This window comes from Vipera ursinii (genome assembly GCF_947247035.1).
Source record: "Vipera ursinii genome assembly, chromosome: 17".
In the NCBI taxonomy this organism is placed as follows: domain Eukaryota; kingdom Metazoa; phylum Chordata; class Lepidosauria; order Squamata; family Viperidae; genus Vipera; species Vipera ursinii.
The window spans coordinates 3,906,473-3,976,409 of record NC_139530.1 but is presented as its reverse complement, the minus strand read 5'-3'; the positions used below and the strand labels follow the sequence as shown (position 1 = coordinate 3,976,409).

Below are 69,937 nucleotides of genomic sequence, written 5' to 3'. Positions count from 1 at the left end.
ACCCTGGAGGTCTTCTAGTCCAACCCCCCTGCTCAGGCAGGAAGCCCTAGACCAGAGGTAGGCAACCTCGGCTCTTTTATGACTCATGGACTTCAACTCCCAGAATTCCTGAGTCAGTTGACTCAGGAATTCTGGGAGTTGGAAGTCCATGAGTCATAAAAGAGCCGAGTTTGCCTACCCCTGCCCTAGACCATTTCAAACAAACGGTTGCCCAATCCCTTCTTAAAGACTTCCAGTGTTGGAGCATTACGCTAAATCTTCTCTATTCCGTCATAAAAGCATTAACTCCGCTACTTATTTTTTAGAAGAATCCTTTTGTATTTCTGTCGGTTTGGATACTTTGAATAGCGCCTCATTTCTTCCTTACCTCCTTCTTGTACCCCCGAAGAATAAAGAGATTCCCTGTATGCAAAGCTTTCAAAGCCCAGATCCCGGAATCCTAATTTTATATTCAAAATAAAATGCAAGAAACGGCTTGGCAAATCTTTGCCAGGGCTTCTTTTCTCCCAAATGCAACACAGCAGAAACTCGAGTGAGCAAAAGTTCAAGGAAGATATATTTCAATCAAGGAGACCCCCAGTCTACGGCTTCTAATAAAGCTAAGATAGTTGTATCGATGTAGCCGGAGCGGGCCGTTTCCATTTGTGACAAGTTCTTATCCGGCACTCCCCCAAAGCAAAACGCAAGCTTGTTCGGTTTTCAAGTGAAATCATGGACGTTAAGAGCGCTAATTATTGTGTCACGAAGTGTAGAAAAATCAGATTTTCTAACTGTACGTTTTGGGGCACAATAATGGCCCGTTTCACGCAAAAATTGCTGGTGAATCAGCAAGTTGCAAGTTGCTATGTTTAATTTCTGATTCTCTGATCTTTCTTCTCCGAGAGAACCTCAGCTCGAACACTTGCCTAACATTTCATTTAATCAATACGCTTGAACCAAGAAGCCCTGTTTCTCCTCCGCAGGTTTGATCAGATGGCTGGCATGCTTTCAGACACAATGATTTTTGCTCCTGGTCCCAGAGCAGAAAGATTTTTCGGATCAACTATTCACAAAAAAACCACTTATACGAGCTTAGCCTTTGCTCTTCCCACCTCCCTTTAATGGTTTCTTTCAACTAACTCAGCATTGCAGACTGGAAAATGCTGTCTCTCGGTGCCAAAACGCCATTGTCTTTTAAAATTATTTGAAGAAGACAGATGGACAAAAGGCAAAAAAAGCATCTGGAGAAGTCTGTCAATGTTTCAATGTTTCCTTCGATATGCACACAGTGTATCCCAACTTCCTTAAGAAGAGCAAAGTCATAAACAAATAGAACAGAGAAACAGTTAACAAAAATAGATGGAAACGAAATCCAGAGTCGGTTGGATCCCACTTTTCTGACCTAAGCCATTGTTCAGAGGCCACATTTTAAGCAGGAAAAGGCATTCCACACCCACAACCGACCACAAATTGTGGCGAACGCACAATCTGGAAGGAGACGGAAAGTAGCGGAGGCATTTTTAATCTATTTATTAAATATAGATGGTGCCTTGTCTCACCACGCAGAGGCATCATTTTGTTTGCAGGAGGGAAAAGCTGGGATATCCTTGTGAAAGGCTGAGGCAAAAGAAGAAAAGAAAAGAAAAGAAAAGAAAGAAAAGAAAAGAAAAGTAAAGAGAAGAAAGAAGGAAGGAAGGAAGGAAGGAAGGAAGGAAGGAAGGAAGGAAGGAAGGAAGGAATTTAATTTAATTTAATTTTTTAATTTTTAATTTTAATTCCATTTATATCCCGCCCTTCTCCGAAGACTCAGGGCGGCTTACAAGCTTAGCAGAAGGAAGGAAGGAAGGAAGGAAGGAAGGAAGGAAGGAAGGAAGGAAGGAAGGAAGGAAGGAAAGAAGGAAGGAAGGAAGGAAGGAAGGAAGGAAAAAAGAAGGAAGGAAGGAAGGAAGGAAGGAAGGAAGGAAGGAAGAAAAAGAAAGAAAGAAAGAAAGAAAGAAAGAGAAGAAAGAAAGAAAGAAAGAAAGAAAGAAAGAAAGAAAGAAAGAAAGAAAGAAAGAAAGAAAGAAAGAAAGAAAGATTGATTTGGGGCCTGCAAAATAAGCAAAGATCCCGTTTACCTGTGGGATGATCCCTGCCTGGTTCTCCTCCTGCTTCCCCATCATGGTGTAAGATTTTCCCGCTCCGGTTTGGCCATATGCAAAGATGCAGACGTTGTAGCCTTCAAAGGCGTGGAGCAGCATCTCTTTCCCAATGTCATTGTAGACACGGTTTTGAGAGGCGAAGCAAGGATCCTCAGACTGTGGGGATTGAAGATAAGATAGAATAACCTTTATTGACTTTTTTTCCCCCTATGAACACACTGGCAAACCTTAAGAAATGAAATTCTAATACCCGCTCTCAAAAGAAATTAGATAGATAGTTGATAGATAGATAGATAGATAGATAGATAGATAGATAGATAGATAGATAGATAGATGATAGATAGATAGATAGATAGATAGATAGATAGATAGATAGATAGATAGATAGATAGATAGAATACAGAGCAGGGAGACTAAATCCAAGAACAGCTGAAATATTTGATGAAGGCATCCTTGGACACACTTGTACCCCCTATGAAATTTAATATTTGTGATCGCAGACTGGAAAATGCATTTAGATCAAGAGGAACCTTGGCTCTTAAAAACAGCTAAAATCGCAATACAATCAGAGCGGGGGAAACAGCTGTTGTTGGCTGGAGGACTCAAAGGGGGAAATATCCACCCATCAGCTCCACGGCTTGGATCGCGCTTTCGGAAGGAATCTGGGTTCAAGACAAACTAGGGTCCTTACCGAGGTATGGGACCAGTACGAATAGTCAAAGCTGAAGGATTTGGGTGCTTCTTTCGGATTCTTTGGATTCAGGATACCTGAAAGGAAAAAAAAAACCCGTAAGACATTTACTATCTAAGAACTCTTGAGGAACAATCGGGGCGGAGAATGTGCCATTCCTATCTTCTGCCAGATGTCAAAGCGAAAACATCCGAGGTTAGCAGCGTCGACATCTGTCGGAACCATGACACTAGCTACTTTACTAAGCTTGCCTCCCAAAATGGGACTCATGAAAAATTATAGTTTCTATTAGAAAAGTGAGGTGCAAATGTATTGTGCACTGAAGATGTTACCCTAGGTCAGGGGTCGGCAACCTCGGCTCTTTTATGACTCGTGGACTTCAACTCCCAGAATTCCTGAGCCAGCCAGAGCCGAGGTTGCCTACCCCTGCCCCAGGTGGATAATGGAAAGTCTGCAAGAAGACAACCAAGTTCAGAGAGGGCTAAGAACTATCATAAACAAGAGTAATACTGTCCTCAGGAGAGCCACATTTGTTTGAGTTGGGGGGGGGCGCTACATGAATAAATCGTTCAAATAAATAGGACCAGCATTGCGCCGTAGACTTCTCAATTGCTAAATAATCCGGTATGAATCCTGTGGGTTTGTTTCATTTTATTATTTATTAGAGCCATCCAAAGTTCTCACCAGATTCTGGTTTTGAAATGCTGGGTGAGCTATTCAGTGACTGAATTCATGGATCTTTATTTATAAGACTTACACGGCCACCGGGGGGGGGGTTGGGGTTGAGGACCCCTGTTTTAAGCCATGGTTGTGTTTTTACCACGGTTCACTGAATCAGCGGTCGGGTTCGTGTGGCTTGTTTGAAGAAGAAATCAGATTAAAGGATAAAAATGGATCAGTGTCATCAGAAGAGTTCAGGAAGTCATTTGGGAATTTTGGCCAACTTTCCACAGGATGTAAATGAGAGAAATTAGTAATGTGAATTCCATAGACTTTTGCTAACCCCTTTTTCCGCTTCCGTTTCCTCTTTCATAGTTGGACAGTGGGCTTACACACACACACACACACACACACACACACACACACACACACATATATCAAGGTTTTCTAACAAGGTCTCTTCTTTCTTAATGCTTTTTTGATTTTCCCAAGCATTTTCCCAAGCATTCCAGCGACTCTTGCGCTATGTTTCGTTCTGATATTTTATTATTTGGGGGCGTGGGGTTTATTGCTGTTGTGAGCTACCTGGAGTTGTGCCTGACTGAAACTGGGCCGCGCAAACAAGCGAAGCCCCATCCCTCGTAAACCACGCTATCTCCGGTCTGCGGAAAAACCTCCATCCACGGAACCGGTCCGTAAGTGCCCAAAAAGCGAGGGGCCGCTGGCTTCAAAGAATGTATGTACGAATGCGTTCTGGAACAACACACTTTTTAACAGGCTTTGCGTTTCTGGTTTGTTTCCCTTAACAATACAAGGGATGTCCTCGGCAAGGGTGAAGCAGGGGGACACCCACTGAATTTTGCGTGTTGTCTTTCACCCTGCCCTGTATACAACTACCTAGCAGTGTGTGGCATCCAGCCACAGCAACACAATCAGAAAGGATCCCTCATCTTTGACCATCGTCTCCTGCTTTTTGCAGGCTCTCCCGATACCTTGCTACTTAGTCACTGCTTTGCCATTTATTTTTTTTTAAATTTCCACTGTGCTCTATTCCGGAACGGGCCTCCCATCCAAGGCGATGGAATGGGAACAGGATCCATTCGCGGCCTACAAATAGCAACGGTTGCTATTGGGGGCCTCCTAAACTTGGCGATTCCGCCCTGAACGGAGTCCTGTGCGGAGCTCTTAGCTTCGGAACGCTGACAACCAGGCGGAGGCCAAGATTGATCTCGCTTGCAGAAGAGCATCGGGCGATGGTGGGGGGAAAAAGATATGTTGCTTCCCATCGCAGCAGGGGAGAGTAAAGGGAAAGCAAAGCAAACGGGCAATCGGGGGGGGAGGGGGGAGCCCTCTCGCCGCAGCAAACGTCTCAACCCAAAATTACAAGGGGGATGGTGAAGAAGAGGGAGGGACGGAAGCATCCCCCCCATCCACCAAGAGCCTTGGTGGAGCAGTGGGCTAATGCCTCCTTAAGTAACACCAGCTGCCTGCAGTTAGTGCAGGTTCGAGTCCCACCAGGCTCAAGGTTGACTCAGCCTTCCATCCTTCCCAGGTAGGTAAAATGAGGACCCAGATTGTTGGGGGCAATTAAGCTGACTTTGTAATAATGCCGCTTGGGGTGTGTGTGAAAGCCCTAATAAGCAGGCATATACATAGAATGAAGGCTATTGCTAAGCACATTGATTGTGCTTAGATTGTAAGCCGCCCTGAGTCTTCGGAGAAGGGCGGGATATAAATGGGATTTAAAATAAAAAAATAAAATAAAAAAATACATTCCTCCCTAAAGGGGTGGTGGCACTGAAGGATATATTAATAGGGAACTTTTTCTAAAAGCAGCTCAGAGCCGGCGGTGGGAGCTGGAAGTCGACAATTCCCACTGGGCCATTTCTACGGCAAGGGCCTCATCTCCTTTCATTGAGAAAAAGAAGACTCCAAGTAAAGCGTGTTCTCCGGATACATTCACTGGCTTGAATGTTAGGAACGGAGATGTTTCGGGGGGGCTCCAAGCTGCCTCGTTTGGGTTTTTAGGGTAGAAAGAAGAGCTTTGTGACATAGATAGGATAGATGATGCCCTTGTGTAAGGGATATTAAGCTTGGCCTTTGTCTAGTTGTCAGCATTCGTAAGTTAAGAACCCAGCATGTGACTCCACTCAGGGTGGAGCTGTCAATTAAGGAGCTGTGGGGGCACAGTAGCTAGACTGCAGTACTGCAGGCTAACTCTGCCCGCTGCCAGGAGTTCGATCCTGACCGGCTCAAAGTTGACTCAGCCTTCCGTCCTTACAAGGTCGGTTAAATGAGGACCCAGATTGTGGGGGTCAACATGTGGAGTCTTTATGGCTTAGAGAGGGCCATAAAGCAACACAGAGTGATATATAAGTCTAGGGTGCTATAGCTATTGGTCTCAATTTAGCCAAGATGATGCAATGATCTTGATCGGCGGGAGGACTGGCAAGCCGTGACATTAAAGCACTCCGGATAAATGAAGCAGTTGAACTAACAAGTAGGGACAAAGTACACGCGGCTAGTATACATGACGATGTTGTAGAGCGGTGCAAATTGTTCACGATATGTCACTCTCCTTCCGAACAATTTCAGAGTTTCCACACTGCCGCCGCAACAGCCCCGCTGCGATGCAGTTGTCCCGTTGTCGGTTTCCTACTCCAGACCAATTTCTTCAGTCCGGATGCACAGGAACCCCGGGCTAATAGTTTAATTACACAGATCCTTAGAAAAGGGGATGGGGAATCACTGGGAAGAAAGCGAAGACCTGCACTAACCGCTTGCGTGTTGCTCAACAAAATTAGTGTGTTTATCTGGAATTTGAAGGGGGAAAGAAAAAAAAGAACCCCAACATGGCAATTAAGTCTTCTGTTTGCAAACCACCCCTCAAATGCTTTTGTGTTACAACTATAATTAGTTTCCATCACTGTGGTGCTAAAAGCAACTTGGAGCATCGCAGTTAACCCTGGCCACCTGCTTCAGAGAACACCACAGCTTGAGTAGCGTTTTAGGCTGCACTGTCATTTTTATAGGACTGTTTTACCCCTGTGCTATATTTGCCCTTCGTTAGGATTCGCGCTTGCCATTTCTTAAAGTGGAAGACAGGGCTTCGTTGTCTCAAAATACCAATTGTTGGGACTGGGTTTCCCCTGTTGACTTGACACGCGATCATCATTTCTTGCCTAGCAGACTTTAGAGCAGACATGTCAAACACAAGGCCCGGGGGCCGGATCCGGCCCGCGAAGTGGTTTCATACGGCCCACAAAGCCATCCTGGAAACAGTGAGGGAACGGCCCCCACTGCCATGGCCCTGGCCCAGAGACCCTCCTCCTGCCAGAGACCCTCAGATCTGTCCCACTCCTGCCTGGGTCCCCATAGGCACCCTTGATGCCAACGATGTAGAGCTGGCCACGCCCACCCAGTAGGCCATACGCACTCTAGCCACGCCCACCCAGTAGGCCACGCCCACCCTGGCCATACCCACCCGGCCCCTTGAGGGCAACTGCAATGCTGATGCGGCCCTCAATGAAATTGAGTTTGACACCCCTGCTTTAGAGGCACAGACCCGCGGCTCGAAAATAAACTAATTTTTTTTTACAAAAAAAAAAAGGACAACATCCATCATTGGTGGCAAATGAAAAATTGGAACACAGATCTGTTTCTCTGATTTTTCTCGTCGTCTTCTTGTTGGGCTACGTTTGACTCGAATTATGAGCAAGTCCTCCTTAAAACCAGCATTTTAATGAATTATGTTGTCTTTAAAGATGCTAGGGTATTCAAAACACACCCACTCCGATATATTCTATCACACAACGTGGGGTGGATATCAACTGATTATATTCGGCATTAAAAGAAAAAAAAGGATAAGAAAGGCAAGGAGGACAACGAAAGCGGCAAAATAAGCTTGAAAGGGCCAAATCACATGCTCTATTTGTAACCTTGGAGTAGGCTCTCCTTCCCTTCCCCCACCCCACGTTTTAGGATATGACTAGAAAGTCTTGGACGGCTTACAAGAATCTAATTAAAATAATCTGGAGGCAGAGTTCACGTTACTTCGGAACAAATGGGGAGAAAGGCTGGAGAGAGGCCGTTGCTTCCCGGCCAGGCCGACTCAAATAAAAGCCAGCTCCGCAGACATTTGTGAGATGGGCTTAGCCTGGAATCTGGAATCCTGGGGGTTTATCCCCTGGCTTTAGGAATTGTCGTACCAGGAGGAGAAAGGAGTGGATTGTGCAGAAGACGGGGAAGGCCAAAAGCTGCTGGAAAAGCTCTCATCCCCAGCTGCTCTTTGCAGATCCAGGGGCTATAAATACCCGCCTTGCAGCTGGCGCTTCGGCAGAACCACATGTCCACTTGCGGCCTCGACCTGAATAAACCAGCAGAAGCTACAGCCTAAAACTTCACTTGGAGTCTTTGTTCTCCGGGCGGACGCTGGACACTCTTTTGTAACTGGGGCCACCGTTTTTTAATGCGGGGCTCTGTGTCGTATTCGAAATTGAAGGTTTGCGTGTGTAGCCAAGCACGGGGAGAGGCAGCTCTCACATCTGGATATTGGCTAGGATGGAATGCAGGGTGGGGTGGGGTGGAAATCCATTTCATAGGGGGGTGAAGAATGAAGGGCAGCTTTAAGCAAGGCAGAGAACGTATCAAGAAACGGATTCACAATCCAATGGTTCTCCTTAGTTGGAAAGCAGGTCAACATTCTCCGCTGCCAGCTTCTCCCAGCTGCCTACTCAAAAAATGCAGCGCTCTTGTTGTTTTCTTCTGGCTCAGAGGAAAGAACGGAAGAATAGAATGCCAAAGTTCACATCTTGATGCATCAAATTAAAAGTTTTCATGGAGCTCGGTGGTTCTTGCCTTCAATCGGCTTCCAGCATTTTTTTTAGGATAACGGAACTTTAACTTGCAAATATCTTGAGCCAGAGCTTCCGGGTTTGTTTTTTTTTTTTTGCTCCCTTCAATTTTCTCTCCCACACAAGAGAAAGGGCTTTTTTTTTTCTCATAGAACGCTCAGAACGGAGTTCCGGCACCTTTTTTTGGATGGAACCTTGTAGGGTAGACAAAACGGGTTGTATGACCTGTGTGAGTTCCGGCACCTTTTTCTTTTACAAAAAAATAAGCACTGGACAAATTCCAAGAGAGAAATGGCAAACCGTTTTCTGTATTATTAGCGGTGCCTTTTTTCGTAAAAGAAAAAGGGGCCGGAACTCAACACACGTCATACAACCCGCCTTGCCTACCCTACAAGGTTCCATCCCCCCCCCAAAAAAGGTGCCGGAACTCCGTTCTGAGCGTTCTGTGACAAAAAATATACCCTGCTTCTTAGCAAGAAAATTACAAGGATCTCTCTAGAAACTACTGGAATTCATGGACATATTTATTTATTTATTTAATTGATTGATTTTATATACCGCCCTATTCCCGAAGGACTCAGGGCGGTTTACAGGGCGAATTAAAACAATACAAATAAATACAATTAAAATAGAATTAAATTAAGACTAGCCCACAATTAAAACAAATTAAAATTTAAAATTTAAAGTTAAATTAAAAACCCCTCAGTCCAGGCCAGAAAGATCAAATAACCAAGTTTTCAGGTCACGTGATCCCCTTTTGCGACCTTCTGACAAGCAAAGTCAATGTGGAGGACGGATTATATAGGGAAGAATTCAAATCAGAAAGATTTCTAGAGATCAGGTTATCTGTTGTACTTCCTAAAAAAATAAAAAAAAATACAACTCCAGGTTCTGTTCGAAGAAGAAGCAACGATGCCCTTTAAGACACGGGTTTGTTTCTCTTCTGTTGCTTCAACCCTGAGATAAAAAGGGGGTTGGGCACCCTCCAATCTCATTGCTTTCACTTTTTCAAGCCAATTCAGTCATCACAAAGACATGATGCGGAGAAAGCTCCTACCGTTTAAAACAGAGACTGCTCTGGAGAGAGGGAATTTTTAAAACCTTAAGAAAAAAAAAGGAAATGAGATTCATAAATTGCATTCCTCTCATTGTAGTTTTGTTTGAGGCAGGGTTGATAATACTGTGCTCAGGGCTTCATCAGCTATTTCAATGGACTACCAAAAACGAACGAACAAACTTTTTTAAAAAAAAAATCCATTAATGGAGGGTCCAACTAATTATCAGCATGGGAAGCAATTTTTTTCTAAAAAAAAACCAGTATTTGGGGGGCGGGGAAGTGGGAGAGTCACACTGCATCCCTTGACCTCAGAAAAAATATTTTTTAAAAATTTATATCAACATTAAGCGAATAGTTCAATGAGCCGGGCTTGTGGGGAATAGCCGTTCCTTCCAACTGCTGGATTTGAAGCCAAGCAAAAAGCACAAGGCCAAATTGCTTGGAAGTGGAAGCATAAATTGTGGCATTTCGGTTGCTGTCATATGATTGAATAACATTCCTTTCCAATTGGCTGGACTTGTTTGTTGTGTATTATTAAAAGAGCTGGGAGCTGATTCACCAGAATGATGTCACAAAAGGAAGCTATATTGCAGAGCTCTCTTCTATATTGCTTTTCAAAGAGGAGGCCAATCCTCTTGCTAATAGAAGAAATTGACCAGAGAAAAGATGGGAGGTGACCTCAGAGGAAAAATACAGAGTCTTCTGCCTTCAAGAACAGAACAAAAAGTATCTCTAGAGCAGGGGTCTTCAAACTTGGCCCTTTGATGACTTGTGGACTTCAAACTAATTCTGGGAGTTGAAGTCCACAAGTCATCAAAGGGCCAAGTTTGAAGACTCCTACTCTAGTTCCTAACTGAACAAAGAGGAGAGAGACAAGGAAGGGTTTAGTCACAACTGGGGGAACACACTGGCTGAAGGCAAAAAAAGACCCATCAACTTGGGCGCATTGGGGAAGGGAGTTCGCTACAGAAGTGCTGGTTCAAACATACCATCAAATTACAGCGTCCTGGCCCATCGGCGCAACTGGAAAATGGTCCCCAGATATTGGCTCTATTTGCTTTGCTCGAGTTTTTCCATGTTTCAGGAGGTAGATGTGTGAATTTAAGGGGGGGAAAGGCCCCTTAACAGAATGAACAGAATGATCTGTTGGGAGTTGGAAGGGACCTTTGGAGGTCATCTAGTCCAAGCCCTTGCTGAGGCAGGAAACCCTGTACCATTTCAGACAAATGGTTGTCCAGTCTCTTCTTAAAAACTTCCAGTGTTGGAGCACCCACAACTTCTGGAGGCAGGTCGTTCCACTGGTTGATTGTTCTCGCTGTCAGGAAATTCCTCCTTAAGTTCTAGGTTGCTTCTCTCCTTGATTCCGTTGCTTCTTGTCCGGCCTTCTGATGCTTTGGAGAATAGCTTGACTCCCTCTTCTTTGGGGCAGCCCCTGAGATACTGGAACACCGCTATCATGTAACCCCCTCGTCCTTCTCTTTGTTAGCTTAGACATACCCAATTCCTACAACTGTTCTTCATATGTTTTAGCCTCCAGTCTCCTAATCGTCTTTGTTGCTCTTCTCTGCACTTTCTCTAGAGTCTCCACATCTTTTTTTACATCGTGGCTTGAATAAACCTGTAAAAAAGGCAGCTCCAGAATCGGTTTTGCCATCCCACAGCTGACCATCTCCCACTCCTCACTTCGAAAATCCCCACGGCAGCATCCTTCCAACAACTGCGTAACATCTGCAATCAGCTCTGAGTGCCCCCACAAGCAGGCTAGGCTCGCTGCCAACATGCCAGTTTCCTAATGCAGTCAGAACATGTGATTTCAGCTGGACTGAATAACAAAACAAAAAAAAAATCTGACAAAAAAGAAGACGCCCGTCACGCGCGGGGAAAGATTACAGCAGGTATATACACCTCAGCATCCTCCGCAAGTTTCAAATGATGGATCAATCGGAGACCAGATTTCGTAGGAATGAATTTTCTTCAAGATTCCCCCCCCCAAAAAAAAAACAGGACAAAGGAAAATCGGGACAACTCCCCATTGGTTAAATCCAAGGTTATTTGTCAGAAGAGGCAAGTTTCTTTTCTGCTCAAAATCAATGTTGGCTATAATTTCAAGATGAAGAATCCCGATTCCTTGCTGAATCCTAGCCCATGGTCAACATATTGCTAAATTCTTCAGGAGCCTGGAAAGCGTAAGCAGCCGTATCTTGAGAGTAAAATGGGCAAGATTAAATCAAAACTACCTCTGCTCTTCCATGTGCTAATAATCTGACCATCTTTCCCTTAGGATTCTCTTCCGCCCTGCATTCTTGGCCTGATAGGGACCTGATGTGGCAATCCAAGAATCCAATAGCATTCACGTACAAATGGTTTAAAAAGTTCTTAGCCAAACATCATTTAAAGCCTGTATTTCTATGTCATTCCATCCAATTCCACCCAGTGAGAACACCACAAACTTTTTCTTTTAAGAAAGCCTTCAAAGCCATAAATGGTGCCTGTGAAGATGGCCCGAACATCCTGCAAACTCTCCTATTTTTCCCTTTCACCCTCTGCATCTCTGACCCCTGTTTTCCACAATGCCCTCTTTCTGTACATTCTTGGCATATTTCCCACCTAACAACGTACTCAAGAGACTCTGGCTGCAAGCCTTAAGGAGGTCTCTAAGGCTATTTTCCCACAGTTATTAATGATCCAAATAAGTTTGACCACCTGCCATCTCGGTTCCCTTTTGTCTGTCTGTCTGCAGACGTTCAGAAAAAAAAGCTACAGATTTTTGATTCCAAGAGAAAGATGTAAAGCAAGCTTCTCTCAGGTTTTTTTTTTTTAAAATGCCTTAGTCCTTGTGCTTTGTTGTTTCTCTTTTTAAACATTGTTCCTGGCATTTTTCACCTTCAAGAGACTATGCTGACTGTTAACAGCCCCAACTTTAGAATAATCTTGTATGGAAAAAGGAATTATCTGATACAAAATTAACAAAGTTGGCAAAACATTAAGGGTAGGAGGAAACAAGAAGAGCCACTTATAATACAACAACAACTCTGTGAAGAAAGCTACAGGCTTACGGAAGAGAAAGCGCAGGCTGGGCATTCTTTAAGTGCTATCAGATTGAAGGGGGGGGGTCAAAGATTTTTTTTTCTCCCTGCAACACCAGACATAGGACTAAATCCTAAGAAGCACGACGAGAAACAGTGTCGAACATTAATTAATTGATATTAATTAATTAATTGATATTAAAAGCAGTTTGAGTGTAGGAGAGTGGACTGTCCCTCGCTAGCGGTCTTTATATGAATGAATGCAGACGAACCTGCAGCCATCTGGGTAAATCACCATTTTCTATCATTCCAGTCGGGGTAGTAAATGGCCAAAGATCCTGCCAGTTGTAGTTTGGAAACATCTGGAGAGCCAAAGATGGTTCATCCTTAAAAGAATACGAGGGCTAAGCTATTGGTTGGGAACCCACTTCTTCCTAGTTTTCCTGAGGTTAAAAAAACAAATAAAATACATCTAGAGCGACACAGGCTTCCTATTTCTGACCTACGAGGTCCCACCAAGCCTAGGCTTTCAACTAGCAGATGGCCAAAAAAAAAAAAATGAACAGAAGGACATCCTGAATATTAGGCTTACAAGTTACAAAATAGCATCCAAAATGCCCAGGCCAGCAAATCTTGTTCCCCAGAATACCTTGTGAACGCGTCATCTTGCTACTTCCAAAAAAAAAAAGGAACTTGCACAAGATGGACAAGTCGCCTTTGCTAATGACAAGGAAGTCCTTGAAGCGTGTGTGATTGTTTTCCACTCATTTCCAGATGATTACGCCAGGAAAAATGCTGCCAGGTTAAGATAATAAATCCTTCCAGAGCAACAACAACAACAACAAAAAAATAAAAGAATAGAGACTGCCACAAAAAGAAAGAAAGAAAAAAGAAAAGAAACTGTTGTTTGAACAACTGTCAGTGAGGTTATCTATGTGCAGTACCAACAATGTACAGAGAATCCTGGAAAGGAAAACCACACTCTTATTAGAAAATTAAGCTCGACTTACTGGTTGAATTTCCTTGCATTTGAATGATGCATTTGGACTCTTTGCTGGTCTCCCGAGAATTAAAAGGTCTGACCCGAACAGCTACTTTAACAGAAGCTCCTGACATTTTGATGGTCTCTTGCCTCCACTCCAGAAATTAAACTTCAAGGATTTCCACAGGGTCTTCTAGTCTTAGCTTTTAGAAGGAAAAAAAAAGAGTAGTGATTTTTTACAAATCCGTATCAGATAAACGGCCATTTATTATAACCAAGCATGTTTGATCCAAACACACACACACACACACACACATTTCCTCAGCATGTAAAACAGTGAGATTATTCACACTGCTCTTTTACCAAGCAGAGAGAGAGAGAGAGAGAGAGAGAGAGAGAGAGAGAGAGAGAGAGAGAGAGAAAGCTTTGATGACTGACATCACTCATGACTCAGTCAGCTTTAAAAATATAGCCGTTTTCTGTACAGCTTGTTCATTTAATTGGTATAAGTGGCAAGTATAAAAGAATCCAACACACCTCTACGGATTTTTTCTAAATAAAAAAAAGACAAAAAGCCTATGCAATATCTTTTAGTCTTTTCTCCTTGGCCAATTTCTATGTTCTGCAGAGGAGAACGATGCTGCAGAAAATCAAACTAAACCATTACATTCTCTCTTCTCAGAAGTAAAAAAATGCATTTTAGCTGGAAGAGAAAGCAGAATATATACGTGGGCAAGTGAAAATGTCTTCCCCAAAGCATTTCCAAACAGCTGATGTGATGTCAGATAAAAAGCAAAATAAGAGGCTTAAAATAGCACACAGTATCCTGCACAGGCTTCATTTGTTCATTGTGTTGACTGATACGGGTCAGGATCATTTCAGTTAACAAGCATGATCAATACCTTTTTAAGTTCTGTCATTACTCCTTGCATGGGAAATAAACATTGAGTTGCTTATTTTCAAGGCTGCCTGCAATTAGTGCAGGTTCGAGTCCCACCAGGCTCAAGGTTGACTCAGCCTTCCATCCTTCCGAGGTAGGTAAAATGAAAACCCAGATTGTTGGGGGCAATTAAGCTGACTTTGTAATAATGCCGCTTGGGGGGGGGCTGAAAGCCCTAATAAGCAGGCATATACATAGAATGAAGGCTATTGCTAAGCACATTGATTTGTGCTTTCAATTGTAAGCCGCCCTGAGTCTTCGGAGAAGGGCGGGATATAAATGGGATTAAAAAAAACTATAGGGGGGGTGTCCAGAGATTTCAGGTGACAACTGGAGAATCTCTATCAGCCAGGTCGTTGGCGAATGCAAGCTTTCTCTAAAGCAGTCATATAATTACAGCGTTCCGATACCTCTTATTCCGAAGACCTGTTACACAGAATAGAATAATAAGATATAAACATGTCTAAAAGGCAAATGTCTGTGGAGATTCTCAGCCATCCGGGCCATAGTTGTCTCAAAGGTGGGGTTTTTTTTTTCCTTCTTCAAAGGGCAACTGGACTGTTTTGTTTTGTTTTTTTTCCCTTGAGAAAGAAAAAGAAGAAAATGTTTCACTTCTCGTTCCACAAGCTTCATCGGTTCTGCTTCATCCCTCCACCATCCGAACTGATAAAGCCTCTTAGATGAGAAGTGAAACCCCTCCTCATCAAGAAAAAAAACAGGTCAGTTGCTTTTTCACCAAAAAAGCACCTCTGAGATATGCCTAAAGGCACGTACGATGGTGGAATTAACGGACGACAGATTACAACCGTCCTGTCAGAAGCGATTCAAATGACTGGATTTGTCTTAAGTTGCTTAACTGGGACATTTAGAGAGCCAGAGAGTATCGTGCAAACCCCCAACGCCTGAACATTTCTGAAGCAGAATCAGAATCCCCAAAATAACCTGTGGCTGTCTGGATTAGGCGAGGGGTGACTCTGAGCCAGGCTGTCATGCGCATGGAGAAGGTGAACTCTCCCTGTTGACCTCAGGCTTATAGACAGGGATCCTAAGAAAGCTCTACAAAAGTGGGGCCTATCCTAAGCAGCCTGATATTTTTTTTACAGCACACACACACACACACACACACACAAATACGCAAAGGACTAACAAAGGGGCAGAAAGGAGATGGGGGGGGTGGCTGCCTTCTGAAAGAGTCCCAGTACAGGACAATGACGATAACAAAAGTAGGCAGTGATCCCTTTGTGAAGTTGGCTTGTTAGAAGTTTGAGGTCCTTTGATCAGCAGAAGTGCCCTTTAGCTAGGCTGCTAAATATTTCAGCGTCAATGAAAGGAGCAAGAACGAGTGTATGAACGCTATCAAGTTTGGGATCTGTCACAAAATCCGTGTTGCTTTTTTTTTTTTTTGTAAAGCTTATGTAGTGCTATGGAAACAGCGCGTTACAAAAGCCAGCGTGTATGCATGCGTCTATTAAAAGCTATTCCAACCGAAATTCGTGGAATGGACTCCTCCAAAGGTATCGGACGACAGCTTAAAATACCTTCCATTCCCCTTTCTGTAACCGTAGTCACAGAAGAAACACCATAAATGAAAATAAAATAAAATAAAATAAAACTCACAGATTCTAATAAACATGTGTACAATGATAATGACAGATAATAAAAAGGGAGGCAGCTGAAAGAGAGCTGAAATATTTTGAGATTCAAATGAAGAGCTCTGCTTCCAGAACTATCACCAAGATAAACACACAGCTTAGAGGGAGAGCTAAGCTAGCCCCTAAACCCCACCCTATGCAATTCCCCGACAGACAGACAGCGTGGAGTGAAAAAACACGCAAGGGGCGACAAAAGCCTCAGAAATTCCAGGCAGCGTTTTTCACGGAGCTACTCATCATCGGGGTCTCTCTTGCCATCCCATCCCTGACCAGAGCTCCTGGAAGACGGTCAGATCATAATCCCAATATGGCTGCCTCGATAATTGTGCTGTGCTGGATACTGTCTAGAGGAAGGGAGGACACATAGCAAAAAAAGAAGAAGGAGAGCATCTATCTTGCGGGCTAAAACAGTTTTAAACAAAAAGCCGGGGGTGAACGGGGTGGGGTGGGGTGAAGGGAAGAGGGGGAAAAGAGACACGAGCTTGCTGCAGTTCCCCCCACAAATCGCCGTAAGGAATCAGGTTCGAGTTAAGACTGATTAACTTGAGCAGAGGAGTGGTGGCGGGGAAAAAAAAATCAGCCTCAAACCCCACCCTGCTTCCGAGATGAGATGGAGTTGAGGCCGCAGCACTGTGGCTCAAGGAGAGGGGAAAAAATGTAAGCTGGAAACAGTCAATTACGAGAGATGGGCCCAATCCAGAGCAGAGCCTTCAGCACAGGGCTGAAAGGCAAGAGGGCTCCATTCAGAAAACTCATTAAGAACTTCCCCTCAATCCCCCAATCTCAAAGTCTCCGCTTGATGGACAGATGTTGATTTGAGCCTGTCAGTGAGTGCATCATTTAAACTTCCAACACTTGGAACTCTAAGCAAAACTCAGGAGAGGTAGAGGAAAGGGGTGGGTGGGTGGGTGGGGGGGTCCCATTTCACTGGTTTGGGAAGCTCCCCCGTGCCAACATGCAAAAAAAAAAACCCCACCCAAAAACAGGCTGCCACAAGATCTCACCATAGCTGCAAAAAAAGTCTCTAGGGAGAACACGAAGTGGATAAAAGGAATGTGGGTGAGGGGAGGGCAAAAAAAAACATCCTGTGAGGACTCGGCAACTGGAATTGACCGGTTGGGGGATAAAACAACAGACTCCTTGAAAAGAAAAAGAATTCAGGAAACACGCTTCTTCCTAAAAAAAAGCTTAGGCAAAGAAATTGCTGGTAGGACATGAGAGAGAGAGAGAGAATGTGTACCAGACAGAAATACTGACCCCTAAACAAGGCAGCCTTGTTTATTCAAAATGGATATATAAAAAGCTAAAGAACTATCTTGCAAATGCCTTTATAACAAATGCAAACCTGCAGACAGTAAATGCAGATGCACCCATTTTGTTGAATCTGCATACAGCTAAATACATGGATTATATTATAATACGCCCACCTATTTACCCCCAACCTATCAGTGCCACATCCCTTAAGGTTTTTTGCACGCTAGCCTCTCTAAATGCTTCAGTCAACTGCAGGTTTTTCAAACCAACAGGCCAGGGACAAAACAAGCACACCAAGGAGAAGGTCCTTAGGTAAACCTTACTTGGGAGTAGAACTATTTTTGAGAGACAGGCATTTCTTTCCATTCCCATACCTAGAAGTAGAACTCACAAAATAAAAAAAAAGACAGCTTTCAAAAGGCCTGATTACTAGTAATTATTAGCCTAACCACCCTTGGATTTGCACAAAGGGAAGCTCAGCCAATCTCATTGTACACATGTTGTACTTTGACAATAAAGATTGATTTGATTTGACAGTAATTATATCTTATATATATCTCTATCTCTATTTATACACACACAAACATATATATATACATATGCATATATATATATATATATATATATATATATATATATATATATATATACATATGCATATATATATATATATATATATATATATATATATATATATATACACATACATATACACACACATATATATATATATACGTATGCATATATATATATACACACACACACACCTGAAATAACACACCATGTTTGTATTGTCCTGGCAATGAGGAAAGATGTGGCAAAATGACCCAGTTTATTTATCATGATGGGTTTGCTCCGAGATCTTACCCATGGGAGGGTGGGAAAGGGGTACTAGGCTGAAGCCTGGACTACAACTCCCATCACCCCACAACAGCATCTCCCACACCTCCAGAAGAGGCTACTGAGCGAAACCCACCCTCCTCCCCCAACTAGATATTGCTATTTTTTATTTTTATTTTGAGAGCTGTATGCAATGAAATTTCATTTTGATGTATGCCGATTGGTGTACATTCAAAGTGACAATAAAGTTATCATCATCATCGTCATCATCATCATCATCATAAAATTTGCTTTCCCTTTGGAAGAGATGCATCTTGACCGGGGAGGGGGAGGGAAAAAAACAACAAAGGGGAGAAGGAAGAGAGGAAAAAGGGGATAAAATGAAGAAGGAGGAAGCATGATGGCCTCCACGGGCAATTCCTTCCATCAGGCCAGGCTCGCCATCGTTGGCCCATGGAGGCGTTGGCTGAGCAGAGAGATCGGACTCCAAGCCCATCATCCCCGGCCAGCCCCCCCCTCCCGACGATGGGCGTTGCAGCCCTGGGGGCATCTGGAGGGCGCCAGGTTGGGGAAGGCAGGTGAGCAGGTGGCTGGGTGGGGAGGACAAGCCCCGCCCCCACGGCGCCGGCTTCTCCTCGGGTCACGTGACGCGCGCGGGCGTACCCACCGCCCCGCGCGCCCCCCCTCCCACCCGGTTGAAGCTCTTTTTTTTTTTTTTTTACCTCAACGCAGGGAAGGTCGGAGCGACACCGGCGCCACAGCAAAACTAACGGCTTCCCGGGCGGTCGGGACCGGCGAGGCAGCTAGCGGGGAAGAGGCCGCCGGCGAGCCCCATCAGGGCGCTTGCCCTCCCGGGACGGCGAGAAGCAGACGAGGAACCGCCTGACAGCGCCGCCGCCGCCGCTCTACTGACAAGGGAAAGCGACGGAGCCGCGCTCCCCCCACCCACCGGCCTCGGGCCCCGCCCCTTGCTCGCGGCCGCCCTCCAATCGGAGGCGGCAGAAGGCCGCCCGCCTCCCGAACTCGGCCACCGGCTTCCCCGCCGATAGGTGGCCGTGCTTGTCCATCGCAAGCCCGAGGTTGACGGAAAGGCTCAGGCGGGGAAGAACGCCTCCGCTGCCAATCTCGGAGCGCCTCTGAGCCAATCCCATGAAGGAAAGGGCGGGAACGTGGGGGGGGGGCCGCGAAGCCAGCCAATGAGCGTTCGAAGAAGGGATGCGCTTTCCCCCCCCCCGCTTCAGTCCGGGAATTCTCCTTGGGATTCTTTAAGCCGGCGGCGTAGGAATGCCTGGGCGGCCCCTCGCGCGGAGGGACACATTCGAGAAGGAGGGAGGGAGGGGGAGTGAATTGACCAAGCGGACTATAAAAGGGGGAGCATCGTGAGGGATTTTTTCCTTTCCCCTCAGATTTCCAATTGAGGGGAAGGTGATGTGTAAGAAAATGGGCTATTTTTTTTTCCTGCCCCGCCTAGGAAATATTTTAAATTTTAAATTTGCTATGCAAAATAAATCCTTTGGCACGTTTGCACGTTTCCTTTTATTATTATTATTATTATTATTATTATTATTATTATTATTATTATTATTATTATTATAAATGCAGGTAGTCCTAAACTTGCATTCGCTTAGCGACCAAAGTTAGCGTCACACTGCTGCGGCATCCCCGTGGTCAGGTGATCAAAATTCAGATGCTTGGCAACTGACGTGTACTTAGGACGGTTGCCTGTCATCTGTAACCTTCCCAACAAACTGGATCCACTTAATGACCATCCGATTCCCTTGACAACTGCAATGATTTGTTTTAACAACGGTGGCCAAAAACAAATATGTTGTAAAACCCACTTAACTTGTCTTGCTGAGCGATAGTTAATTGTGGGCTCAATTGTCACAAATCCGGATCTGACTGTATTATGGAATGCCGTTGCAGCTTCAGGCATTTTGCATTGTACAGCAACCTCAAGCTAGAGTTCGCAATCTTTAAATATTTTATCTCTTTGTTTCTATTTTATTCTCACTATTGATTTGTGGCAGCCATTTGCCCTAAAATGGTTTCATTTGTATACCTCTTTTCTCCTGTTCTTTTTTGTTTTGTTTTGTTGTTGTTATTCTTAAAGTACCTACTTATATGCCATCAAGGTTTCAAAAACCTCCCCCCCTACAAAGCTGACTTAGACAAAAATCAAAGTTGGTTCAACAAAATATATAAGGATGCAAGGCTTCAACGGTGAAAAGACCTAGACATTGCTATTTGAAAATAGATCTTTTAAACGTTTATATGTTATTGTTTTACTTATCTACTTATCTAGGTGAAATGTTAATATATATTGCTAAGTCCATGTATGATATGCCATAGGAAGGAAGGAAGGAAGGAAGGAAGGAAGGAAGGAAGGAAGGAAGGAAGGAAGGAAGGAAGGAAGGGGATTGTAACATTTATGTTTTACTTATCTAGCTGAAATGTTAATATATATTGCTAAGTCCATGCATGATATGCCAAGGAAGGAAGGAAGGAAGGAAGGAAGGAAGGAAGGAAGGAAGGAAGGAAGGAAGGAAGGAAGGAAGGGGATTGTAACATTTATATGTTTTACTTATCTAGCTGAAATGTTAATATATATTGCTAAGTCCATGCATGATATGCCATAGGAAGGAAGGAAGGAAGGAAGGAAGGAAGGAAGGAAGGAAGGAAGGAAGGAAGGAAGGAAGGGAGGGAGGGAGGGAGGGAGGAAGGAAGGAAGGAAGGAAGGAAAGGAAGGGGATTGTAACGTTTATGTTATTGTTTTACTTATCTAGGTGAAATGTTAATATATATTGCTAAGAAGGAAGGAAGGGGATTCAGACCCTTTTTTTTTAAACAGCAGAGGCTGGGACTACAGAGGCTAAACCCAAATTACATCATGAATTGAGTCCCATGGGGTTTATCCCGGGGGTCTTCAAACGTGGCCCTTTTATGACTTGTGGACTTCAACTCCCAGAATTCCTCAGCCAAGCGTGCCTGGCAGAGGAATTCTGGGAGTTGAAGTCCACAAGTCATAAAAGGGCCACGTTTGAAGACCCCTGGTTTATCCTGTCAGTATGTGCCTTTAACTCGCTGGCAGAAAACATTCAGAATTTTTGTGGGTTGTCTTTTGTTTTGGTCTAAGTCTTAAGCGATGAAATATTGGACCTGACTCATTACAATTCAGTGACACCTCATGCTTTTCTAGAACAAGCCACAACTCTCAGTTTATTGCAGATAAATAACATCAGATTTGTCCAATTACTTTTCCCTCGGAAGGAGAAGACCAAAGAAGCAATAGCTAGCAACCAAATCCTTCGATGCAAAAATCACATCCTGGGTACTGTACAAAGCATTTGTCGTTCTGATTTAAGAAGCCCGCCCAAAATACATAAAAGGAGCCACGGGGAGGGGTGGAAAAGACTTTTGTGAATGTGTAATCACCATTTATTGTTCTTCAAAGAATTAGGAACCGAACAGAGGAAACTGTCAGCAGAAAAGAAAATATATATTTTTTTCTTTTCAGTCTTATTTTGTTTCATTTTGTCTTTTTTTTTAAACACTGTGGTTTCAAATCCTTTTCGAAAAAGGACGTTCAAGTATCTTTGTAGCAGAGGGCAGTCATAAAAAAATGTTTCATCTTTTTTATATAGTTTCTTTTTTTTAAAAAAAAAAAAAAAAGCAAGTCTACATTTTTTTTTCTGCACCCTTTTTGCTTTGGTAAGGCCAAGCCATGGATATAAAAACTGGTACGCAACGTAAAAATGGATCCGCCGGCTTCGAGTCGGGAGGCGCCGAGAATAAAACAATCTGCTTTCCATACACACCCAACCCTCATTTCCCCCCAAGAGACACACTTTTAAAAGACAGAGAATCATTACCGTTTAGCTTATAAGATCTCTGGCTTTAAAAGATTTCATATATATATGTATATGTATGTATGTATGTATATATATATATATATACACACACATATATATACATATACATATATACATATATGTATCTATATATATCTTTTAAGTCAATGAAACCCTCGTAGTCCACTCCAATTTCTTTGTGGCAGCTGTTTCCATCTATAATACAAGGTTCTGAAGAAAAAAAACCAACAAAAAAAGAAAAGAAAAAACAACAACATAGGATATGAAGTATCCCCTCGAAACATAAAAGGGACACGTCCAACAACGTAAAATTTCAACGTGCCGACAAAGAAATGAAATTTGCTACTGGATTGTGAATTAATTCTTCGTGTGTGTGTGTGTGTGTGTGTGTGTGTGTGTGTGTGTGTGTGTGTGTGTGTGTGTGGAGGGGTGGCTTACCAATTTTTTTTTAAAAAAGATTTCTAATAGAAAAATACGATCCCCCATCCCTCCCCTTTTTAATACTCCTCGCAGGCACGTTTGCTTTCCCCCCACCCCCAAGATTCCTCTTTTTTTTGGGGGGGGGGGTGTTCAGAGAAGCCATCTTTTCCATAGACAGGGAAGGTTTTCCTTCACCTTGAGGAGAAAAAACCAAAAAAAAAAACCAACAACGGGAGGGCAGGACTGTGCAGGCGGAGAGATGACGAGAGAAAGAAATAAAAAAGGTCCGGGTGGTTAGCAGCAAAACATTCAAAGTTCCAACCACTATCAAATTTTAACGGAGATCTGGCAATATATTGTGTTTTTTTAAAAAAACAAACAAAACCGCACGTGCACGCCCGCACGCACACACACACACACACACACACCGAGGGCTGTGCCGACCCAGATCCACGTCGTTGACTGAACCGAATTCGGCCGTTACGAACCTCGGCCACGAAATGGAGGGGGTCCCGTTTCAGAACAACAAGGGACCCTGCTGAAACCCACTCACAATGCTATTTGACTGCCGATGTATCGCTTAAAAGTTATGTACAAGGGTTAAGCTGCGTTGGCGGTTGGCGCCTCTCCCCCTCCGCCTCGCCCATGAGGTCCCAACGTCCTTGGCGGTAGCAGCAGGCACGGCGGGAGTCCCGGCGAGGCGTCAGCTCCCCACAGTTTTGGCAATTCCCCCTTCGCCTCGATCCGTCTCGCCCTTGCTCTCCGCAGTTTGCCTCGGCGTGTGCTGCCGGGGTGGGGGGGGGAGTGTTGGGGGGGGGTGACCTCAGTGATCGGGATGCTGTTTGTCCCTCATCCAAGCTTGGATTTGCTCTTTCAGCTCAGGCACTAGAAATAAAAAAGGGGGGGTGGGATGGGGGGAGATCAATGGGGTTTCTTTGGAACAAGCAAGCGGTCCTTACGAGTCTTAAGAATGGATTTTTTTTAAAAAAAGCCAACAACACTGTGGGGAAGAGGAACCAGTCGTACCTCTCCCCCCCCCATGCGCTGATGATGTAACCGAGCTGGTTCGTGAGAGGTCTCCAGGAGGAGAAAACGAGCTCGGCGGACACCCCACGCACCGGGAAAGGCGACCGGACGTTTCAAATTGCGCTCCGGATCTGAAACCCAAGCTACCTGGCTCCAGCATGTTTTCCGTTAGTGTCTGGCGATTGAAGGGATCCGTGGAGGAGTTGAGAAGGTGTCGGAGAATGACCGAGCGATCCATGATGGTTCCCGACGGCAACCGGACAGGGTCGGTCATTAAGGTGTCCATGAGCGGATCTGAAGGGACAAGAGTCAACTTGTTGACGGGGTGTTGAAGGTAGACGCTCGACAAGTAAGCCAAGCCGCGCCCAGGCAGGATTTAAAGGACTGGTTGAAAACTACACGGCCTTCCTTTTTTTTTTTTGTTCGTTGGACTGCTTAAGATCGCCTTGGCTTACCTCGAAATTCATCCGGAGCATCGCTGTAGTCGATTTCGGCGCGGGCGTTCTTGGCCACGATTTCGTCCACTTTCTCCGCCAGCAGCTTGAATTTTTCTATTGCTATGGTTGACTTGATGCCAGCTTTCCTCATCTTTGAAATCACCTCCTCAAACAGCTCCTTGCTGTAAGACCTCTGCAGAGACAACAAAATAAAGACTATGAAAGCCGCCAAGCCGAGTCAGAGGCCACGATGAGAAAACTCAAATCTCTCAACACCCGGACAGACTCGAAACTCGTGGTTTCAACAGGGGGGGGGGGGGGAACCACGGTGAGCATGCTAGAGCAAGCTAAATCCAAAAACCTTAGGGGATTCCTGGAAATTTGGCATTCGGACAATCAGCCATCAGCGGACACCTTGAGATAAACCGCATTTACGTACCGCTCCGATAAAAAAAGCTAAGGAAACCGAAAGTTCAGTGCACCTTCTCCCCATTTGTAAGCAGGGATTAACCCCAGACAGTCAAGCAGAAATCAATCCCCTAATTAAGCAACGGCCGAGGAGAAAACCGTACACAATTAACACATTTATAAATGCGCACAACAAAAGTTAGACACTGTCATTAAAAAAAATGGTCCCAGGAAAATCCAAATGATTTTAGATTAGATTAGATTAACTGCTTAAAGTTGACTAAATCTATCTGTATCGAGTCTAACTGAATGGCTGTTATCCATCTTGAAACTTGTTCGCCCCTCTACAATCTGTCTGAGCAGCTATTGGGCTCTTTCAGGAGCAGACCAATGCTAAAATAGATCGGGTTTGTTTTTTTGCATTTTGGATATTCTTTCTTGAAGTCTAGCTTTCTAACCACAAGTCTGACGTCTCGCCCGTAATGCACGGTCAGAAAGACATATGGTCGAGTTCCCCAAAATTTGGCACACTGAAGTCAACCACTCCGCGTGCCTTACCGATTATTTCCCTCTCGTTTAATTTCCTGTTTGGAGAGAATGCAAGTGGGAAACTCCCTGGTGTAACCGTCACCTAACAACTCCAGTTACTGACAATTCCGCATCGACCCAAGGGTCGGAAATGTGTGTGGTTTTCAACGGGAGTTGTGAGTGCTCCACCTAGGAGCAAAGGCGTAGCAGCTCTTTGAGAGAGCTCTCTCTCTCTAGGACTCCACGGCAAAACACCAGCTAAAGGAGATTTACTGGTAAAACAGAGCTGCCAGCCAGTTCGAAAGGATCCACCCCTCTTTTAAGAAAAGACGGCTTGAGCAATTCTGACTTTCCTACAAGGAGTTAACGCCTCGGATGGCGGCTGTGTTGTAGACAAAAGCCATCAGAAGCATCTTTGGCACACTGTTGGGTCAGTTTGCAAAGCTCCTGCGGGAGAGGGAAGAGAGAATTTGCTGGGCGCTCGCCAGCTGAATGCAGCATTGCTGCAGAGAACCCCTCTCGAGTCGTAACGCGCCCGGCAAAGCCAGCAGCTCCCAGAAGGGAGGGAAAAGTTTCCTCTTGGCCAGCTTCCGAGGGCCCTGCGGCCAACCCAGCGCAGGAAACCGAAGGGGGTCGACCGTCGCTCTCTGCTCACCGTTCCATCACATCTACTGCCCACTTCCAAAAGTGATGCAGATTTATCTGCAGTGCAGCGAATCCTGAATCAGAGCACACCGCAGCGGGGAGGAAGTGAAAAAAGGACCTTTTGAGATTCTTCACGATAACTGGATGTTTTCCAGTCCAATCGGAATAAGAGCTGGAAGGGACCCCGGAGGTCTTCTAGTCCAACCCCCTGCTCAAGCACAGGAGGCCCTGTCTGTACCAGGGGTAGGCAACCTTGGCTCTTTTATGACTTGTGGACTTCCAATACCCAGAATTCCTGAACCAGCCAGGCTGACTCAGGAATTCTGGGCGTTGAAGTCCACAAGATACAAAAGGGCCAAGGTTGCCTACCCCTGCCCCATTTCAGACAAATGGTTGTCCATTCTCTTCTTGAAAGCCTCCAGTGATGGAGCACCCACAACTTCTGGAGGCAAGTCGTTACACTGATTAATTGTTCTCACTGTTAGGAAATTTCTCCTTAGTTCCAGGTTGCTTCTCTCCTTGTTTAGTTTTCATCCGCTGCTTCTTGTCCTGCCTTCAGGCGCTTTGGAAAATAAGTTGTACCCCCATCGTCTTTGTGGCAGCCCTTCAAATACTAGAATATTCCACCCCCCCTCCCCCGTGCTTCTGTGAAAGACATCCCATGATAATAAATGGAGTACTGCACAGGGTCACCCACATCCCCCAAGTCAAGGACAAAAAGCATTCAGGATATTCAGGAAGTATCAGCCACAGCCAAACTGCCCGGCCCGAAAAAAATGGAACCACGCACCCTCGGAAGGACTGGTTTAGTTGAAAAAGTATTAAGGACATAAAAGCTGAATTCAGAACATGCACAGTCCAAAAGCATTGTAATATTAGAAAGGCAGTAATTAGGTGGGGGGAGACCTGGAGAAAAAGTTAAAAATTTGCTTTTCCTAAAACCTTCCAGAAGAAAAGCACTTCAGGCTGGAAAATAGGAAACAGCGTTATCGTATTTTTTCCCAGGTGGACCAATTCAGCTAACGCCGAACTGTTCTTCCTCGATGCCCGGTGCTCTGATTGTTAATTGTTAATCAGAGAGCTGGAAAAGGTGTTTAAAACAAACCAAGATCCAGGTTAATTTGGCACCGTCCTAAAGAACGTATGCCAACCATTTCGTTTTGCTTCAAATTTTAATCATCCAGGGATTTTGTTCAATTCCCTGGAGGAGATGGCTGGGTTTTCAACACCTTTCCCTCCCCCAAAGACTAGTAGTGCTCGCTTAGCGGCCACAATTAGGACCGGCCACTTGGTCGTTAAGTTAAGCAACCATCAAGGAAAACCGCAAAACTGGGCTTAGGATCGTACTTCGGCTTTGCTTTACAGACCTGCAAAGGTCATAAATGGGAGGGCTGTCCGTAACGTTATTTTTTTCATCTTTCTTTTTTCCCCCCACGTTTTGGCAAAGGGTTTCAAGAATCCCGTGGGAGGATTTGAAATGAGACATGGATGTTCTGCCCGGATAGTAAAAGGGTCTTACGCTGGGATGGTGGTGGGAGATTTGGGCCTGCCACCACATCTCTTCCCGGCTGGGACGTGGGTCTGCCACTCACCTGATCATCCGCGATCGCTTTGGCGAAACGGGCGCAATCCAGCTGCAGGTAGATGTCCGTCAGCTGGTCCAGAAGCTTCTTTGGTTCAAAGCCGTACTTCTCGGGATTTTCGACTTTCAGATCGCGGCATTTCGGGCCGCACAACTGCTGAAGGTTGAAGTTCAGCATCGCAGCCAGCCGCGGCCCGAGTTCCTGTCCACGGGAAATCGCAGAGTGTAGGTGTGGGAGAGAAGCCATAGCAACATTACTTATCTGGGCCCTCGTTTTATTGACCCCGGAAGGATGGAAAGCGGAGTCAATTTTGAGCCGGTCAAGATCGAACTGCTGGCAGCGGGCAGTTTAGCCTGCAATGTTGCATTCTAAGCCTGCCGCCACCAGGGCTCTTATAGCCACAGCACCTAGACTTATATACCGTTTCACAGTGCTTCACAGCCCTCTCTCTAAGCGGTTTACAGAGTCAGCCTATGGTCCCCCAACCATCTGGGTCCTCGTTTTAACGGCCTCAGAAGGATGGAAGGCTGAGTTCAAACAGCCGGCAGTCGGCAGAGGTAGCCTGCAGTACTGCATTCTAACCACTGCGCTACAAAGGCGCTGTGGTTAATCCAATCCAGTGGTGGCGAAACCTGTGGCACGTGTGCCAGAGGCGGCACCCAGAGCCCTCCCTGTGGGCACGCATGCCGTCGCCCCAGCACCGCCTCCCCCTCCTCACCAGCAGCCCCCCCCAGAGGAGAGTCGCCCCCGGACACAGCCCGCACAGAGCAGCGCAGCCAAGGACATGGCAGCCGGGCAGCAGGGACAAGACTCAGCCCTTGTGCCGTCACGCACAGATGATGTTGCGGGGTGCGGGCGGAGGGTGTGGCCTCCATGGCGCTGCTGGGTGATGTGCTGCAGCGGGCCATGGAGGCGGTGGGTGGCCCTGCGGGCAGGCGGGGTGGAGTGGCGCGCGGGGGCAGTTTTGGGGCACTCGGGTCTCCAAAAGATTCGCCATCACTGGACTCTTGATTAGAGGCTAACCGTTTATAATATGCAATCTGGACTTTGCAACCTGGACTTGGCCGTGGATCCAGAAGAGCTGGCTCTCGGACCCGCCGCAGAAGATGGCCTGGAAGCCAAGCCGAAGCTTGCTTGCTTCCTTCCAACTCTTTCCCTCTACGGTCCTACTCACAGGCCTGAGGAAAGGCTTCTGGACTTGCTTGGTGAGGATGTGAAACATGTCCACCGTTTCTGTGGCCAGAGCCAGGTAGGAGCGCGAGACCCTCTCGTCCTGAGCCAGCTGGGACTGCCGGGCCTGTTGCTGATCCTAGGAAGGGAAGAGCCACCGAGGGAATATTTTACAACCCCTCTGATCCTCACAACCTGTAAGCCACCCAGGAATCGTGTGCGGCCGAGTGCTGAAGAAGGAATGTTTCCGAATGCCGGCGTTGGGGAAGACTCTTGAGAATCCCTCGGATTTTTTTTAAAAAATCCCATTTATATCCCGCCCTTCTCCGAAGACTCAGGGCGGCTTACAATCTAAGAAGCACAAACCAATGTGCTTAGCAATAGCCTTCATTCTATTTATATGCCTGCTTATTAGGGCTTTCCCCCCCCACCCCCAAGCGACATTTTTTTTTACAAAGTCAGCTTATTGCCCCCAACAATCTGAGTCCTCATTTTACCTACCTCGGAAGGATGGAAGGCTGAGTCAACCTTGAGCCTGGTGGGACTCGAACCTGCACTAACTGCAGGCAGCTGGTGTTACTTAAGGAGGCATTAGCCCACTGCTCCACCAAGGCTCTTGGATTGCAAGATCCAATTAGTCGATCTTCAAGGAAATCAACCGTGACTGTTTTTTATTTTTTCGGAAGGACGCCTATGTAAGCCGAAGCTCAAAGACTTTGGCCACCTAATGAGAAGGGAGGACTTCTTGGAGAAGACCCCGAGGTTGGGAAGGGCGAAAGGCAGGAGGAGAAGGGGGCAGCGGCGGAGATGGATAGATGGTGCTATCGACACGAGGAACGTGAATTTGGGCCAACTCCGGCAGACAGTGGAGGACGGGGAGGGGGCGGCCTGGCATGCTATGACCCAAGGGGTCGTGGACAGTCCGGACACAACCTAGCGGCTAGCAGCCGCAATAAAAAAGCCGCCCAGGTCCACCAGCTCACCCTGGGGAGGAGATCCCACTGCTCCTTGTTTTTCATCTCCTCCTGCACTTCGTGGATCCTCTTGAGGGACTCCAGGCTCTCATCCAGCAGAAACGTCGTGTCGTTGATCAGCATATTGATGTAGCGAACAAACTGCTTGCCGGAGCTGGGGAGGGGGGAGAAAATAGAGGGGGGTGGGGAGAGAAAGACAACTGGATGGATTTCTTAGCTCTGATAAAGGAGGGTGACGCCAGGCAGATCAATCTGAGCAACACCCAATCCCTGCTCAGCAGTTTGAAATGTCCTGGCATCCATCTCGCCTTCTTCAAAGCGGGAATAAGAACTTGTCCTGTTGGGGAAATGCTTAGCGCGGCAAAAACAAAACAAAAAAACCCCACATCCCACCTCTGTGTGGTACAATCGCTGTAAAACCATCTCACACTGACTTTTCTGCTGCCCTCAAGTTTTAAAAAAATCATCTGGTCCTTTCCTGGAGACACAGCCAGCCCTGTGTCCAGAGTCTATTTTTCCACGACTCTCCAATCCAGAACAAGCCGACATGTAGCGAGACACTCACTTGAACTCTTCCATGAAAGTTCCATGGTGACCGATGTTCTGCCACAAGCTTTTGAAGATGGTGCTGATGTGATAACGGATTGTAAATTTGTCGTAGAATTCGCTGGTGGCCCCGGTGTGCTCCACGTCTGAGCGGGAGAGAGAGAGAAAAAAGAGAGAGAGAGATGAAGAAGAGTTGTAGCCTCCACGCACCCCCGAGGGTGCCAGGTTTAAGCAACGGCGGACACATTCGCACAACACCGTAAGCCAAGATGGGGCTGGGTGGCTTGCAGGCCAGCAGGTTGTGGGAACTCAGCTGGTTAGAGCCGCCGGGAGCTTAATTCGGTTCGAGCTTAGCAACTTTTCAGACGGGGGGGGCTCAACTCCGATGCCGGCTGGGGAATTCTGGGAGTTGAAGTCGACCCATCTTAAACTTGCCACAACTGAGAAAGGAGAAGAGGAGATACAGGTAGTCCTCGCCTTAGGACCACAGCTCAGCCCGGCGTTTCTGTTGCTAAGTGGGACATTTGTGAAGTGAGCTTTTGCCATTTTACGGCCTTCCTTGGCACGGTTGTTAAGCGAGTCGGGGAATTAGCAATACGGTTGCTGAGTATGCTTATCGGAAGGTCGCCAAAGGGGATTCCCACAAACAGTGCAGCCGTCATTAATACGAGTTGGTTACAAAAGCGTCCGAATTCTGATCGCACGCCAGGGGGTGTGTGCCGCAAGGGTCCCAAGGGTGAAAAAGGGGCCGTGATGTCACTTTTTCCAGCGTGGTTGTAACTTTGAATGGTCGCTATTGTCAGCCGAGGACCGCCTGTGTTGTCGTGGTGTAGGGCTTCGTTGCCTGAGCTGCGCGATTTGTGCGTGTCCAGCCGGGGTGTTCACCCACCTGTGTAAAACTTCATTAGGGAAGGAACTAGCAACTTGACGGAGAGCGGGTGGTTTTCGATCATCTCGAAGAACTTCTGGGTGCGGGGCTGGACGGCTGGGTTGGTCATGAACATCACCTCCACCAGCTTGGCCACCAGGTAAGGGTTGCGGATGTAGTCCTGGTTGCAGAGCATCACCACGAGGAAGGTCACCAGCTCCTGGGTGCAAGGCTCGTAGAGTACCTGAGGCGAGTATCTGGAAAAGGGGGAGGGGGGAGGGGCAAGAAAGGAACAACGGAGGAAGGCTTGACAAGGGTAACAGCCAAAGCAGAGAGAGATGACGTCCAACCCATAATTAGAGCACTTATATATCACTTCATAATGCTTTACAGCCCTCTCTTGAGAGGCTTACAGACCCAATAATCTGGGTCCTCGTTTTATCGACCCCGGAAGGACGGAAGGCTTGAGTCAATTTTGAGAAGGTCAGGGTCCAACTGCTGGCAGTGGGCAGAGTTTGGCCTGTAATCCTGCATTCTAAGCACGGCGCCACCGGGGCTCTTGTAGCAAGAGCGCCTAGACTTGTATACCGCTTCACCCTGCTTTACAGCCCTCTCTAAGCAGTTGACGAAGTCGGCCTGCTGCCTCCACCCCCCACCCCAACAATCTGGATCCTCATTGGACCGACCTCGGAAGCATGGAAGGCCGGGTCGACCATGAGCCGATGAGGATCGAACTCCAGGCCGTGGGCAGAATTTAGCCTGAAACCACTGGTATCAGCCAGACTGCTGAAGATATCCCCTGGAAAGGTGGATTGGGGATCAAGGCAGGAGACAGTAGACTCCTTGCTTCAACTTTATTTTTATTTATCAATTGACATTTCAACCCACAAGAAATGAAGGCTTTGTTTGTTTGTTTTTCAACTTACTGTACAATAAAAAACAAAAATTCCGCAATATCTTCCACGTAAAACTCAGGCATCGCTGCAAAGACTTTTGGGACATCTGGATTTAAAGGCAGTTTTATGCTGCAGGCGGGAGAGAGGAAAAAAGAGATCCTTTTCTAATGGGAAAAAGACTCGCTTACTGACGGCCTACGACCATAATTCAAGATGGCGCTCTAAAAAATATTAGGATTGCCTCTGATGCCCGGATGTGCATTTTAGCACAGAATTTAGATCTAAGCACACCTTATCCCCTTTGACAAAGAGAGACTTTAGCTCAGGAATCCCCTATTTGCAGGCCGCGGATGGCACCGGTCCATGGTACGCCACGCAAACAAGCGAAGCCCGATCCACAGGATGCAGGCAGCATGGGAAAACCACACTCCCTCCGGTCCGCGGAAAACCCTTTCTCTGCTGAACCGGTCCCTGGTGCCCAAAAGGTTGGGGGGGGGGGCGCTGCTTTTAGCTGATTGGGCTTTTTGATCCCACAGTAGCCCAGCCCAGCAAGGGTCGGGGAAAACTCTGGGGTGTAACTCACTTAGGGTAGGCAGGATCGAGAATCCGAAGCAAGAGCTGGATCACCACGCTGTAAAAGTTGAGGCACCTCCGGAGAAAATTCTCATCTAGCAGGCCGGCGTCTGCACAAGCTTTGCACCGCACCAATCTCTGGGCAGGAGACGGTGAGAGCAAAATGAAGCGACGCCGCCTACAAGCTGTGTATAAAGTAGCCTCTGCCCGCCCCAGGACGGTGCCGCAAAGTGCCCGAGGGTTAGCCACACACCTTGAGTTGGGTTTTGCATCGCTTCAACATCTCCCGATGCCTAGTGGCGAGCGGAGAGTCCTTCCACTGACTTTCGTTATTCTTCAGGTCCTCCACGGTCCTGCGAAAACCGGAGAGCGTGAGTTGGGAGGATTTGGTTTAATCGGGACAAAAATGTCGGCGCTCAAACCATCGAAGAGGAGAACTGTAAAGAAATATAAGACTCAGAAATCACAGACTCCACATACCTTCCGGGAAGCTTAACAACTGTGCAGTGTGGTGGACAAGTGACAAATTTATTTATTTGGCGGGGGGAAAGGGGGGGGTTGAAAGAGAGTGGGAAATGGACTTAATACATCTAATTGAGGAATGATTTTTTTATTTTTGTTTTTAGTTTAATTTGGGGGGAAGATAAAATTGTTTTTGGACACTGGATATTGTACTCAATCAATCGGCAACTGAGATGTTATCAAGGAACAAACATGGATATTTGATCAGACACCAATTGGAGTTAATATTTGGGATGATTTGGGATTGAAGCCACAGTAAATGTTTGTTTTTTTAGTTGATTACAATAAGAGTTTGTCATTAACAGAGGGTTTTGGAATTTCAACCATGTCTTTCTCTTATTAGCCTTCACAATTTTTATTACTTTTGTACTTTTACATAACACGTTGCTGTTTTTTCGGTTAGCCGTTTTGCTATTAATATAGTTTATAGATGACAAGCTGACAATCTGTAAATAGATTTAGTAGCTGAACAGTTTAAAATTCTTTTGGCCGGTTTAGCAAGGGGTGGGAAACCAACATTGCTGTATTATACTAATCAGCATCCAAGGATGTTGTGTGTATATGTGTCTCTTTTCTTTTCTTTTTTTTTAGAATTTTTTTCCTCTTGAATGTCTTTTTTATTTTTATTTTTTATTTTTAAAATATTCTGGTGTATTTTGTATTCTGACCTTCTTTGAATTAACTAAAAGTTTCCACAAAGAAGGAGAGAACTGTCTGAAGCCAGACATATCCGAAGTCAGGAAAACGTACAAGAAGTGATGGGGGGGGGGAGGAGGAAAAATGGCGCAATTAAAAAGTTCTATTTTGCGTTGTGCTGTGCCAACAAAAAGTTGCAAGTCAACGCTTTTTTCCCCAAATTTCCCTTCCCTCTTTTTTCCATTCCCAATTCCCTGATTCCTTGGTTTTCATTTGTATTTCAAAGGAAAAGCCCTATTTTTTAAAAAAAAAAAAACATCTAAGGAAAAGGAAAAAAAATGGGTCACTTTTAGCTGAAAAGCATTCGTGCAAACTTGGGGCTGGTCAAAATATTTATTTCTTTGCGTTTTTATTTATGAGCCCCTCATTTCTCCAGCTTAACTCCCAAACCAGCTGGCCTAAAATAAATCCATTACAAACTAAGGCTCTACCAACGAGAACAGAAGCATCCCAATTCCTTTGATTGTTTCCAAGATAAGGGAGATGGGTGGGTGGTGGTGGGCAGATTATAGACCAGCCCTGCGGAGTCAACTTAAAACAGCTTCCAGGTCAGAAGTCAACCTAGCGAGTCTTCTTTCCAGCTTCTGACTTCTAAATGAAGCCTTCGAGGATTGGCTGGAGATGCTTGAAAAGGGATTTCAACCACTTCTGCTCCGCCGTTTTAAATAAGTTTGCGGCTGAGCGTACGTTTGAGCTTACAATGCTTGAAAAGCAAGGCAATTGGGGGGGGGGAAGGGGCCAGCGCAGGCTTTAAAAGGCACATCGGAACAAGGAGCTGCCTTATAAAGGCAGGAAAGCTGTACAGCCTGACGTAACCCAATCAATCTGCTTCTTTCTCCCTTCTCGGGGGTCTCTGGGAGCCCGGCCCCCTCCTCCTCCCCCCCCCCGGTCCTTTGCTGCCTACTCCTGCTCTCACAATGCCATCCATCCAGGCCAGGCTCTTGGCCGACCATTACGCAACCCCGCTTCAACAATGAAGCTATTGGCGAGCTCCGAGGCGGCTTTTCGGAGAGACACCCCCCCATGCACAGAGAATACCCACAATGCATGAGCTGACCGAGAGAGAAAGAAAGAAAGAAAAAAAACGCCTTCGCTATCTCCCACGGCCATCTGGAGTCGCCAAGCCACGGTGTGCCAAGTTCATCTGGGCACACCATGTTCCCACCGCACGTCAACGCTGCCCAGAGCTCTGCAAATGCCAATCTCCCCAGGCTCCGGGGGGGGGGGGGAAGGCTGGCACGCCGTTACACATCGGGCAAAGCTCCCATATGCATACAAAGCAGACCAAGTCTTCCCTCGCTCCCTCTTTTCTGACTACATAAACAACAAGGCAGGGTTCCCCTAAGAGAGTCTCTTTCTCGGCCACTTTAAAAAAAGGGCGAGCTAAGATGTTTAAAAAGAATGTCAAAACAAGGGTTGTTGGAAATGTAAACCAAAACCAGGCACTTGTTATCGCCTCCGGTGGACCTGCCCTAAAGCTAAAAGATTTGGGTCCAAACTACACGTGTGGTTAGAGAAAACGACCAAAACAAAAGAAACAAATAAAAACCATAGATCAGGGGTCTTCAAACTTGGCTACTTTAAGACTTGTGGACTTCAACTCCCAGAATTCCTCAGCCAGCTGTGCTGGCTGAGGAATTCTGGGAGTTGAAGTCCACAAGTCTTAAAGTTGCCAAGTTTGAAGACTCCTACCATAGATAGATAAGATAGATAGGTAGGTAGGTAGGTAGATAGATAGATAGATAGATAGATAGATAGATAGATAGATAGATAGATAGGCAGACAGGCAGAGACAGGATAGATAGATAGATGATAGATAGATGATAGATAGATAGATAGATAGATAGATAGATAGATAGATAGATAGGCAGACAGGCAGAGACAGGATGGATAGATAGATAGATAAGATAGATAGATAGATAGATAGATAGATAGATAGATAGATAGATAGATAGATAGATAGATAGATAGATAGATGATAGATGATAGATGATAGATGATAGATAGATAGATAGATAGGTAGGTAGGTAGGTAGGTAGGTAGGTAGGTAGGTAGGTAGGTAGATAGATAGGTAGGTAGGTAGGTAGGTAGGTAGGTAGGTAGGCAGGCAGGCAGGCAGGCAGGCAGGCAGGCTAGATAGATAGATAGATAGATAGATAGATAGATAGATAGATAGATAGATAGATAGATAGATAGATAGATAGATAGATAGATAGATTTTAAGCCAGAATTGTTTCTGTTCGGCCTAACGGGGGGAAACTATGAGAAAGATTGTATAGGCTTAATTTTACATCTATTAACCGCAGGAAGAATAGCATGGGCCCAGTATTGGGAAAATGAAAACTTAACCAACGGAGGAAGAACTCATTAAGAACATTTTAGATTGGGCGGAAATGGGACAGATTGACGTTAAAGAGGAAAGACGACCCAGTGTACTTTAGAACATGGGACAATTTTTTATCAATGGCTAAAAAAAACGAGTTAGAGAGAAAGGAACGTCACACGTACTATGTAACATTGAATATATACTAGTAAAGAGAAGCTTGAAGAAACATACTATTAAACTAACGTATTATGACATAGAAAGTAATCATTACTCATTGCTTTTTAAATACGTGAACCCAGACATAATTGTTAATCGCTCCGCCTTAATTCCAGGTTGCTTCTCTCTTTGTTCAGCTTGCCTCCATTGCTTCCTGCTCTGCCCTCAGGTGCTTTGGAGAATAAATAGGTTGACCCCCCCACCCCACCCCACCGCTCTTTTTTTGTGGCAGCCCCCTTAGAGATTGGAACATATCGCTATCATTTATTTATTATTTTGCTCAAATCCCCAAAACATCTAACAATGCATTTTTTTTTATTTTTTATTTATTTTGGTAACCTGTTCAGCTCCCGAATGGCTCGGAGTCGACGTATGTACCGACGGCAGCTCGGTAAGACGGAGAGGTGGTGGGCGTGCAGGGTCAGGAAGAAACATTCCGTTGGGAATTTTGGCTCGGAGAAGACAGACTGATCCCTGGCTGTGGGGGGAAAGGACAAAAAAAAAAAAGATAACAAGACGGTAAACGAAAAAAGGAGAAGAAAGTGAATTGGAACACGTCTGCCAGAGGATTGAAGCAGGGATCTATCTCATCTGTCAGGCAAGGCAATTCTCAATCGGTTGATTTCTTTTTATGTTTTATATCTCCTATCCACCCCTCGCCTGCAGAGCATCTTCAGGATCCGTCGGGATGGCAAAAACGATACGTGCCAAAAAAATTCACGGACGCTATGCAGGTAGGTCCTCGACGTAGGACCACAATTGGACCCAAAATTTCCGGTCGCTCAATGAACTGTCGTTCAAGTTGAGGACCGCACATAGGAAAACCACAGCAGGGAACAGAACACAGCAGGACCCAGATTGTTGGGGGCAATTAAGCTGACTTTGTAATAATGCCGCTTGGGGTGTGTGTGAAAGCCCTAATAAGCAGGCATATACATAGAATGAAGGCTACTGCTAAGCTTGTAAGCCGCCCTGAGTCTTTGGAGAAGGGCGGGATATAAATGGAATTAAAATAAAAAATAAATAAAAATAAAAATAAACCTCGTCCGAGGCATAAACAAATGCAGGCACCGCCCTGAGTAGAATTTTTCCGGTTCTGTCAAGCACGAGGCTTATTATTTTGTAAGCTCTCAGGAGCCGCTCGCTGGAAGTTGGCAGCACAAAAATATTAAGGCAGGTATTAAATTCATACTCGGATAGCAACAAGGGGGGGGGAACCACAGGGATAGATCCTGATAAAAAGAACAAGCCGTACCCCAAACAGGTTAGAATGCTCACTGTGAAAATAAAAAAAAACCTGGCAAGCCAACCCTAACAGCAATCCCTTTTCATTTTTCTTCGAAATCAGACGTCGCAAAGATTCGCACGCAAGAGGTAGGCTTTCTGAACTCTCAAATGCCAAAGGTAACGTTGAGAAGGGTGGTTTAGACCAGGGGGTTCCCAACCCACCCACCCCGGTTTGTGGACCGGTACCGGGCTGCGGCAGACCAGCAACCGGTCCGCACAAACAAGCAAAGCCTCGTCCGTGAGATGCAGGCAGCACACAAAACCACGCGCCCTCCGGTCCGCGGAAAAAACCCTTTCTCCTCGGAACCGGTCCCCGGTGCCCAAAAGGTTGGGGACCCTCGGGCTTAGACCTGTGTTTCTTAACCGTGGCGACTTTCAGATGCGTGGGCTTTGACTCCCAGAATCCCCCAGCTGGCTGGAGAATTCTGGGAGTTGAGGTCCACGCATCTGAAAGTCGCCACGGTTAAGAAACACTGACTTAACGATAGTTTCTATTGACCTCTCCCCGCCCGTTAAAAACCACCTCATGCAATTAAGCGGGGGGGGGGGGAGAAGCACTTTTCATGTTAGCCAAAGAAACCTGGTGCAGATTTCAGAAACGCCCTCAGCCCAAGCACAAAGGCCGAAAACCCGAGGTGAGCCCGTGCCCCCGCCCTGAACGGAAGCAGCACGCCGCACTCACACAGCTCCGCCATCCAGCCGCTGATGTCCTCCAAGGTGGCTTTCACCCGCGTTTCGTCCGCCGGCACCACGATCCGACACCGAGGATGGAAGATGTAGGACGGATCGACCGTCTCCAGCTTGATTTTGGTGCTCAGCTGCTGCAGCACCCAGAGGAAGTTCAGCATGAAGCCATCCGTGGAGACCAGCCGATCGTCCGCCTGCGTGCCCAACAGGGAGAAGTCAAAACAAGGAAAATTAAGACAGGTGGCATCGCAGTTTTCAAGTATCCTTCCCACAATTTTCATTCTAAATGGCTCTAAAGCGGGCTGCTTACAGCTTGACATTTTTCCTCTACCCTTTTGGTTGGCTTTCTGGAAAGTGGGGGAGGCAAAAAGTTGTGCTCAGCACCCGTTTGGAACGTCAAACTCACCTGCATTTGTGCCTTTTTAACGTTGGCGTTGACCACGGCTGCCATGTAGCTGAGGGCGGCTTCCCGCGTCTCTCCGTTGAGCAGAATACTGTGCAGGATCTTGAACAACTCTTGCTAAACGTTCGGCAAAGCGGAAAAGGACACACCTTTTACACCAAGGATCACGGACTTGAGGCCACAAGGATTCCCTTAATGAGTCTGCAGGGATTCTTCTAATATGGCAGGAATTTGCCCGTCTTAAACAAAGCAGCACTCTCTCACACAAGAGAGATAAATGCAGAGAGGGAAGAGAAACAATTCTTCCGTTTTTAATTCAGGGCTACACATTTCTGTGAGCAAGTGACCTCCCTTCCCTAAATCAAAGTGGAAACCGGAAGTTTCTCTTCAGCACACCTACCCTGGCAGATTCCAGGTAATGTTGCAGTGACTGGCTAACGACCCGCGTGTTTTCCAAAGTAATGGTAGGCCCAGAGAAATATTTCTCGACGACTCTAGGCTGAAAGGGCAAAACAACACAAAAACTCAATTGCGAGTGCAAATTCTACGCTGCCTCTGCACAAAACCTTGCGAGTGGGTCCATTTTGTGCTTCGTTTCTCTAGCCTCAACTACAGCCTGCTCTATGTTTGACCCCCCCAACCCTCCCAGACAGTAAAAAAGTAACTGTGGTATTTTGTTTTTCCACCATTCTTCTGATGCTCTTTCCCAAACGGGCTCATTTTCATGAGGAGACACACCAAGTGGTCAAGGGTGGTCAAGGGTGGTCAACATAGATCAACCATTGTCAACAGTGGTCAACAGTGGTCAACCACAGTCAACGGTGGTCAACAGAAGTCAACAGTGGTCAACCAATGTCAATGGTGGTCAACATAGCTCAACCTTTGTCAACAGTGGTCAACAGAAGTCAACAGAGGTCAACTGTGGTCAACAGCGGTCAAAGGTGGTCAACAGCGGTCAACATAGATCAACCATACGCAACTGTAGTCAGCAGAATTCAACACTGGTCAACGGTGGTCAATGCTAAGTGGGTAATTCTGGGAGTTGATCCACAGACCTTGAAGTGGCCACACTTGGACAACCCTGCACCAGCTCAGAACACCCGTTTTCCCAGCAGAACGCACCCCAGAAGCTGGCAAGAAAGATCCTTCAACTAGTCAAGTCTGCTTCAGTCAAGGCAAATATTTGATCTGATGAGAGCCACTCTTTGACTTCACGAGAGAGGCCTCTATTTCCTGTCTGAGCCTCTTACTCGACACTTACATCATCCTCAGCAAAGACGGAGAGGCTGAAGAATACCCCAAGATAAGAGAGTCTCTGGAGCTCTCGGCCCATCCCGGGGCTTAGAGATTTTGGCAACCACAAAGGCAAAGAGACCACCTGGAGAGAGCAAAGAGATCCCCAAAATGAGCAGGACGAGGGCTGGATGGTCAGATCGCTCTGCCTCGGGCTTTTCCGTCCCGTTGGCAGAATCCCGCAAGGACTTTTTTTTTTTCACTTTCCCCACTTACCAAACTGCAGACGGGATGCGATTTTCCAAACTTGATCTCGCACAGTTCCCCCAAAGCCTGGGAAGGGAGAGAAGGGAAGGCCAAGATTCAGACCCCCATTTCTGGACATTTAATTACTTAAGCCACTGTTTGATGACTACTGCAAAAGGGGCACTGTGTGGCTTGAAGCGCTCACCGAGGTTGGTTTATTTCTTTGCAGGAAGGCAAACCTGTATCGCTTCAAAGTGTAGAACCCTAGGCCTGGAAAGGACCTCAAGAGGTCTTCTAGTCCAACCTCCTGGTCCAAAGGTTGTCCAGTCTATTTTTGAAAACCTCCAGTAACGGAGCATCTACAACCCCAGGAGGCCAAGTAATTCTATTGATTCAGTCAGAAAATTTCTTCTTACTTCTAAGTTAGCTGCCTCTTCCAACCCCTTAACCTCTTGTCCTGCCCTCTGGTGCCCTAGAGCAGGGGTCCCCCAACACCCCCCACCCACAAACCAGCAGTGACACCTTCCTTTTCCGCTCCATTTGAACCAATGAGACAGGGGTGTTTTCCTTGCGCAGAGAAATATTTCATTCCACAGGGACCCTGCCGGGCCACCTAAAATCCCCGAGAGAGGGGGGGCAGCCACAAATGTTACGCCTCCGGTTTACACGGTGTCGGCAGGTTGGTTCCGATACTCACCATAAGGGGGTATTTAAAGTTGTCGCTATCGAAGGAGCATTCTTTCGAAGCAAGAGCCAGCCCTTGTAAAATAGGTATAAAGATCTGTTTTTAAGAAGGAAAAAGAGGGAGAATTAGGTGGCTTCCAGCTTCCACTTGGGAGAAAAGTTAGGCCGGCCAAGAGCCAGCCCTAAATTAGCACCCACTCCAGGGTGAACCAACTGAGGCCAGCCCGTGTGACGCCCCCACCCCCGGGAGCTTGGCCAGCCTTTTTTTTTTTTTTACCTGCTTGAAGACCTCTTCATCTTGGTGAGTCGTCCTCACCAATTCCTGGATGAAACCAAAGGGGAGATTCCTACAGAGCATATACGGGACTAACAACGACTGCTGCTGGGATGACCTGGGTACAAGAGACAGAAGGGTTAAAACATAGTTCTCTCTCCCCACCCCCGGGGGGGGGTGACAGAACTCTGAAGCCCAAGGTCCTGAGAGGGCAGATTCCCGAGAGGTTTAAAGGGGAGATCAAGCCAGGATCGCTAGGTGGCCTCCTGTCCCACTGACCTCAGCTGCGTTAGGGATCCTTGGAGCACCAAAGCCGCGTGAGAAATGCACTGGGATCGGATGTTGCTGAGAAGCTGGCTCACCACCGGCTGGCTGCACATCTGGGAGAGGCAGAAAGAGGGGTGAGGTAGCCCATCTTTCAACAGAGAGAGAGAAAAGAGAGACGAGGAGAGAGAGAGAGAGAGAGAGAGAGAGGGAAAGAGATATGGAGATGGAGAAGAGGGAGAGAGAGAGCAACAGAGGGAGAGAGAAGAGAAGATAGGGACAGTGACAGACTGGGGGAGAGAGAGAGGGAGATGAGAGAGAGGGAGAGAGAGAGATAGGGAGACTGGGGGAGAGAGAGAGAGAGACCGGGGAGAGAGGGAGACCGGGAGAGGGAGAGGGGCTGGGAGAGAGCGAGAAAGAGACGGTACCTTTGGCGCTTTCCTTTCCTCGATCCCCACTCGGTCGAAGCACTCAATGAGGTAGTTTAGCATCTCCGTTTCCTTGCACGTCTCAATGGCAAAATGGTCGCTGCACGAGTCGGAAATGCTGGCCCCCCCGGAGCCTCCGCCACTAGCAAACAAAGAAGGACAAGGCGCGCCACTGAGTCCAAAGGCTAGAGGGGCCTCCAGAAGCCACAAGGAAGGAAGGCAGGAAGGAAGGAACAGAGAGAGGGAGGGAGGGAGGGAGGGAGGGAGGGAAGGAAGGAAGGAAGGAAGGAAGGAAGGAAGGAAGGGAGGGAGGAAGGAAGGGATGGACCATGGATGGGACAGAAACACCACATAGGACAAAACCCATCCCTGGATTCCCATCAACCCAGCCACTCCGGCCATGGTGGTTACAGCCTGCTCTCCTTGGCCAACAGGCCTACTTGATGACGCAACATCACTCAATAAGCATCCTTGTGTACATGAGACCCATCCACACAGCCCCGCAGGGTTCCTGGGGAGCGGGAATGGGGGGGGGAGGCACCTTGGAGTCATTGCTTGCTCTCCTGAGTCCTTACAGCTGCCTCAAAGTTTGAGCAACTCTACCCTCAACTGAGCGGACTTCTCTAAAGGACCCTAGCCCATAGATTAAGGGGGACGCCAGCCCAGCAGCCCCACAGACTAAAGCTAGAATCCTCTTTTAGCAGGGAGTCAACCCTCCCCCTAAACCAGGAGAGTTTGCATGGGGACAACCACGGAGGGCCTCGATTTTGGCAGATCTATCGAGCTCGGCCTCACTGAAACCCACTCAAGGCTTCCCTCTTCTCTGCTCCATCTTTGGGGGTCCGTTCATTACAATCTGAGCACCAGCTTGCAAGGACTCATTTTGCACAACTTGGGGTGTGTGTGTGTGTGTGTGTGTGTGTGTGTGTGTAAAGAAAGGTGTCCGAGAATGCGACGTCCCGCTGTACAGGTGGGAGTTTGCGTTGCCCTAAGACAAAAACAACAAGCCACAGATTTGTGTTTTGACAACAGGGGACCTGTGGTCAAAAGTATTCTTGGAATAAGTATTGGTGCTCTATTTTTTTTAATTTTTTTAATTTTGGTAAGATGCCGTTGTTGACTTTTTTCAATGCAGGCAAACACCGAGAGAACGTGCTTGTATGTATTTGGGGAATTTTTTTTAGACAGCCCCAATTAAGACGCGTTTGCTTCTTATGAGCTTACAGGCTTTCTCAATCGTCATATATTCCCATCAAATTGATTTGCTGCCCAGTTCAAGGTGACTCGCCGCGTTTTACGGTGTCCTCACGACTCACAAGGTACCACAGCACACTAGCCGTGCTCGCAGAACGTAGTTGGCCACGCTTTGCTTAACCGGGTTTGCTCCATTATAACAAACTGTAAACTAACGATACAGGCTAGATTTCTACAAGGCTCTCAACCCTAAACTATGGTTTACTCAGCCCAAGAGCTGAGATCGGGGCTTAGCAGGTTGGATGGATTAAATTAATTTTACACAAACACATCTAGTTTTCACTGGACCGGGCAGCAGCTGAGGGCAATCCTAAAGAATTGGGGATGCTGTGGAAGAAATGAACTCTTTATGGACCATTCACATGTAGCAGACAGGCCAAAGCCCTAAAGAAACCACGGTCTCTAATTGCTCTGGCACAGCTTCCCTTGTGGGTGGAAATGGCCAACCTGACGGGAGATATTTCTCATTCAGCACATCCAAAACCAAGAATCTTGGCTGGCCGGCCAGCCGCGCCCCCCCCCCGGCTAACAAGCCAGAAACAAAAGCCAATTTTTCTGAAGTCGTAATGGCAACGATTTACCACCGGCGTGCAAGGCATCCATTGTGTGCAAGGCTCGTTTCAAAGTATTATTAATTCACAAAGCAACTTGGGATAATTTGGCACTTAGGGAGGAGGAGAAAACAAAAGCAGTTCCCATCCTGCCAAAAGGGTAAATGTTTTTAATGACGGGTGAGAGAGATTTGGAAATTGGACGCCGAGCAGGGGCGAACGGGGAGAGGGGTAAGGACCTTGAAGACAGGAAATGCAAACAAGTCACACTCGTTTCTAGAGTACCTTGACCCAAATGGCACCCAAGAAAATTCCTCTTCCTCCTCCTCCTCCTCCTCTTCCTCAGAACTGTCTCCAGAGACATCGGAAATGGCAAGGAAGAGGGAAAAAGGGCTGTCGTACATACTAGTATAACGAAAGCAGAGGGGGATGAATGAATACAAGAGAATGGAGGGGACACACACACACACAAGCTTGTTTTCTATTAAGACCGTCTTCACTGCAAGCATGCGGCGAGTTAATTTTGGGAAATCAGCCGCTCGAGTTAGAGGCGCAACAGAGTTAAGGCGTCTCCCGGCAAGCCTTGGAGCAAAGTTGGCTGTCTTCTGGGAAATTTACAAACGGCAGCACCCAAGGAATTTAAGGTAAAGGTAAAGGTCCCCCCCCCCCCCCGCACATGCGTGCTAGTCGTTTCCGACTCTAGGGGCCGGTGCTCATCTCCGTTTCAAAGCCGAACAGCCAGCGCTTCTCCGAGGACGTCTCCGTGGTCACGTGGCCGGCATGACTAGACGCCAAAGGCGCACGGAACGCTGTTACCTTCCCACCGGAGTGGTCCCTGTTTTTCTACTTGCATTTTTATGTGCTTTTGAACTGCTAGGTTGGCAGAAGCTGGGACGAGTAACGGGCGCTCACTCTGCTATGCGGCACTCGGGATTTCACCCGCCAAACTGCCGATCTTCTGATCGACAGGCTCAGCGTCCTAACCCACTGAGCCACCGCGTCCCTTGGAATTTAAAGAAGGCCCAATTCCTGAGTCCATGATTGTTGATCTTAACAGTAACGGTTGGATGTAGTGGCCAGGGCCCTGATCTGTCTCCTCCAGCTGATTGACATCAGGAGGGAACCTTTATTGCCAGGGGCCTAAGAGCCTTGAGGAAGGTACACAACGTTGTCCCATCACTAGCTGGACACTGAGAACGTCAGCTGGTGGAGGTTTTCCAAAGCTGAGGCCCAATTTTTCCCGAACTTTTTCAGCGATTGCTCTTCGCTACTATGGAAAAATCCACTGGCCAAACTCGGAGACTCAAGAATAACTCGGGAATTCTCCAGGAAACTACAGGAATGGTCTCTCCCAGAGCAGTTTAGTGGTTTCTTCCTTAGCCAGAGAACGATTATGCCACACCTTTGCTCGAAAGCAGGGCTGTCCGAGCTTGGCAATCTGAAGAGCCGTGGACTTCATCTCCCAGAATTGGCCAGGCAGCACCACTGGCTGGGGAATTCTGGGAGTTGAGGTCCACAGGCTTTCAAGTTGCCAAGGTCAGACACCCCTTGCTCTGAAGTCTGTATCTTCTCCTGCTCTATCCTAAATATTGCACATTGGTTGGCAAGCCAGACTCTCGCTTGGTCTTCAGTCCAATGAGTTGGGAAGCAGGGCCATCCCACCAGTCCTGAAGACCGTCACAAAGGCGTACTCGCTCAAGCGGCAGGTTGGCACGTTTATCAATTTATCCTCTCTCCCTTCCTCTTCCTACGTGCCAACCTGAAATCCTGTGAGATCCCTGGGCTGAAAAGCAGAACAAAAAAACTTCTCTTGGGTTAGTCAAATATTTCCTTCCTTCCTCTGCACCGTGCTGGGAAAGGCCACGGATCTTGCCAAAAAAACCCAACAAACCCACAGAGGTTCCAAGTCAGGGTTAGCTCAGCTCAAACGCCGTTAAGGAAAGCGAAAAACCGGAAAGCTCATTTCGAAAAGCGAACGGATTAGCCAAAGCCTTAAAAAGATGCTCTTCCAAACGCTTAGCTGCTCACTGCAACCCAGCAAGACACACACACACACACACACACAAAAAGAAACCGCAAATTCACCCAGCTGCAAAAGGTACCTAGCGGGCATCCTGCTCGGAGAAGAGGTACGACTGCTGCCCAAATCGCAGAAGAGGGGCAGGGTGCCGGCTACGGGCCTAGCCCTGGACGAAGTGACCCGTGCGGCTGGAGGACTGGGGCTTACGCCCGGAGGAGTCGAAGAGGCCGAAAGACTGGAGGTGCCCGCTGAGGGCGTGGCAGAGGGAGCGGCCAAAGTCCAGGGGTGTGCCACTGTGTACGGACGGTACCGTGGGGAGGAGGGCTGGGCACTGGGCAGCCCAGCCGGCAGGAGATGGGGGCTGACGGACAGGGAGGACGCGGGGAAGGGAGCCACGGGGCTGGGGGAAGAAGGGAGAAAGGAGCCAGCCCAAGGGGGGTGACTTGCGATGTTGAAAATGGGAACAGGGCTGCTTCCGTAGAGACTGCGGTCAGCCAAAGCGGGAAAGGAGGAGGAAAAGAAGAGAAAGATCAGAATTGACAACAGGGAAGACCAGGAAAAAATAATAATGAGACGATGTAGGGGGGAGAAAAAGCAGCCACTCGGTTGAAATCCTTACACCAGGGACGGGGTGCCTCATAAAACCCTCCGGGATTGAAGTGCCCCCAAATGAGCGGCCTGCTCCATTTTAAGGGCAGACCAGTCGGGTCCCCTGGCTATCTGTTCAGAGGCCAATTCTCTGCCAGGGGGGCCAAATTCGCCCAGCAATACCACTTAAAAGACTTATATACCGCTTCACCGCGCTTTTACAGCCCTCTCCAAGCGGTTTACAGAGTCGGCCTGTGGCCCCCCAACGATCTGGGTGTCTTCATTTTACCAACCCTGGAAGGGTTGAGCCGGTCGGGATCGAACTGCCGGCAGATGGCTGAGTTAGCCTGCAGTACCGCCTTCTAACCACTGCGCCACCCCCGGCTCTTCGGAGAGCTTCACCTCGTGGCTTTTTTTACTCCTAGGTGTGATTTGTGACCTACCTGGATAAGGAGCTGGAGCCAAACGAGCCCACGTTGCAAAACACGGGGCTGGTTCCCGGGTTGGAGCCGGTATTCAGGACTAAGTTCCTATCGGGCGAGCGGGCGGCAGCCGCGATGGGCTGTGACGTGGCGGTCAAACTGGCAAAGGGGTTTTCTTCTCTCGACTGGGTGGACATCATGAGGACCTCCATCAGCACTTGCCCAATCAGGTCTTTGAAGTCCGAGAACACTGGGCGGGGAAGGAAGAGGAGGGGGTTACTTGAATCCACAGAGGCGTTGCAAGCTCAAGTTATTATGAAAGGTAAGCAAAAATTCTGATTTCTTACCCACATCCAGAGGTTTCCTTACCATCTTTGGGGCTCTGCTTGAACTGCTCGGAAAGGGAGGTGAGGAAGATGACGTCTCGGTCTCGGTCCTTCCAAGAGACCCGGAAAATCTTACAAACCAGCTGCAAGGCTTGCTCCTCCGAGATTTCCAATCCAGAAGGGAGCTCCTGCGGGGCGACACCAGAAAATACTTAATTTAACCTGGCCAAAAAAAAAAAAAATGCGGGCACAAGGCTTGATTGCCTGAAGGAAGTGAGCGTGTGACGCTTTTGCAAAAGTTGTTTGCCGTGTCGGAGAAGGCCACCCTCTGGCTCCCACTAGGTGGCGCTGCTCAAACTGAAAGGACCTGAGCTTGGAGCGAAGAGGATTAGACAAGAATAGGATAGACAAGTGAAGCCGTTCAACACAGGGAGGGTCCATTTGGGTTCTCTGGCCACGTTGATAGCCCATTTTGCCATTCTGCCTCTCCGGATGTGTGTAGCCGTTAAGTTTCCCCACAAGCCCGGTGTGACCTCCTCACCTTATCGGACAGGCTGCGTTTTTCCCGCCGATCGCTCTCGTCCACTTCCATGTTTTCGATCCCCGAATCCACATCGACCTGGGACAAGCTGGAAAGGGAGCAGAGAACTCTTTCAAACCCTCTGAAGCTTGAGACCGCTTCCCGTTCAGAAGAGCGGTTGCCCAAAACAGACGCTCCCAGCGTGGGAGGGCTGAAGGGAAAACCACCCGATGTGCAAAACAACAACAACAAAAACAACGCAATTGTGCCATTGGGATAACCAGCTGCCCAGACACTGCTTGCTTCGGAACAAGCCAACATGAGTCACGTAGGAGGACAGCTCCAGCACATTTCATTTCTCGCCCCCTCCCACGGCTTGCATTTTGTGTGTGTGGGGTGTCTATGCGGGGCTGCCAAGCAGAAATCAGCCCACGTGTGGGGAGAACATTTTGATTCTGCATCCCACCCACCCCTTAAAGCCATTATTCTAAGCTCTGGCTGGGTTTACAAATTCTGTTTATCTGTACACAAACCTGGATACGTTCCAGCCTTCGGAAGGCCCCCCCCAAAAAAAAACCCTACAGGGAGAGCCTTAAGGTCCGCAAAATCAAATAAAAAAGAGCTATTCCTTAGTTTGATCGTTTTTCATTTCTTCCACGTGTGTTCTTCTCTTGCTGTTACATTTACTATCTGGATTCGGGATGGCCCAGATTTCCTTTTTCGACAATTTAAGCCTTGCCGTGGAGAATCTAAATCGTAGTAATGAGGTTGACAACCTCATCCAGGGAGATAGCCAGCAATCTGGGTTTGCTTTACCCATCAGCCCTGGTGGCGCAGTGGTTAGAATGCAGCACTGCAGGCTAAACTCTGCCCACTGCCGGCAGTTCGATCCTGACCGGCTCAAGGTCGACTCAGCCTTCCATCTGTCTGAGGTCGGTAAAATGATTGCTGGGGACCGTAGGCTGACTCTGTAAACTGCTCAGAGGGGGGGGGTCAAGCACTGTGAAGCGGCATATAAGTCTTAAGTGCTGTTGTTATCGTGTTATATCGTTATGGAAGATGGGCTCCACCAGAACGTAAGAGAGCCACTTTCCAGAGTGAAGATGGCTCGGCACCAGTTTAATAAGTTAAGATTCTCCTACAGCTAAAACACGACAGGTAAACAAACACTGGTAGAATCTCCCAAGAGGTTACGCTGTGCATCATGGGGTAACGTCTCACCCAAGGCTGCCCAAGGGAACCGGCCTACCTTTTCTCGCAGGAGACACTGTCGATGTCCATGCTCTGGGACCGAGACAGCGACTGGGACTGGGTTTCAAGGCTGTTGGACGGCGAGCTGCTGAGGGAACTCACTCCTTCGCTGCTCTGGCTACGATGGGCAACACCTTGGGGAAAGAAGGCAAGAAGGAAGTTACGCGCTTAAAACTTCCCAGCGTGCCCAAGCCTGCAGCTGGAAGCAGTGGGAGAACACGGTGACCCCACCGCCCATCCTTGGAGAAACACACACACCCGCCCAAGTTTCAGACCGCCAGGCCAGCTTGCAGGAAGAAGGCAAATTTAATTTATTCGGCCTACTACGGCATAACGCATATGGACTTATGAGCTGTACAAGCAGTCCTCGGCTTACCACTATTCGCTTAGTGGCCGCTCAAAGTTACAACGGCCCTGGGGGGCAAAAAAGGGGGGATTTCTAGGTTGACGCTGGGAAGTGTAGGATGCCAAAGTGGGAAATGAAACCTTAAAACAAATTAGTCTTCTCTTGCCTGTGAGCTGTTTGAATCTCAGTGACTGAAGTGGCATCAAAGCCTTTGTAAATCAATAATAATAATAATAACAACAACAACAACAATGACAACGATGGTTTAGTGTGTGCCATCAAAACTATTTTTAAACTCGGTGGGAACAACTTAGCTCTAAACAGGCCACGCAGCACACTTTAACGGTGTGAACAAGATAAAAGGAAAGAGAGGAACTTTTTTTTTTCCTAATTCGGTGCCACATCCCAATTAACCGAGCACTTAAAATGTTTTAGCTCTGGGGTGAACAGTATGTATGTCCGTGTGAGACACACAGAGACACACAGTGATTTGTTCTAAGAGCCATTTCTCCCCCCTAACTCTTTCTAAACAGGTTCTTCTCCTCTCTGTCGACATGAACCTGACATCCAAGCCTGACAAACCGATCTGAGGTCAAATCTAGGGCCGGGCTGCCCATGGAGAAATCTTGATTGTTGTTATCGCCTCCCAAGGACGAGGTCAACGGGCTGAATGGCTGCTTAAGCAGACGGCAAGAGGGAAAGAGGGAATGAGAAGGCAAGCCACATGACGGTTTGGCTTGCCTGGCTAAGCTGCCAATTCCTTCGGCTTTCAAGGCCAGCTGTTCTGCAGGCTACAGCAATCTCTACCGAGGGGGGGGGGGAGGAGAAGACGACGACTGTGGCTGTCAAAACCAGCCAAGCCGCCCGACTCTCTTATTCAGACAGGAGCTGGCTGGCTCCTCCCATTGCTTCCAAGATGGCTTGTGTGGTTTTGGCTCAGCGTGAAATGAGCCACTGTAAGCCTGCAAAATCGGGCGGATGGCGGAAAACGAGGCTCGGACCCAGCCAGGATTGGATTCCATCTCTTTAAACTGTCTTGCTCGCGTCCGCAAAATGTCTTGCAGGAAGGCAAGAGAGGCTTCCTCACAGCTCTGCTAAACCCAAGGCCTCACCCGTGGCCCTGAGGGAGAAGCGGTAGTTTCTCAAGAACCAGGGTTGACCCCCGCACGGGCTGGCATGGTTTTTTTTGTCATCCCGAGCTGTACCAAGCGGCATTAGCAGACGGTGGCTTACCTGAGGCGCCGATTGGAGAGGTAGCAGGGGTCATGCTGTGAACGTTGAGTCCAAGGTTGTGGGGTGCCCCTGGAGACGGCGCTGGGACTGGCTGCCCTGGAGGGTTCTCCCTCTGCGGAGATGTCAGCGGGGTGGTGGGCTGGGAAGAGGGCCCGCCGGCGAGCCGGGCAAGGCGCCTCCGACGGATCTACAATCAAACCAGGACACTGTGAGTTACTGCAGAGTTGCAGAAGGTCAGACTCAGAATCCAGCTGGAAGGGACCTTGAAGGCCTTCTAGTCCAGCCCCTATAACCATTTCAGACAAGTGACTGTCCGGTCTTTTCCTAAAAACCTCCAGGGATGAAGCACCCACAACTTCTGGTGGCAAGCCGTTCCACCGGTTAATTGTCCTCACTGTTAGGAAGTTTCTCCTTAATTCCAGGTTGCTTCTCTCCTTGATTAGTTTCCACCCGTTGCTTCTTGTCCTGCTTTCAGGTGCTTTAGAAAATACGTTGACGTACACACACCCCTCTTTGCGGCAGCCCCTCAAATACTGGAAGACTGCTATCATGTCAACCCCCCCCCCTAATTCTTCTTTTCTCTAGACTGGCCATACACAGTTCCTGCAACTGTTCTTCGTACAGGCCTTTAATCATCTTAGTGGCTCTTCTCTGCATTTTTCCCCCAAGTCTCAACACTTTTTTTTTTTTGTAAACGTGGTGACCAAAACCAGATGCAGTGCTCCAGGTGTGACCTCACTAAGGTTTATAAAGCGATACTAAAAAGCTAGCTCGATTTTGGTTCTACGCCTCCGTTTACACAACCAAGGATTCTGTACGAGCACACGACCGGCTCAAGCTTAAGGGACCGTCCACTAGGACTCCGAGATCCCTCTCGCAGTCGCTGTTTTCGAGCCTTGGAACAGTCTCTGCCGCAGTTTTCCAAACAGCCAAGGACTCCTGCAGCCAAGCCGGCCCATCTTGGTTATCAGGGTGGAAGGTCAAAGAGAGAATGTGTAAAAAGAGTGCCAGGTTCAGGGAGGCAGCCAACAGCCTTGAAACAGCTTCAACCCACATGAACCCACGAATTCATCCGGCCTGGTGCTGGTGCTGTGGCTGGCCAAGAGCCATTTTCATTCCAGGAGGCCTTAAGCCGTTCACCCAGCCGCCCCCTTCCCCCAGCGAGAGGCAAACATCGTTTTCCTGGAAATGGACAGAGCACACGAGGAAAACATGTGGCGGTGTTCATTCCACTGCTCAGAGGAAGCTCTATTATTAGAAGAAAAAAAACAAGGCCTTCCTTACCGCCTTACGCAACAAAATCCAACATCCTGCTCTGATTTTCTCAAACCTGAAGAACTTCTTCCGGAGAAAGACTCGCAAAAAAAAAGGCAGCAGGGCTTTGCACAAGCATCTTTTTGTTTAAAGACGCCTTTTGGCCCATGTCGCCTTACACCCTAAAGCAGGCGAAAGATTTTCAAAACTCGATTTGAAAGATTTTCCATCCTTTAATACGGACATTTCACAGGATAAAGTCCACGGGTCTTCCCGTTGGGGGAAGAGCTGAACTCGAGAGCTAAATTCACGACGGCTAACAGCAGGACCGTTCAAAGGTCGCAAAACGGGGCAAAATTCACTTAACTGTCTCGCTTGGCGACAGAAATTCTGCGCTCCGTGCTAGAGAACGTGCCCATCGGACGTGGTACGCTACTACCCCCAACGTCGTCTTACCCTGGTTCTGAACCACTTCCACATAACAGGTTTGATCTTTGTTCGATGGCTTCCCCGCCACGACTCCTGGGACCGCAGGAAGGTGACACCACATGAAAATGGCCGGGAAGCAGGGCTTATTTTGGACCCATGGGAAGGCATGATGCCTTGGTGGAGCAGTGGGCTAATGCCTCCTTAAGTAACACCAGCTGCCTGCAATTAGTGCAGGTTCGCATCCCACCAGGCTCAAGGTTGACTCAGCCTTCCATCCTTCCGAGGTACGTAAAATGAGGACCCAGATTGTTGGGGGCAATTAAGCTGACTTTGCAATAATGCCGCTTGGGGGGTGTGTGAAAGCCCTAATAAGCAGGCATATACATAGAATGAAGGCTACTGCTAAGCTTGTAAGCCGCCCTGAGTCTTCGGAGAAGGGCGGGATATAAATGGAATTAAAATAAATAAATAATAAATAAGGAATGAAGTGAGACCTGTCCAATCAGGGCTGGAAAAGGTGCTATCACTCCACCTACCAGCAAGGGCATCCTAACTAAAACGACTAACCCAGAGCTTAAGTCTTTTTCACCCAGTCCACTTAAATTAGCTACCCTGATGTATGTTATTTAAAGCATTTCTACTCTTCTTCTCACCCGAAAGTCTCGGTCGTGTACATTTGCAAACACAGATGGGCTGATTTGCACGGAGCAACAAGGCTCTCCCCCACCCCACCCCACCCCACCCCACCCGGTGAAGTTTCAGACACCCTAAAAGACTGCAAAAGCAGGACTGGTTTGATTCAGATTCCCTTTAAAACAAAGATCAGAATAGCCTCCAGGTAACGTCAAAAAACAGGATTCAAGTTCTCTGCACCCAGGAAAGAATGATCAATCAAACAAGGTCATTAATCCAGGCTTTCTATCCAAGCTTCGCAGTATACTTGGAACTGGCCAGGCTGAAAGGGACGGCAAGAAAAAGGTGTTTTTCTTCACACTCAAGGGCTGGCATAACAATGGGCCCCTTTCATTCCATCCCTCCCCAGGCTCCTGGCTCCTTTGGCTTCCGGTTCACCCCCAGGATGCTTTTGGACTGTTGAGATTTTGAGGCGCCTGTCAATTAGCCAGCCATAAACCAGCTTTCTCTCCGGTGGCTAGACGGAGAATGGGCGGTGATTTCAGAAATCAAATCAAATCTAATCAGCCAACTATCCGTTTGCTTGCAAGGCCCTATTTAAACAGCGTCCGAGGTTGCACGACGTACAAAAACTGCATTGTGGTTTAGCACGAAGCGTGCCCAGAGGAAAAATAAAAACAAATGACCTTATTGAAATAGGCTAGACTGAGATTTAGTGTAGAGGTCTTTCCCTCCCCCCCCCTCCGCCGAGTTGGAAAACCCCAACCTGCTATTCTAACTCCAGCCAAGATGTACCGGCGTCCCTTCCTTTAAGCAATCCTATCTTGCTCTCTTTCGCAGCCTCTGGTTGAAAAGGTTTTCCTGCCTACCGTTCCACAGCAGAGAACAAGCACTTGGCAATGGGCCCGATGTGCGGATATAGGCTCCTATTACAACAGCAAATGCTTGGTAAATTATTACCTTCGTCCAGCAACAAACCACGTCATCTTGATGGTTTGGAAGAGGTGGAATGACTCTGCACAACGATGCCTGTTGTTGACACCTGATCTCCCCAATGGAAAGATGATACAACCCAACATATCGGGGAGGTTGTGTGTGTGGGGGGGAGGACGAACACTAAAGGTGATCTTTTGCAGCTCTGCCCACAATGGCCAGGTTCTATGCACTAGGGGTGCCAATAATTTCCAGGTTAAACACACAGCATAAATCCCTTCCTGTTTACTTACTCCCCCCCACCATATGAGACCTTTACTACTGTCTTTCCCCTGAGAGAGTTCTTCAAATCACCTAATCTTGTGGTAATTCCAGTTGGTTGTGCAGGAATTCCACCACTCCAATAAATATGCCCCTTTCTGGAGTCTTGTAATTCTCTGGTCGGACAATCTTGTACTGGAAACTGAGAAAGAATTCCTAGGCGCCTTTGGAGTTCTTTTGGATCAGGCCCAGTGTGTCCCAAACAGAAATAACGGGGACCTAGCAAAGGTCGGTCTAACCTACTTTTGTAAGACCTTCCAAAGAAATCTTGTTATTTAGCTGGAAAATATCTCCCCCACCCCAACCACCCGGCAACCGAGATGCGTAACGAACAACCTCAAGAGAGCTTGGATCGGATCCTCACTACGTCTCCAACCCGAAGTCTGACTAGCATGCTGATAAATGTAAAAAGAAATTAAAATCTGTTTATAGCAACATCGCTGATAAATAATTAGGTAAAGGGTAAAGGTAAAGGTTCCCCCGCACACACGTGCTAGTCGTTTCCGACTCTAGGGGCCAGTGCTCATCTCTGTTTCAAAGCCGAAGAGCCAGCGCTTGTCCGAGGACGTCTCTGTGGTCGTGTGGCCGGCATGACTGGACGCCAAAGGCGCACGGAATGCTGTTACCTTCCCACCACTACGGTCCCTATTTTTCTACTTGCGTTTTTACGTGCTTTCGAACTGCTAGGTTGGCAGAAGCTGGGACGAGTAACAGGCGCTCACTCTGTTACGCGGCACTCGGGATTCGACCCGCCAAACTGCTAACCATCTGATTGACAAGCTCAGCGTCCCAACCCACTGAGCCACTGCGTCCTTAGATAATTACCCATCGGTAATTGTGTCTAGGCAATTGCAGATGGATTTGGGTTGGTTTCAGTAGCTTTTTTAAAAAAAAACTAACGGTCAAGAAGGTTTGACATGGACACTAATCAAGGAGAGAAGCAACCTGGAATTAAGGAGGAAATTCCTGACAGTGAAGACAATTAACCAGTGGAACTGCTTGCCACCAGAAGTCGTGGGTGCTCCATCACTGGAGGTTTTTAAGAAGACACTGGACAGCCACCTGTCTGAAATGGTATAGGGTCTCCTGCTTGAGTAGGGGGCTGGATTAGAAGACCTCCAAGGACCCTTCCAGCTCTGTTCTGATTCTGATTGATTGGTTCCTGGTTCTGCAAGAGCAGATCCACCTATTGACTTTCTCACTGCTTAGTTTACAGAGAAGTTGGGTGGGTGAGGACCACTAGCAACAACACAGTCATTTTCAGTTGATTGCTGCATTCCCAGCCCAAGGGTGATACCGTTTTCAAAGCAGCACACTCAATATTCCTAAATTGTTCCTAGCTTTTTGGTTCTGGAGCTGAGCGTAGTGGATCTTTTGCTTGCCAATGTAGATGAGCCATTAGCAAAAACTTTAACTTGACAATCTGCAAGTAAAGCATGCTGTAAATTGTTCCATTTAATAACCACATGCATGCTCAGTTAAGTTTGGATACCAGGGTTTATAGGAGTATGCCACATACTAAAAAAACTATTTTCCCCCCAGCTATCCAGTCCCCGTACCTCTTCATAACTTCCCTCCCGACAGCTTCCCACAATAGGTTGGGCATACCAGGATTAGTTTACTTTGTCCTCAACTTACAACGACATTTGAGCCCAAAACATCTGTTGTTAAGTGACACGATTTTAAGTGAGTTTTGCCCCATTTTACAACCTCCTGCCACCATTGTTGAGTGAATCGCTGCACTTGTTAAATTAGTAATGCAGTCGTTAAGAGTCAAGTGATTTCCCCATTGACTTTGCTCCTCAGAAGGTCGCAAAAGGGGATCACATGACTCCAGGACACTGCAACCGTCATAAACATGAGTCAGTTGCCAAGCAGCTGAATTCTGATCACATTCTCACCACGGATATGCTGTAATGGTTGTGTGAAAAAAACAGTCATAAGTCAAGTTTTTTTTAAAAATGATGTTGTAACTTCAAATGGTCACTAAATCAACTGCTGTAAGAGGACTGTATTTAAACTGTCCTGCCTTCAAACCACAGTTTGAACTGGGCTTAGACACCAAAGCTTGAAAGCCATTATAGTTCATGCTTATAGGCCAATCCTGCCAACATCAAAGGTAAGGACTGCAGCCTGTGGTCTAATGAAACATGTTTTCTAGGGATCCAAGATTTTTCACCCTTTGGAGGGGGGGAAACACACCTTTGATCAGAGTTCCTAAATCACCTTTCTCCAGTCAGATGCCTTTTGGCTGGGAATTATGGAAGTTTAAATCCAATTTATCTCAAAGGAATCAAGTTAGAGACGGCTGTCCTATACCACAGAATTTACTGACACATCTTCATACACATCATTCCACAGTTTGATTTTGATGTCATCTAATATTTCAGTACTCTGAAAGTGTGAATTCTAGTTTTAAATAGTTTTAGGTATTTACTGTGAACTGTTATGAGACTCGTTAAGATGAAAGCTACATAGAATAGTTTATTCATAGGAGGAAAGTCTCCTTTCTTAGAACAGATAAGGCAGAATTTTGGTATGCTCTCCCCTAACACCGAAAACTCAAAAAGTAAATTACAAAATATTGTCCGTTAGGCCACTACATCACCCAGAAGTACAAATGTAGTAATAACGCTCAAGAGATGATCAATTAGACCTAAATATTTTGTAGATAAGATTTTCAACATCTGGAAACATACAAATGTCCATTATAGAATAGGGAAAAAAGATTAGGAAGAACTGGAATGAAGAGAAATGGAGAACACACCACGTGCTACAACATACTGCTTCCTTGCATAGTTGCAATCATTTTTAAATATTTTATTAAAACTGAGCACAACATACTAAGCCTGAGTAAAACACAGCACATCCTCTAAGACAGGAAATACTCTCAAGAACACCTCACCATCTTAATAACCAACAACCTTCTAATCATGTGATAAACATCCAGTCACATGAAGATATTTAAGTCTCTCATTTGAAAAAAAAACATATTTCTCAGCTTTAATTTATTATTTTCACATATGCAGACCTATTAATGGAACTTCACCTCCTGCTGCCTTCCTGGCTGTCAGCTCAGACCGGGAATCTCAAAAGGTACAAAGATTTACAACAGGGCCATAAACCTGGGGGGAGGGGGGGAGGAGAGAGATCAGGAGCCTTGTAGCTCCCCTGACATTTTTTTTTCCTATCCAAAAAATCCACTTTAAAATAGCAATGAAAAACCCAGAAAATACTTGCCTTGAAAAAACAAAACAAAAGATGGTTACTGTCAAACTTGGAAGAGAACTGGTTTTTTTTGAGCAAAAATAAATTTTAAACTCTTTAAATTAGGGACAAGCCCACCAACTTCATTCCAACGTACAGAGCCTTCACTTCTCCTACTTTGGTACCTAAAATGTCTTTGCAAGATGCCTCTGCAAACCTCCTTCAGTAAAACCAAACACACACACATACATTCCTAGTTATTATCCAGCTACACACACATACATACACACAAAAAACTTACCTCATCGGCACTCAACTCCTCCATGGTTTTCCTCTTAATGGTGGAAGGAGTTTGGGGGAGGAGGGCTCCGCTGCTTCCCTCGAGGGAGGAGGTGCTTGGGTGGAGGAGGAAATGTCTTTAGGTTAACCCCTGTCCTGACGCCTCTTTCCTAAGGAGCGCTCAGAAAATGCATAGTCAGAGGTTCAGAGCAACCCGTGTCCTCCCCCCCCCCCGCTCTTCCTCCTCCTCCTCCTCTTCCTCCTCCAAGTAGATCTGCCTTAGCAACCCACCGGCTCCTTCCTCCCTCCCTCCCAGCTTCGTACGGCCTGAACTGCATCAACCGCCCGCCTTCCCTCCCTCCACGCCGGCTTTGCTCCTCCTCCTCCTCCAGACCCTGCTCTCTGCTCCAAACTGGTCCCAGTCTAACCCCGGGATTGGGAGGAGCGTCCTGCGGCCGCCACCCTCAGACAGCCCCCATCCCTCCCTTTGCACCCAGCGCTCCTTCCTCTCCTGGGCCCTTATCCGAGCTGCATCTGATGCTGCTGGGGAATCTTTTTTTTAGGGGTGGGTGGGTGTCAAGCCCTACCTGTCCTTAACGCCCCACCTGTACAGACGAGGAATACACACACAGACACACACTGAGCTGCTACCTCACTCCTCTGCGGGGGTCCCCAGGGGGCAGCTGCGCCTGCGGCCTCCCCCCCGCCGCCTCCTCCCCCCCGAGCGCAGGCCGCCTTGTGGGTGCGCCAGCGGCCCCGGGGGTCCCATAGGGAGCCTCCCCTCCCCCACCAGGCCGGCCGCGGAGGGCGACCCGCTCTCGTCTGGGCGGGCGGGCAGGCCCAGCAGCTTTCCCCCGCCTTCCCCCCCCACCGGACCCCGACGACCGCCCAGGCCCAAACCAAGGCGAGCGGGGAGGCGGCGCTCACCGGCTGAAGCCCCCGCGCCTCCCAACTCCCGCCCACGCGTGACCGCCGGAGCCCCACTTTCCCCTCAGCCGCGGCCGCCTCCCCGCGCGGAGATTATTCATCAAAACAAGAAGGCGGCGGCGGCCATCTTGGCGTCGGATCACGTGACCGACGCCCCGCCGCGCGCCTCGCCTGTGCGTCAGCGCGTCGGCGTCCCTCCTCTCCCCCCCCCCACCGCCGCCGCCACCGCCAGGCCGGACCGCGCGTGCGCGCCCTGCGAAGTCCACCCTGCGAAGTCCAAGCCAGGCCCGCCTCCCAACCGCCTCACACACGGAGGAATGATGGGCGGCGTTGGCCAATGGCGGGAAAGGAGGAGGGCCTTCCAAGGTTTTTACCCCGAGCTGTCATCCGTTCGGCGGTTAAGCCAATGGAAATGGAGAGGCGGGGAAAGGAAAAGAGAGACAGAGAGAGAAGCCCAACCCTCTACGTAATCTTACGCCGGGCTGAAAGGACAGCCAGCTACTGTAACGCGAGGGAGTAGGCGGGGCTTGTTTGGGGCTTGCGCCATAGCAACAGGGGCAGAAGGGGTGGGGCCAGAATGGCGCCAAAATTGAAACTGAAAATGAAAGGGGGCTTGTGAGGCAGGCTTCAATTCAGTTAAGCCAATTAAACCAATCGGAAAGGATAGCAATGAAAGCACCAGCTGACTTCTTTTGTATAGTGCAGGGGTAGGCAACCTCGGCTCTTTTTATTATTATTATTATTATTATTATTATTATTATTATTATTATTATTATTATTTATTAAATTTGTATACCGCCCTTCTCCCGAAGGACTCAGGGCGGTTAACAGGGCATATATAAATAACAATACAAAAATTAAAAGGAATTAAACAAATGCCCAATTAAAAATTACAATAACAATAAAAACAATAAAAGACCCATTAAAAAAACCCTAACATTCCCCATCAGGCCAGACCAGCTAGTTCAAATAAGTGGGTCTTCAGCCCGCGCCGGAAGGAGCGAAGGTCCGATGCCATCCGGAGCTATGCTATGCTGACTCAGGAATTCTGGGAGTTGAAGTCCATGAGTCATAAAAGAGCCAAGGTTGCCTACCCCTGGTATACTGTCATCTGATCGTTATTTTGCCAGCATGGTCAATGGCGGGTTCCCAAGATTTTTTTTTAAAAAAGACTTGGAAAGAGGCTGTGTTCACCGCACATCTTAAGTTCCATTTTCTAGATCTGCACCACCAATTGGCCCATCTTGAAGTGGGAAAAAAAAGTCTATCGACACACCAGGCAAACCCACTAAAACTCCCATGAGTTTTAAAAGCATCGACGTCAGGCACTTTACTATCAGAGGGTGGGAGCACAAGAAAATATAATTTTAAACAATACAAAAACGCAATAGCCGACGAGCAAAAGGGAAAAAAAATATTTTCAGGGGATGCCTGCCCTGCTTAAAAACTGATAAATCTTCTTGGGTGCTCATCCCCCACACCCTTTTGCAGTTGCAAGGGACCAAATCGAGGGTGCAGTTCAAATTCTGCCGGGTGCACCCCACAACACACCAAGCTAGGTTCAGACTTCACCCTCCTAAACCTGGTTAATTTGGTAACTGGGTTGTTTGTCACATGAATAAGACCAGATCCTGCTCTCTGGCTCATTTCAGACACGGGAGAAGAGCCATGTTAAAAGTCCTCAGGTAGCAAAATATATAGATATATATCACGGGGACTTTTTTTCCCCAACTAACCAACCGTTGGCCCAGATTTCTAGCCTATTTGGAAATTCTCCTGCTAAGCTTGTAAGCCGCCCTGAGTCTTCAGAGAAGGGCGGGATATAAATGGAATTTTTAAAAAAAGTAAGAAATTGCATATGGGGTGCCCCCTTCCCAGTAAAAGGAGGAATCCCAATTGCTAGAATCTCAACGTCGTGATTGGAGAGGGCACCTAAAACGTGCTAAACCACCCATCATGGTTTATAAAGTGAAAATTGGGGTCCGACAACAGGTTATGCCAGAGAGAAAAAATGCAGCTGGACAGGTGTAAAACACTCCCAAGGAAGACATTTTTGGACAAATGTGTGGCAATAAAGAAAGTAGAAAGCCCAAGCTGCATTGCCAATACGTTTAATGAAGTGACTTGACAACAGTTGCCTTATTTGCTCTAGGAATCCTTAAGAGCGTTTCCGATAAGGAGGCAATGGAGAAAACCCTGAAGCTCTCCATGCGGTTGACTTGCAGCGAAATGGGTGATGCCTTGAAGGTGGCTTGTGCAGCTCTCCTGCTGAGGAAGTCCCATTTCACATTCACGCTCGCTTGAAAACTTGCGTGCTGGTTTGGCCTTCGCAACGGAGCTCCTATGCATAATAGAGACAGCCATACCCTCAATTGCTGGGAACCAACCTCAAGCTACTTTAGCCAAGATGGGTTGTAGAGAGAGACCCTGGCGTCTCAAATCCACCCCACAATCCAGTTCGCCTCCCCCACTTAACTCAGACCAAGTTAGGATCAAATCCTGACTCCTTTCAAGCCTCTAAGGATCCTCAATATCAGGGGTCTTCAAGCGTGCCTGGCTGAGGAATTCTGGGAGTTGAAGTCCACAAGTCATCAAAGGGCCAAGTTGAAAGACCCCTGCTCAATATCATTTGGTTTACATTCCTTTGCTTCCATTTTGCATTACTTGGCTATCATGGACAGGTTCACAATTCAGTTGATGGATGCTTCATTATGATAATTTTTGTTTAAGCATCATTTACGGAACAAGCCACAATTGCTTGGGTTGACACCACAGGCCACAGTTAAACTGCAAAAATTAGATTAGTGCACAGTTTCTTCATGGAGAGGCTTTAGGTCAAGGAAGCTCACGTATGGAATATTTAAAAAGACTGGATCTGTTCCCAACCCTGACCCGGACCCCTGAACTGGCTATCGTTATCTAGTTCAGTTTATCAATTAATCCACCAAAAGATTTCCTACCAAATACAACTCATCTCCTTCAATCCAGTGGGACCAGCCTCTGTTTTTCTTTTCTCCGTTCTGGGTGCAGACAAGTTTATCATCGTTCCAAGTCACCACACTCTGCATCGAAAGGGGAAGAGCAGAGAATTGTATTTTTTTTTTAAACGCTTAGTTTTAAACTGCAACAAATTAATTTAAAATGGTATGGCTAGAGGCATTATAAACAGATTTCTAAAACAACAATTTAGCCCACATTTCCTGCTAATTAAGGCTTTTTATAACCTTAAGCTGCCAGCATTTTCAATTACTGGGCCAAGCTAAAATCCACAGTGTCAATTTCCTAAAAAAAATCCCAGGAGAAAAGGGCTACAGTTTTATTTATATTTCATACTTCACCAGGACGACCGATTCTATTAAATCAGTTATTAATCTTTCATAAGATGCAGCCTTTTTGCAATGCAAACTGATGTGCTCATAAATCTATTAAAGTAAAAAAATAATAACCTTCAACTTAGAAGGTTGAAAGAGTTCGGTCTAGTTAGCAGGAAGAAAATTTCCTATCATTTTGACACAGGTCTCACCCAAACATTGTCAATATCTACTTTCAAAAAGCCCCAAGGGAAAAAAAAGTATTTGAAATACACATGGAAATCTTTAAAAAAATATGCCCAGTCAATGCTTGTAGGCCGTAGCTGTTAATTTAAAGTTTCACATCAGAGGCTGGTTGACTTACTCTGCATTTTCGATTGTCCAATCCTTTGTTATCTTCATCAAACTCCTCTCCAATTTTGAACTCGACAAAATAGTTTCGGAAAGTGCTTGTCGTTTTGATACAAAAGGAATCCCCTTGCTGTTTGATCTCCTTTTGGGGCTTCAACATGTTTGCTATCTTGCGAGTTGCAAAATCTACACCTTTGCCGGACACAAAATGACAAACGGGAGTTAAGCAGTTTGCCGTTACATATCAATTGGCTTCCCCAGCTAAATGAATGCTGCCATGCTTGAGGCTGCCACCGTTTCCCAATACAACTCAGACAGGATAACACGAGTTGGAAGGGACCTTGGAGGTCTTCTAGTCCAACCCCAAGAAGGAAACCCTATACCATTTCAGACAAACGGCTGTCTAGCCTCTTCTTAAAAGCCTCCAGTGATGGAGCATCCACCGCTTCTAGAGGCAAGTCGTTCCACTGGTTAATTGTTCTCACTGTCAGGAAATTTCTCCTTAGTTCTACGTTGCTTCTCTCCTTGATGAGTTTCCATCGTTTCTTGTCTTGCCTTCTGGTGCTTTGGAAAACAGGTTGACACCCTACCCCCCCATCTTTGGGGCAGCCCCTCAAATATTGCCAGTCAACAAACAAGCATCTCCAAGGAGGGAAAGGAGGAAGAGAAGAGTTCAAACAATGAAGCCTAAAGCTCTGTACTTGCCTAAAGCCAACATATAGCCTTCAAAATTCTCAGAGCGGACCAGATTCCAGGTACCACTGAAGTCCACCGGCATGGCTGAAGAGATCAACCCACACTCAGAAGGTCCAAGGATTCAAATGGGAACCTCTGATTTCCCTCCCGCCTTCTTTATATAAGGGGAAGCAGGAAAGACTTACAATAGGAGGTGGGATCTGTTGCAGCTGGGCCTCCAGAGGATAAAGTTCAAGTCAGCTTAATCCAGGGTGTAGAGCTAAAGTAACTGTTGCATAAGTCACAGACACAGCAAAATGAAAGACCAGAGTCTTGTTGGAGTTTACTTAAAACAGGGGTCTTCAAACTTGGCCCTTTGATGACTGGTGGACTTCGACTCCCAGAATTCCTCAGCCGGCGCTGGCTGAGGAATTCTGGGAGTCGAAGACCAGCAGTCATCAAAGGGCCAGGTTTGAAGACCCCTGACTTAAAAGAGCCATGAAGCTTGCTGCAGTTAGTCCTCGTGACCCTTGGGACCCAGCAACGGTCATAAGTATGAACCCGTTGCCAAGCATCTGAATTTTGATCATGTGATCAGGCTGCTGCTGCTGCTGCAAACCTGGTTAACTGTGAGAAAGTAAAAGCCTCCGTTCCCACGCGGGCGCACCGGTTAGAGGCTTCCCAAAGATGCAGGGAGAAAGAGGTGGCTGGACTTCATCAAGCAATTATCAAGGACAGGGGTCAGCGCGACCTTTTACCCCGTACATTATAACTCACATCTGTTGTACAAAAGGGGACAGAGAAACACCCACCCCGCTAACCTTTGCTCTGGAAGGCATGGCTGCCAAAGTTTGCTCTTGGTCTCTCTTTCTCTCCCCAGAGATTTTTTAAAGCCGTGGGCATGAAAGAGATTTCCTCTTGTTAGCCATGTTCCTCCTTTGGAGAGTTTGGAAACATCTGCAAAAGTACTCTGAGGTCAGGGAACTTGAACGACATTTCTAGGACGGCCAACTCAGCTTTAGGTCAAAATCTGCCCAGGTAGCCCTTAGCTTAATGGCCACAACTGAGGCCAACATTTCTGTCGCTAAGCGAGACAGTTGTTAAGGGGCTGGAAGGGAAGTGAACCACTGCAGTTAAATTCGTAACACAGTCGACTTTGCTTGTCAGAAGGCTGCAAAAGGGACACTGCAACGGTCACACAAGCGTCTGAATTTTGAAACCTGTGATCATGGCGAAGCTACAGTGGTCCTAAGTGTGAAACTTCAAACGGCTGCAAAACTGTCCCCAAAACTGTACGAGAATCAGCTCCTCCACAGTGCTAGAATATTTTTCTTTTTATTGGAAGACTCTCCTGACCCAGCCTCTTGGCTCTTCGCAGAGTTAAAACTGAACTGAGGACTCAACCACCACCTCAGTTGGTCTTCAAAGTTATTTTGACCTAGAATAAAATGTTGGGGGGGGGGTCCACCCTAAGCCAGGGAACCTCTTGGCAATCCCCGCGGAAAAAAGACAAAACTTATTTGATTCCTGGTTGCAATTTACTACGTTTATTATTATTTTTCCCCGTCCACATTACACCGAAGGGTGTGTGTTGATTTTGTGGTTCATTCACCTTGTGATTCTCTTACTGAGTTCAGTATTTACACACACACACACACACACACACAAAGAGAGATATTTTCTCAACAGCACTGTGATTTTTAAGGGTAGGTTGCGTGGAAGGAGGCAAAGTGCAGTCCTGTGGTTCAAAACAACGTGCGCAAAGGACTCTTGTTTTGCTAGCAGCTAAAATGTGAAAAAGAAAATCAAACATTTCAAAGGAAAACCTCACATAAGCACACACAAACATCATATGGAACTGCGAAGTAAAGAAAAAATAATAATCAGAAGTAACAACATTGATGAGGCGGATTTTCCCTAAGGGTATTTCTTATTCCAGCATGTATATTTTCTCCCACACTAAACAGAAAGTGTCAGTGTCCCGCCAATCTTCAATCATCACAGCCGAGTTTGGGTTTACTTTATTTCCCATTATTTCTCTTTTCTCTCCTCTCCCCTATTTCCAGTTATTTTTTTTATTCATGTTACACAGCTGAATTTTTTTTTAAAAAAAAAAGATTTAAAATTAGCTCATTCAGAAATCTGAGCGGCAAAATGTATTGGCTTGTTTCTCACTCCTGAACCAATAGTTCTGACTCAATAGAGCAGTGTTTTTCAAACTTGGCAGCTTTAAGGCTTCGACTCTGAAAATTCCCCAACTGGCCGTGTTGGCTGGGGAATTCTGGGAGTTGAAGTCCACCCATCTTAAGAAAAAAACACTTGATTCAGGGGATGAAAGAAAATCCTGGGATATATACAATGAGATAACCTTAGGAAACCACAGAAGGGAAATCAGATTTGGCAGTTCATGGTCCACTCACAATTGTCCATAGCAGGATAGACTACCTTTCAGCTGCAAACAAGTTTTATCTTCCTGACGGCCAAAATAAACCCACCGACATGATCAGTCTAAAATGGCTTACGTTATTGCATGCTCTAACCACAGTTTCAAAAAAAATCCATGCTTGTAGAAAACTAGTATGTCACAATGAAGCTTTGCCTGGTGCTGTGTGGGAGGTTTTGTTTTGTTGTTTTTTAATTTAGGGGTATGAATCACGGACGACAGACCCAGCATTTTAAAAATGTTAACATTCCAAGGTCACCTTAGCAGGCAAAGATGGTTTCAAATGCCCACGCAGTTTAACAAGGATGGCTCATGTTTACAACTAAGAAAGTACTTTAGTGCATTAATCGACAAGGCACTCAAGGTGAGAATGACCCCAGACCCAGAACAGTATAGTTCGAGTCAGCCGAGATCGATAAAGCCAGACTTCATTACAATTTTAGGAAAGTGGGGCGAGGTAGGTCTTTTCAGAGTAAAAATCTATTTCTCTGAAGATGTCGGCCTTACCCAGAGTTCATTTTTAGGGAAAGAATCTGGCCCTTTTAATAGCAGGTTCCCCATCTTTCGGAGCCCCTGTCCGTCACCGCCTGCCAAAACTGGAGCAAGGCCTGAAAAATGAGCTAATAAATGAGAAGCGGGCCTCAGACACACACAGAAAATGCCACGCAGAGGTGCCAGCCAACGATTCAGAGGCGCAGCCGTGCCTGTGGCTCCCCAGATGGGCCGGTTCTGTTTGAAATCAGAGCTGGACACCATCCTAGCCGCCAGTCTTTCAACCAGCCCCGAATCTCCGTGATGGGAGAAAAAGAGCCAGGAAGCAGACTGGGGGCCAAGCCGCTGCCGTTCCGTAACGTCTTTTCTTTGAAGCTGCAGAAGCTCGGCGTCGTTGGGTTCGCTGGCTTTCTGCAAGTCGAAAAGCTTTGAAAGGCAGCGGAGAACCCCCAGCCTGCGGTTACTCGGGCCAGCAAGCCGGCCACTTCCCGAAATTCAACTCGGGGGGAATGCAAAGGGATTCCACTGCCTTTGGGAGGGGAGTGGGCACTAGCTAACACCGCCGCCTGCTTTCCAATCGGCCCACTCCGTCCCCGTGCCGATCAATTTTTGAGAGGCTCCCGGGCGTATCTCTGCAGAGGAGCTAAAACCACGCCTGCGTTCTGGCTTTCGGTCTCGGCGGTGTACAGATTGTGCTGTTCGATGTAGGACCGAACCGAGTCGGGCACCAGGTACCGTATGCTCTGGCCCCTTCGGAGGGCTCGCCGGATCTTGGTGGCCGAGATGTCGTTGGTGATCCATTCCTCCACCAGCTCGATGTTCTCCTTGTGCTTCCAGAGCGTGTCCGACTCGTAGATGAACCTCTGGGCGTCGTTGCCCAGCCTGGTGACGCAAACCATGCCGTGCTTGGAGACGATTTCCTGGATGTCTTCCGGCTTCCAGAGACTGGGCACCGCGAAGGACTCCAAAACATCCGTCCCACACAGCATCTTCAGCTGAGGGAGGCCTGGAGGAGACAGGAAGTTGGATAGCAGAGCCCTGGGCAACCATGTCTGCGACACGTTGCTTCCCAAAGGTTTAAATCCTGCGGCAATAAATGAGGAACGCCCTCTGGGTTGCCTCGAACTGGAGACGGGCGGCGTATAAATTTAACAAATAAAATAAACCACTGCTCCAAGTGCCGGCTGACAGATGCCCACCAGGCCAACGTGGATGGTGGGTTCAGCTTCAGGGGCAAAAAAAACGTTTTGCTTTTAATGAAAGCATCTGTCACTGCCCAGGGCAGGAAAAGCATTTGCAAATCAGCTCCGACACACCCTTGAGTGGGTCAAAATTGACTCCAAAGATGCCAAGGGCATTCCAATTAATAGCCAAAGTAATTAAATGAACCGATGCTTACATTTAAAATTAACCCAGGCCAGGATTCCAAGGAGTACCTTTGGGAAAAAAATCAGTTCAGGGATAGGTGGTTATGAAGAGGACCATAGGATCACCGGAGATAATCAAGCAGAAGTGAAGTGGCCCTCTTAGAGCAGGGGTCCTTAACCCTCAGTCCGTGGACCGGTATCAGGCCACGGCATGCCAGAACCAGGTCCGCGCAAGCCCCATCCGCAGGATGCAGGTGGTACACGAAACGACGCCGCTTTCGGTCCGTGGAAAAAACCTTTCTCCACGGAACTGGTCCCTGGTGCCCAAAAGAGTGGGGATCTAGAGGAAGACCGTCAACTATGTCAAGGAATAATTCTTCCTATCAGAGGGCGAACTAAAAAAAACGCGCAGTGACAAGCTACAGCTCGAAGATCTTGAACAGAGGAACAGTTGGACTCATTTGCCTCCTAACTCTAAACCAGGGGTGTCCATCCAACCTTTGGCCACCTGTGGACTTCAACTCCCAGAGTTCCCCAGCCAGCCGTGGGGAATTGAAGCCTTAAAGCGAACAAGGTTGGACGACCCCTGCCCTCACCGTTCCGCCTCCGCCTCCGGTTTAGAGAGACAAACTCACATTTTCGTTTGGGTTGATTCATTTGAATGGGGAGCTGGCTCCCCGCCGCCCGCTTCCTCTTCCGGCTTGGCCTGCTTGGAAGGGGAGCGTCTTCAAAGCTGTTGGCGGGACACGAATGCTTCAGCTTCTGCTGGTGATATCTAGGGGAACAGCATGGAAGGAGAAGTCTATTCCTAGATACGCGCAAAGGGTTGGCAAGACTGAAGCTCTTTTGATCATTGAAAGCCGCGTTTCTGTCGCAGTGTTTAATCTAGGTGCACCGTGCTGGACAGAAGCAGGCGAGGAGACACCTCTGCTCCTCAAATTTGATCCGGTATCGGAGCAGATATAAGTTGGCAAGCTGTAATATACTACGATAGGTAGCATAAGCTAGTTTAAGAAAAAAAAGAAGGACTAGGGACGACATGATAGCAGTCTTCCAATATTTGAGGGGGGAGTGACACGAAGAGGGGATCAGCCTATTCTCCAAAGCGCCAGAAGAAGGCAGGAGAAGAAGCAACGGATGGAAACTCATCCAGAACTAAAGAGGAATTTTAGGAGAGTTGAGAACAATTAACCGGTGGAACTCCTTGCCTCCAGACGTCGTGGGTGCTCCATCGCTGGAGGCTTTTAAGAAGAGACTGGACAGCCACTTTTCAGGAAGGGTATACGGTCTCCTCCTTGAGCGGGGGTGGGGTTGGACTAGAGGACCTCGGAGGTCCCTTCCCAACTCTGTTAATTCTGTCCTTCTGCCTGCGATCCAGTCCCACAGGCGTCTACTGAGGATGGGTCGAACTGAGAGACGCTGGGCTTTCGAGACCTCACGGGCAGGGTGGGCTGAGAAGACGTGGAACGAGCGGCCACGCCGTGGCTTCCCTGCGGGAGAGGAGGGGAAGCGCCAGTACCTGAGGACTTTGACGGTTTCTTGCCACTCGGTTTGGCGGCTCTCCCAGTCGTCCACCTCCAGCCAGTCCGAGTCCTCGGTTGCCAGCCTCGCCATGGCCACCCGGTGACTGGCGCTGATCAGACTCTTCTTCAGGTAGGCGTCGCCCACGGGGGAGAGAATCCCTCTCACCACTTTGTACTTCCCTGCAGGTGTCGACACAGGGAAACCTGGGTGTTGCTGTGGCTGCAGGGCCCAGCCCGGCTCAGAGGAGCCTGCTTTAAATCACCGTTTAGCGATAAAGGTCCCTAGGGAACGCTGGGCCAAGTTTTTTCTCTCTCTCTCCCTTCTTGCTTTAAATTAGCATAAGGGGAAGGAGGGAGGGAGGGAGATGGAGAAGGAAGGAAGGAAGGAAGGAAGGAAGGAAGGAAGGAAGGAAGGAAGGAAGGAAGGAAGGAAGGAAGGAAAATGGAGGAGGGGCAAATAATGGAGGAAAGACGAAGGAAGGAAGGAGATGGAGGAGGAAGAGGCTGATGGAGAGGGGAAGGAAGGAAGGAAGGAAGGAAGGAAGGAAGGAAGGAAGGAAGGAAGGAAGGAAGGAAGATGCAGGAGGGGGACTAATGGAGGAAAGAAAGGAAGGAGATGAAGGAGGGCTGATGGAGAGGGGAAGGAAGGAAGGAAGGAAGGAAGGAAGGAAGGAAGGAAGGAAGGAAGGAAGGAAGGAAGGAAGATGGAGGAGGGGGGACTAATAGAGGGAAGAAAGGAACCAGATGAAGGAGGAAGAGGCCGATGGAGAGAGGAAGGAAGGAAGGAAGGAAGGAAGGAAGGAAGGAAGGAAGGAAGGAAGGAAGGAAGGAAGGAAGATGCAGGAGGGGGACTAATGGAGGAAAGAAAGGAAGGAGATGAAGGAGGGCTGATGGAGAGGGGAAGGAAGGAAGGAAGATGGAGGAGGGGGGACTAATAGAGGGAAGAAAGGAACCAGATGAAGGAGGAAGAGGCCGATGGAGAGAGGAAGGAAGGAAGGAAGGAAGGAAGGAAGGAAGGAAGGAAGGAAGGAAGGAAGGACTAATGGAGGGGAGGCAAAGACAAAGGAAGGAAGGAGATGGAGGAGGAAGAGGCCGATGGAGAGGGGGAGGGAGAGAAGCTAAAAATATAGCAATGCACCTACTCCCTATTAAGCCATGTATTTCCGGCACATAAAGAGTGAAAGCGTAACCGGCGGTAACTTGAGAAATGGGGAAAAGCAAAGCAGCAGAGCCGAAAGAGTTGCAGCCAGGCAATTAAGTGCAAAGGGCTTTGCGGCCATCAGATCCAGCCTGCCCTGGCTTTGAATGAGAGGAGGCAGACAGGGAGACTTTTCAGCAACGTCCAGATACGCCCCGTCACAGCTTTCATCATCCAGTCCTGACAGGCTGGGGAATAACGGGACTTGTAGCCCGAAGCCTTGGGTGGGAGCAGGAACTGGGCCCTTGGGCCACAAATCCCCCGCCTCCATCGTGGCTGGCAACGAACACACACACACACAGACACACACAGAGAGAGAATTTTACCTGTTTCCTGCAGGTGATCCCTCGCCAGTTCGAAAAGCCGAAGGTGCATGTTGGTGATGGGGTTGAAGGAGCCGCAGGCCAGCAAGACCACCTGGGTCGGGCTGTCGGAATCCTCCATCGGCCTCGGCTGGAGCCGCTTTTGCTGGGGAAGAAGCGAGTCGCAACGGGCACACGCTGCGAGGGAAGAGGGGGGGAAAGAAGGGAAGGTTAAAAAAAAAAGAAGAAGAAAAACTTCTTTTAAAAAAATTGTTCCCACCAGAACAATTTAATTAAAAACAAAAACAGCAAGAGAAGTTGCGTCCTCCTTAACTAGCGTAGGAAACCAATCGGTTCCGTGCGAGGGAGGAAGATGAAAATTTGCAGTCTTCGGATATCGAGCCAGCTCTGCAACTTTTGTATTAAAAAAACAAAAAAAGGAGAGGAGGGTTATCGGCCTGTTCTGCGAAGAAAAAAAACCAGGTTTCCGGTCC

The 69,937-nt window shown here is 47.4% G+C and overlaps 3 protein-coding genes across 8 annotated transcripts in view; all 3 read right to left on the bottom strand.

Moving 5' to 3' along the window:
- Positions 1–18,974, bottom strand: part of KIF1B (kinesin family member 1B) — a 76,202-nt gene extending 57,228 nt beyond the window's left edge. For both annotated transcript variants that reach the window (XM_083375536.1, XM_083375535.1), the window contains exons 1-4: positions 18,798–18,974; positions 13,418–13,592; positions 2,812–2,888; positions 2,097–2,276 (exon numbers count right to left, since the gene is read on the bottom strand). In XM_083375536.1, the coding sequence (XP_083231662.1) occupies positions 2,097–2,276; positions 2,812–2,888; positions 13,418–13,523 (363 nt within the window). In that variant the 5' untranslated portion in view covers positions 13,524–13,592; positions 18,798–18,974. The remainder of the gene's footprint in view (positions 1–2,096; positions 2,277–2,811; positions 2,889–13,417; positions 13,593–18,797) is intronic.
- Positions 18,975–21,736: 2,762 nt separating this feature from the next.
- On the bottom strand, positions 21,737–57,891 carry UBE4B (ubiquitination factor E4B). 3 transcript variants are annotated; one of them, XM_083375600.1, is made up of 30 exons: positions 57,506–57,891; positions 56,877–56,970; positions 49,799–49,985; positions 48,218–48,353; positions 46,990–47,077; positions 46,492–46,636; positions 46,144–46,372; positions 45,195–45,596; positions 43,378–43,497; positions 41,288–41,429; positions 40,875–40,975; positions 40,599–40,713; positions 40,335–40,418; positions 39,668–39,724; positions 39,420–39,536; positions 38,559–38,657; positions 38,162–38,275; positions 37,751–37,949; positions 36,121–36,259; positions 32,275–32,374; positions 32,032–32,159; positions 31,479–31,577; positions 30,574–30,809; positions 29,704–29,830; positions 29,148–29,292; positions 28,169–28,303; positions 27,004–27,195; positions 23,849–24,023; positions 23,541–23,687; positions 21,737–23,252 (listed from the first exon to the last, which is right to left on the bottom strand). In XM_083375600.1, exons 2-30 carry the CDS (start codon positions 56,898–56,900, stop codon positions 23,191–23,193), a joined length of 4,044 nt encoding a protein of 1,347 aa, XP_083231726.1. In that variant the 5' UTR covers positions 56,901–56,970; positions 57,506–57,891; the 3' UTR covers positions 21,737–23,190. The 3 variants fall into 3 exon arrangements, with proteins under 3 accessions (XP_083231726.1, XP_083231725.1, XP_083231727.1); XM_083375599.1 differs by having other exon boundaries at positions 57,782–57,880; XM_083375601.1 differs by lacking the exons at positions 43,378–43,497; positions 45,195–45,596 and having other exon boundaries at positions 57,782–57,838.
- A 1,985-nt stretch (positions 57,892–59,876) lies between these two features.
- LOC310647978 (nicotinamide/nicotinic acid mononucleotide adenylyltransferase 1-like) overlaps positions 59,877–69,937 on the bottom strand; it is a 16,945-nt gene continuing 6,884 nt past the window's right edge. Inside the window, exons 2-8 of one of the 3 annotated variants that reach the window (XR_014493996.1) lie at positions 69,468–69,641; positions 67,940–68,123; positions 67,056–67,195; positions 65,789–66,059; positions 61,457–61,635; positions 60,742–60,843; positions 60,044–60,122 (exon numbers count right to left, since the gene is read on the bottom strand). Coding sequence is in view for 2 of the 3 variants with exons in the window: in XM_083375608.1 (XP_083231734.1) it covers positions 65,656–66,059; positions 67,056–67,195; positions 67,940–68,123; positions 69,468–69,585 (846 nt within the window). In the remaining variant the exon portion in view is untranslated. Of the gene's footprint in view, positions 60,123–60,741; positions 60,844–61,456; positions 61,636–63,016; positions 66,060–67,055; positions 67,196–67,939; positions 68,124–69,467; positions 69,642–69,937 lie in introns of those variants that run through there. The other 2 variants (XM_083375609.1, XM_083375608.1) reach the window with 2 other exon arrangements.

Bases quoted from the DNA above. Each gene is read 5' to 3' on its own strand.
- UBE4B (XM_083375600.1), bottom strand. From the start codon at position 56,900: ATGGAGGAGTTGAGTGCCGATGAG. The intron at 40,976-41,287 runs GTACCGTCTCTT...TGCCTCTCCCAG, and splicing joins AGGAAAGGAAAGCGCCAAAG to ATGTGCAGCCAGCCGGTGGT. The intron at 31,578-32,031 runs GTGAGTTACACC...TCCCGCCTGCAG, and splicing joins CTCGATCCTGCCTACCCTAA to CATAAAACTGCCTTTAAATC.